Genomic DNA, 72,089 nt, shown 5'->3' with positions numbered 1-72,089 from the left:
AACAATCTGTTATATATGTAAACTTGTATTTACTCTGTACAGCCACCAGAGGGCTCATCCCATAATCCCTTGGGAGCACAGGTATTTAAGGAGGCCTCACAGGTTGGAGAGGCACTCTGGAGACCTGCAGTAAAAGAATAAGGTCATACTTTACTTTGAACTCACAGTGTTTAGTCTGACTCTTTCTCCATACTTAACAACTGGCGACAAGATATAGATAGCGAACCCAAAGATGCAGAGAACAGTGGGCATCCTGGAGAAATTCTCAGAGGGAGATGATTGGGAAACTTTTGTGGAGTAACTCGACCAATACTTCATGGCTAACGAGCTAGACGGGGAAGAGAACACTGCCAAACGAAGGGCGATCCTCCCCATCGTCTGTGGGGCACCAACTTATGGCCTCATGAAGAATCTGCTCACTCCAGCGAAACCCATGGAGAAATCATATGATGATTTGTGTACACTGGTCCGAGAGCATTTGAATCTGAAGGAAAGCGTTTTGATGGCGAGGTACCGGTTCTACACCTACAAAAGATCTGAAGGCCAAGAAGTGGCGAGTTATGTCGCCGAACTAAGACGCCTTGCAGGACATTGCGAATTTGAAGGACATTTGGAGCACATGCTCAGAGACTTTCTCGTATTTGGCAATGGCCATGAAACCATCCTTCGCAAACTTTTGACTGTAGACCCCAACCTTGAGTAAGGCCATAGAGATAGCCCAGGCATTCATTGCCATCAGTGACAATACTAAGCAAATCTCTAAGCACACAAGTGCTGCTACAAGTACTGTGAACAAAGTAATGTTTTTTTCGAATCGTAACATACAGGGCAGGTCACACATACCTGCAGCTGCACGTCCGCAGATGTCTCAGAGTCCACCATCAAGGGTGATGAATGCAAGGCCATTAACACTTTGTTGGTGCTGCGGGGGTGATCATCGTTTCCATTCATGCTGATTCAAAGGGTATGTTTGTGGAACAATGGGACACCTCAAATATATGTGCAGGTGAGCAGCTAATCCTGTTAAACCTGCAAACCACCATGTTGCAGAGGAGGACAGATCCACGGGGATCACGATGAACCAGAGTCACAGATCGAGGAGGCAGAGGTACATGGGGTGCACACATTAACCACGAATTGTCCCCCGATAATGCTGAATGTTGAACTAAATGGACTCCCAGTGTCAATGGAACTGGACACGGGCGCGAGCTAGTCCATCATGGGCAAAAAAACTTTCGAAAGACTGTGGTGCAACAAGGCCTCAAGGCCAGACTTAACTCCATTTCGTACGAAACTAAGAACTTACACAAAAGAACTGATTCCCGTACTTGACAGTGCTACGTAAAGGTCTCTTACGATGAAGCAGTGCACAAGCTACCACTCTGGGTGGTACCGGGCGATGGTCTCACGCTACTTGGCAGGAGCTGACTGGGAAAGATACGCTGGAACTGGCACGACGTCCGAGCGCAATCGCCCGCTGACGACACTTTGTGTGTCCAGGTCTTAAACAAGTTCCCGTCGCTGTTCAAATCAGGCATTGCGAAATTCCAAGGAGAAAAAGTGAAGATCCACCTAATTCCGGGAACGCGAGCCATCCATCACAAAGCGAGAGCAGTACCGTACATAATGAGAGAAAGGGTAAAGATCGAGCTAGACTGGCTGCAATGAGAGGGCATCATTTCATTGATCGAGTTCAACGAGTGGGCCAGCCCGATCGTTCCTGTCCTCAAGGGAGACGGCACCATCAGAATCTGTGGCGATTATAAAGTAACTATCAATCGTTTCTCCCTGCAGGACCAATACCCACTACCAAAGGCCAACAACCTCTTTGCAACACTGGCAGGAGGAAAGACATTCACGAAGCTGGATCTGGCTTCAGCCGACATGACTGAGGAACTGGAGGAATCATCAAAAGACCTCACGTGCATCAATACACACAAAGATTTTTTTATTGATAACAGATGCCCATTTGGAATTCGATCAGCAACAATGATATTCCAGAGAAACATGGAAAGCTTACTGAAGTTGGTCCCGCACACTGTGGTCTTCCAGGATGACATCTTGGTCACAGGTTGGAACACAGCCAAGCATCTGCAGAACCTGGAGGAGGTTCTTAGTCGACTCAAGCGCGTGGGGTTCCGGTTAAAATGCTCAAAGTGCATTCCTGGTGCCTGAAGTGGAGTTCTTTGGAAGGAGGATTGCGGCGGACGGCATCAGGCCCACCGACGTGAAGACGGAGGCAATCGAGAACGCACTGAGGCCACAGAACATGACGGAGCTGTGGTCGTTTCTGGGACTCCTGAACTACTTTGGTAACTTCTTACCGGGTATCAGCACACTGTTAGAACCACTGCACATCTTACTACGAAAAGGGGACAAATGCATTTGGGGCAAAAGCCAAGAAAATGCCTTTGTGAAAATTATTATGCTCAAAAAAATTGCTTGTGTAGTATGATCCATGTAAGCGTTTGGTACTAGCATGTGATGCGTAGTCAAATGGCGTCGGGTGTGTGTTGCAACAAGCTAATGATTTCAGGAAACTGCAACCGGTTGCTTATGCATCCAGGTGTCTGTCTAAGGCTGAGAGAGCCGACAGCATTATTGAGAAAGAAGCGTTAGCGTATGTCTATGGGGTAAAGAAAATGCATCAATACCTGTTTGGGCTAAAATTCGATTTGGAAACTGACCATAAGCCACACATATCCCTGTTTTCTGAAATTAAAGGGTAACTACCAACGCATCGGCCCACATCCAGAGATGGGCGCTCACATTATCCGCATACAACTACGCCATCCGCCACAGGCCAGGCACAGAAAACTGCGCCGATGCTCTCAGTAGGCTGCCATTGCCCACCACGGGGGTGGAAATGGCACAGCCCACAGATTTAGCCATAGTTATGGAAGCATTTGAGAATGAGCAATCACCCGTCACTGCCCGGCAGATCAAAACCTGGAAGAGCCAGGACGTCTTATTGTCTCTAGTCAAAAGCTGTATGCCTCACGGGAACTGGTCCAGTGTCCTAGTGGAAATGTAGGAAGAGATGAAGCCATTCCAGTGGCCCAAAGATGAAATGTCTATACAGGCAGACTGCCTTTTGTGGGGCAATTGAGTAGTGGTTCCCAAGAAGGGCAGAGACACCTTCATCAATGACCTCCACAGTACCCACCCAGGCATCGTAGGATGAAAGCGATAGCCAGATTCCACGTGTGGTGGCCCGGTAGCGATGGGGACTTAGAGTTCTGCGTTCACAGATGTAATACATGCTCGCAGTTAAGCAATGTACCCAGGGATGCGCCGCTAAGTTTATGGTCTTGGCCCTCCAAACCATGGTCTAGGGTACACGTCGACTATGCAGGCCCGTTCTTGGGTAAAATGTTCCTTATAGTTGTAGATGCGTACTCCAAGTGGATTGAATGTGAGATAATGTCGGCTAGCACGTCCACTGCCCTACTGAAAGCCTACAGGCCATGTTTGCCACACACGGCCTACTCGATGCCCTGGTGAGTGACAACAGGCCATGTTTTACCAATGCTGAGTTCAAAGAATTCATGATTCATAACGGGATCAAACATGGCACATCTTCCCCATTTAAACCAGCATCCAATGGTCAGGCAGAGAGAGCAGTGCAAACCATCAAGCAAGGCTTGAAGAGGGTATCTGAAGGCTCACTGCAGACTCGCCTATCACAAGTCCTGCTTAGCTACCGCACAAGACCCCACTCACTCACTGGGATCCCACCTGCTGAACTGTTCATGAAAAGAGCACTTTAGACAAGGCTCTCGTTAGTTCACCCTGATCTACATGAACAGGTGGAGATCAGGCTGCTTCAACAAAGTACATACCATGATAGCGCAAATGTGTCACGCGAGATTGAAGTCAATGATCCTGTATTTGAATTATGGACAAGGTCCCAAGTGGCTTCCCGGCACTGTCGTGGCCAAAGAGGGGAGCAGGGTGTTTCGGGTCAAACTTTCGAATGGACTCATTCACCGGAAACACTTGGACCAAATCAAACTCAGATTCACGGACTACCCTGAGCAACCCACCTTGGACCCTACCTTTTTTGATCCCCCAACATACACACCAGTGGCAACCGATTACCACGGTTGACCACAAAGCAGAACCCATCATCCACAGCAGCCCAGAAGGACCCAACACACCAGGCAGCCCAGCAAGGCCAGCTGCACAGCAGCCCAGCGAGGGCCCAACAAATGATTCAACAACACCAGCTTCCACACCGAGACGATCAACCAAGGCAAGAAGGGCCCCAGATTGACTCACATTGTAAATAGTTACATTATTGACTTTGGTGGGGGGGGGGAGTGTTATCATATATGTAAACTTGTATTTACTCTGTACAGCCACCAGAGGACTCAACCCCTGGAGTCCCAAGGGTGTCCCATAATCCCTTGGGAACACAGGTATTTAAGGAGGCCTCACAGTTTGGAGAGGCACTCTGGAGACCTGCAATAAAAGATTAAGTTCACACTTTACTTTGAGCTCACAGTGTTCAGCCTGACTCTTTCTCCATACTTAAAACAATCCGAGCTAAAACTTGGATTAATATTGTGGTTATTGGCTTCAATAGTTACCGGGGTGAGATTTCTAAGCCGGGGGTGCGGGGAGGAGTTCAGGTCAGGAGCGAACGCCATGGAGTTTTGACTCCACAGTGTGCGGGCTATTTCTTTAAAAATGAAGCCAGGCTGATTGACAGGCTTGGCTGCCTGTCAGGAGGGAAACGCTGCAGCAGATGCCGCAATCCAGGAGCAGGTAAGTTCATACTGCTGGGATAGGTCTCGAGGGAGATGGGGGGATGGTGGGTATGGAGTGGCTTGTAGGGTCGGAGGTGATCGCGAGGGGTGGCTCGGAGACAGATCGGGGGCAGAGTTAGGGATTTGGAGATCATGGATGTCATGTATTCAATTATCATTGTAACCCATATATAAGCTGACCTAAGTTGCACACCTTGAGATCATTGACCACAAGCGGGTGAACTTGTGGGAGACACTCCTAACCTGGACTTTCAGGTATAAAAGGGGAAGCTCCACCCACCTTCATCACTTGAGGTCTTGGTAATAAAGGTAACTGGTCACAGAGTGACCTTCTCTCAAGTATGGGCCCCGTGTGTATTTATACTGTATAGTAAGGACATATCATTGGCGACAATAAACTGGGATTTAAACCATGCGAGCATGGCCACTAGCAGCACAGAAGAGAGGTACTGTGTTGGTGATGATTGGGACGACTTTATTGAGAGACTACAGCAAAGTTTTGTCACGAAGGAATGGTTGGGACAGGATTCGGCCGACAAACGCAGGGCTCACCTCCTAACGGTTTGTGGATCCAGAACATACTCCCTGATGAAGGACCTTCTAGTGCCAGAGAGGCCGGCGGACAAGATGTTTGAAGAGCTCAGTAAGTTGATCGGGAACACCTTAAACCGGTGAGCAGCATGCACATGGCGAGACACCGGTTTTACACGCACCGGCAGCGAGAAGGGCAAAGTGTTCCTGACTTCGTGGCAGATCTCCGGCGACTGGCGAGCCTATGTAAGTTCCCAGATGCATGCAGAGCGGAGATGCTGCGAGACTTTTTTATTGAGGGCATCGGGCACGCTGGGGTTTTCAGGAAACTGATTGCGACCAAAGACTTGACCTTGGAAGCGGTGGCTCTGATAGCCCAGACATTTATCTCAGGGGAGGAAGAGACCAGACTGATGTATGACAAAAATCTTGGCTCAAATGCGGCAAACGACCAGGGAGTCAACATTGTTAATGCAGCACACAGTTCTCTAGGCAGACAAGGGCAATCGGACATGCCCCAGCATGTAGTCGAACCGAAAGGGGGAATTCAACAGAGACAATGGCTAGCTGAACGGTGATTCATGCCATCACAATGGACAATGTGGCCAGTAATGGGGCCATCAACACCTGTTAATGGTGCGTTTAAGGACAGTTACAGAGACAGTCATAGACGATTGACCGGTAATGGACCTTTTGTTTCCAACAACGGGGCCTCCAGCTCATGCTGGAGGTGTGGAGGCAAACACCCAGCCAGAGCTTGCAGGTATCAGCAATATACCTGCAGAAACTGCAACGTCAGCGGTCACTTGGCGCGCATGTGCAGGAAGCCTGCAGCCAGGTTGATGTACGAGGAGGACGGGGCCGATGTAAGCCCTACGAGGCCAAATGAATACTGGGGAAAATCGCTGGAAGCTGAAGTTCAGTGAGTTCATGTGGAGCACATATACAGTTCATATACCAGGATGCCACCGATAATGATGGAAGTGCTCCTCAATGGCATCCCAGTATTAATGGAGCTAGACACGGGGGCCAGTCAGTCCCTGATGAGTATCAAACAGTTCAAAAGATTGTGGGTATCCAAGGCCAGGAGGCCAAAATTATTGCCAATTGACGCACAGCTACGGACATATACAAAGGAGATCATTCCAGTGCTCGGTAGCACCACGGTAGTCGTGACCCACAAAGATTCGGAGAACAGGTTGCCACTCTGGATTGTCCCGGGGGACGGTCCCGCACTGCTGGGGAGGAGTTGGCTTGCTGTCATGAACTGGAAATGGGGCGATGTCTATGCAATTTCTTCTGTGGAGTGAGTATCATGCTCACAGGTCCTGGACAAATTTGACTAATTATTTCAACACGGCATCGGCACTTTCATGGGGACCAAGGTAGTGATTCACATAAACCCAGACGCCAGGCCAGTACACCACAAGGCTAGAGTGGTGCCATACGTGATGCGGGAAAAGATAGAATGCGAATTGGACCGCCTGCTGAGGGAAGGCATCATCTCACCAGTCGAATTCAGTGACTGGGCGAGCCCGATCATGCTGGTGCTCAAGGCGGATGCATCGGTCAGGATATGTGGCGATTACAAGGCCACCATCAATCGGGTGTCACTCCAAGACCAGTACCCAATACCGAGAGCGGAGGACCTCTTTGCGACGCAATCCGGTGACAAACTGTTTTCAAAATTGGACCTGACCTCAGCTTACATGACCCAGGAGCTGGTGAGTGAGTCGAAGAAGCTGACCACCATCACGACACACAAGGGGTTGTTTGAGTACAACAGATGTCCGTTCGAGATTTGTTCGGCTGCCGCGATCTTTCAGCGAAATATGGAAGGCCTCCTCAAGTCGATTCCAAGGACGGTAGTTTTTCAAGACGACATCCTCATCACGGGTCGCGATACTGAAGAACACCTCCACAACCTGGAGAAGGTGCTATGCAGACTGCACCGGGTAGGGCTGCGACTGAAAAAGACGAAGTGCGTCTTCTTAGCTCCAGATGTAGAATTCCTGGGGAGGAGGGTAGCAGTAGACGGGATCACACCTACTGCATCCAAAACAGAAGCGATCCAGAGAGCACCCAGACCCCGTAACACTATTTTGGTAACTTTTTTCCCAAATTGGGCACGCTGTTAGAGCCGCTACACATGATCCTACGCAAAGGTCGCGAATGGGTCTGGGGGGACAGCCAGGAAAGGGCTTTTGATAGAACACGCAATTTGTTGTGCTCCAACAAACTGTTAACTTTATATGACCTGTGTAAGAAACTTGTTTTAACGTGCAATGCGTCATCCTATGGGGTCGGGTGTGTGTTGCAGCATGTGAATGCCAATGCTCAGTTACAGCCGGTAGCTTATGCATCCAGAAGTCTGTTCCAGGCAGAAAGGGTCTATGGGATGGTAGAAAAGGAAGCGCTAGCATGTGTATATGCAGTAAAAAAAATACACCAGTACCTGTTTGGCAGGAAATTTGAGCTGGAGACAGATCACAAACCCCTAACGTCCCTTTTGGCCGACAACAAGGCCATAAATGCGAATGCATCGGCCCGCATACAGAGGTGGGCACTTACATTAGCCGCCTATGACTACACAATTCGGCACAGACCGGGCACTGAAAACTGCGCCGATGCACTCAGCAGGCTCCCACTTGCCACCACTGAGGAGGAAACTGAGCATGATGCTGAGATGGTCATGGCTGTTGAAGCTTTCGAATGCGAAGGCTCACCTGTGACAGCCCGTCAGATTAAAGAATGGACAAATAAAGACCCGCTACTATCTTAAGAAAGCGGACTGGGCAGCCACGTATGGGGCATGCCCTGAGGAATTTAAACCGTTTCATAAGCGCAAGGATGAACTCTCGATTCAGGCCGATTGCCTACTGTGGGGAAACCGAGTAGTCATGCCCCAGATGGGCAGAGGGGTGTTTATCAGAGAACTTCACAATGAGCACCTGGGCATTGTCATGATGAAGGCAATTGCCAGATCACACGTTTGGTGGCCAGGGATAGATGCAGACCTGGAACTTTGTGTTTGCAGGTGCAACACGTGTGCTCAGCTGGGCAACGCACCCAGGGAAGATCCCCTTAGCCGCTGGTCCTGGCCCGCCAAGCCATGGTCACGCATCCATATGGACCATGCAGGTCCTTTCATGGGAAAAATGTTTTTGGTTGTAGTAGACGCCTACTCCAAATGGATTGAGTGTGCCATTTTAAATTCAAGCACATCCTCCGCCTCGGTAGAAAGTCTATGGGCAATGTTCGCCTCCCATGGTCTACCGGATGTCTTGGTCAGCGACAATGGCCCGTGCTTCACAAGCACTGAATTCCAGGACTTCATGGCAGGCAATGGAATCAACCATGTCAGAACGGCACCATTCAAGCCGGCTTCAAACAGCCAGGCGTAATGAGCAGTGAAGATAATCAAACAGGGGATGCTCAGAATCCAAGGGGGTTCCCTGCAGAGCCTCATATCATGCCTCCTGTTGGCCAATAGATCCCGACCACACTCGCTCACAGGGGTTCCACCCGCAGAGTTGCTCATGAAAAGGATGCTCAAAACCAGGTTATCCCTTAAAAACCCCACTATGAAAGAAATTGTTGAGAGCAGGCGTCAGTCACAATGTGTCTACCATGACAAGAATGCGAAGGTGCGATGTATTGATGTCAATGACACTGTTTTTGTCCTTAATTACGCTGCAGGGCCCAAATGGCTTGCAGGCACTGTGATTGCCAAAGAGGGAAATAGGATTTTGGTAGTTAAACTTACCAATGGACAAATCTGCCGCAAACACGTGGATCAAACTAAAAGGAGGTTCAGCAACCTCATAGAAGAAGCAGAGGAAGAACACAACGTAGAGTTTACTCCACCACAGGTGACCGAACACCGGAACCAAGTGGAGGAGAGCCGAGTTACTGTGTGCAGTCCGGACAGGCCTGAGGCACCGCAAACAGCAGACACTCAGGCCAGCGCCCAACAACCGGAGCTCCAACTCAGGCGCTCCACAAGGGAGTGTAAACCACCAGATACTTAACCTGTGATCCCAATAAGACTTTGAGGGGGAGGTGATATCATGTATTCAACTATCATTGTAACCCATGTATAAACTGACCAAAGTTGCACACCTTGAGAACATTGATCACAAGGGGATGAACTTGTGGGAGATACTCGTAACCTGGACTTTCAGGTATAAAAGGGGAAGCTCCACCCAACTTCATCACTTGAGGTCTTGGTAGTAAAGGTAACTGGTCACAGAGTGACCTTCTCTCAAGTATGGGCCTCGTGTGCATTTATACTGTATAGTAAGGACATATCAGTGGAGGTGTCTCATTGCGAGGTGGGGGGTCGGTGATCGTGGGAGGGGTCTGATCTCGGGGCAGGTCTGATCGCACGGGAGGATCCGATCTCGGCGGGAGGTTCCGATCATGGGAGGGTTCTAATCTCGGGGCAGGTCTGATCACAGGGGAAGGTTCTGATCGTGGGAAGGCTCTCATCTCAGGGCAGGTCTGATCGCACGGGAGGATCCGATCTCGGCGGGAGGTTCTGAACATGGGAGCGGAGGAAGTTCCGATTGCAAGTGGAATTCCGATCACAGGGTGGTGGGGGGGCAGTTACGATCGTGGGGGAGGTTTCGATCACGGGAAAGTGACTCCAAATGTGGGGTGTCCGATTGCGGAGGCTGAGGGTGTATTTTGATCACCGGAGTTTGCTTGGGAGTCCAGGGGGAGAACTTCTGGGGCTAGACTTTCCACTTTTCATTGCTGAGCTTGTGCCCATATATCGCCCAAAACGACCTGCTGTTGCTCACTTTGACTGAAAAGTGGAAAGTTAGGCTGGAACATCACCGGAAAATTGTCCCCCTAACTTTCGGCTCACATCGCCGAGGTGATCGCCTGCACATCGCCGGGTGCAACTTGCGGCACATCGTCGGCACATCGCCGAGGCTGATCGCTCGCCGAGAACATTGCTGGAGATTAGTTGCTTTTCCCGGGCCTTCCTCACAGAACACAGCCCTACGAACGCCATTTTGAACATCGGAGGAAGGGAGAAGGCTGCTAAAACAAGGGGCTTATAATTTGTGAGTTATTTAAGGATCTTTTACTGATAGATCCACTCACATTTATACTTATATTTAATAATTATAATTATATTTGCATTTATTTTGGTAGATTGGCCAGTTTAGAAGTAGAAAGGGCATTTATATCAACAGTGATATTAGTGATAGTAATGGGGCCTATAGCTTCTCTGTCATTACTTGTAACTGCTCACTCGCTGGCGACTGAAAGGGCCAAAGGAAGAGGTAGCAGACTAATGCAGAGACAGAGGAGGCGAGCGTACAGCCGACGAGTGTATAGGGAAAAGCAACCTTACCTCAACTTTTCTGAAAACGCATGTCTTACGAGGCTGCGCTTCCGGAAGGAGGTCATCGATGAGATATGCCAACTCATCAAGGGGGGATCTGCAGCCTTCCAGCACCATCAGGACTGCACTGTCCGTTGAGGTTACTGCGGCACTATCCTTCAACTCATCTGGATCCTTTCAGGCTTCAGCTGGCAACATTTGCAGTACCTCTCAGCACGCCACACATTGCTCCATTCGACAGGTGACTAAAGCCCTTTATGCTTGCAGGATGGACTTTATAAGCTTCCCTATGACCAGGGAGGCACAGACGGGGAGGGCTTTGGGTTTCTTGAGAATAGTAAACTTCCCCATGGTGCAGGGAGCAATAGAATGCATGCACTTGCCCTGAAAGCCCCTTTACAGAACTCGGAGGTGTTTTGTAACCAAAAGGGATTCCACTCCCTGAATGTGCAGCTCATTGTCGACCACAACCAAATTATCATGGCAGTAAATGCTACATTTCCAGACAGCATCCATGATGCACACATCCTACGAGAGAGTGCTATCCCTGACCTGTTTGTCAATCAGCCAGAAGGTCACGGTTGGATGCTGTGGGATAAAGGACATGGCCTTGCCAGTTGGTTCATGATCCCCCCTGTGTAATCCCCTGACAAAAGCCGAGAAGCGTTACAATGAAAATCAAAAGCCACATAGCTACATGCAACATCATCGAAAAGACAATTGGAGTGCTCAAGCAGCACTTCAGATGCCTGGACCACTCTGGTGGCAGCCTACAGTACCACCCTGACCAGGTCGCTGAGTTTATTGTTGTGTGCTACACATTGCATAACCTAGCTATAAGGAGAGGAGAACTAATGCCAGATGGGGCTGTTGGTCCACCTCCAGAAGGCGTGGAGGCGGAAGAGGCAGACGACGAGGAGCAGGAGAAGAACCTCGGGGAGGACAATCAGCCTTGCGATGAATCCATGGTCCCACCACTCTCCCCCCACCCCCCCCAACCCCAGAAGACAGGAGAAACCCCTTGGGAGTTACACGGCTGCAACGCTGTTGCGCCAGTAGCTCATAAATGAATGCTTTGCATGAACTTACATTGGGGACAGTCACAGTCACAGTTACAGTTACAATAATGGTTAGGAAAAGGGGAGGTGCAACGAGACTTGGGTGTCATGGTACATCAGTCATTGAAAGTTGGCATGCAGGTACAGCAGGCGGTGAAGAAGGCAAATGGTATGTTGGCCTTCATAGCTATGGGATTTGAGCATAGGAGCAGGGAGGGCTTACTGCAGTTGTACAGGGCCTTGGTGAGGCCTCACCTGGAATATTGTGTTCAGTTTTGGTCTCCTAATGTGTGGAAGGACGTTCTTGCTATTGAGGGAGTGCAGCGAAGGTTCACCAGGCTGATTCCCGGGATGGCAGGACTGGCATATGAGGAGAGACTGGATTGAGTGGGCCTGTATTCACTGGAGTTTAGAAGGGTGAGAGGGTATCTCATAGAAACATGTAAAATTCTGACGGGACTGGACAGGTTAGATGCAGGAAAAATGTTTCCGATGTTGGGGAAGTCCAGAACCAGGGGACACAGTACAAGGATAAGGGGTAAGCCATTTAGGACTGAGATGAGGAGAAACTTCTTCACTCAGAGAGTTGTTAACCTGTGGAATTCTCTACTGCAGAGAGTTGTTGATGGCAGTTCATTGGATATATTCAAAAGGGAGTTAGATATGCTCCTTACGGCTAAAAGGATCAAGGGGTATGGAGAGGAAGCAGGAAAGGGGTACTGAGGTGAATGATCAGCCATGATCTTATTGAATGGTGGTGCAGGCTCGAAGCACCGAATGGCCTACTCCAGCACCTATTTCCTATGTTTCTCTGTTTCTCGACAACAGTTGCATTTGCATTGAGTTATGTTTTAGCCTTACCTGCTTTGGCCTGGCCTGGCCATTGTTGTACAGCAGTTGCATTAATGTTTTAGCTTAACTTAACTTATGTTATTATAAGACAATGCACAATCAGTGTAAAATTCAATAAAAACCTTTATTAATGTAACACTTTGTCATTTTTAACAACCCACCCACCACCAACTATAAATCAACAGTGAAATAAAAAATAATAAAAAGATTAAAAAAACACAACAATAACAATAACAATAATAATAACAGTAATAACAACAAAAACACCCCCCTCCCTACCTGCAGCCACGTTTCCCTCCAGATCCTTTTCCCCCCGTATCTTAATCCCAGCTGGCCGTTTTGGTCCCTGGGGACCGAGGCGACACTGGCATGTAGCGGGCTGTTGGGGGGCTGATGGAGGGGAAGATGAAGCTGGGGGATCATCTTCCGAGTAAGAAGGAAGCTCTTCCTCCTGACTCGCTTGAGTGCTTGGGCTAGTACTCAGACCGAGCACGACACCTTGGGGTGCAGCGCTGTGCTCAGCCAACAGCGCATGCCGCAAGGCATTGGTGGCAGCGGTCTGTGCAAACATCTCCTCAAGTGTCTGCCGCTACCTCTGCTTGTGCAACCTGTGAAAAGTCCCGCGTGAACTGTGTAAAAGCCTGGAGATGCTCACGACTTATCGTGACCGTCTCCACGCACAGGGGGATCAAGCCCTCGAACCAATCATCTGTAGGAGGCGAGTGCTCAACTCGCTGACCCGACCTCCGTGGGGTCGGTGTGCGCACTATAATGCGCCTTAGCGTTGCCGGCTGCACGCCGCTTGGTCCCAGTACCTCTTCAGTCTCAACTGAGATCTCCAACGTGGCCGCAGGTTCATCCCCTTCTATGGGTTCCTTAAATTATTCCTCCTCCTCCTCCTCTGGTTCGGTGGTTGTGCAGTCCTCTTCCTCCTCCTGTTCCTCACCACCCGTAGGTGCAGGTGCAGGTGCAACCTCCACTAGCGTCTCTGGTTGACCTTCAAAGCACATTTGAGCTTATTGAGCTTATTAGAACATAAGGGTGCACATTACTGAGAGACGTTACATATTAATGCATCATGTGGATTTCACTGCCTCAGAAAGCTGTCGCAGCTGCATCAGTCGCAGATAGACAGAATAAAGGAGTGAGGGTTTATGGGGAGAGCATAGAGAAGGGGACAGATGGCCAGATGACCTTCCGCTGCTCTTATTGCTTATGTTCTTATGTTGTCAACCTGAGAGTAGTACAAAGGCTGCATGCATGACATGACATGACATCATTCGTATATTGCATTGTAATTAAATGACTTTACATTAATTTAAAACTGTTTGACACATTACTCACGTGACACATGGTACTGTTCCACAACACCACGGGTGGTGGCCGAGCGACTGAGTGTCCCGACCAGTGCCGCTGCACGTTCCTCAAGGTTAGTGAGCTGCTGCACCTGAGCAGGGCCCCCTCTGGTGCACCTCTGCTCAGTGATTGTTAGATATCTTCTTCTGCAAACATAAAAATAGTGTGGCATAAACTAATTGACTATGTTGTATCATGGAAACACAACAGTTTCAAATGTTACATGCAAATAGGATCCACAATTAATGCATGGTTATTGTTTAGGAGCTAAAGCTTGACACATACATCTCTCTGTATTACAGCAGCCAGAGAGACTTAAAAAGGGCACAGGTTCATAGCCCTGTCCATACCTTAGCAGGGAATATATATATATATGTGTATGTAAGAATTTACAAAATTTAATTCAATCCAGGAGATTTTCTATTATAATTATAATTACAATGTTCATCAATACAATATAAAATCAGTACTTACTCTTGCTGACGCCACAAGGCTGTTCCAGCGCTTCCGGCACTGGTCAGGCCCCTTCGCCTCATGGGACACCGAGGAGACGACGTCCGCGATCTAGCCCCAAATTTTCCAGTTAGTCCGGGGTGGAGGTTTCCCACTGCCACCCCAGGTTAATTCGGCCCACCTGGAGTGCATCTCCTGGACGAGGGCCTCGTTTCCCTCGTCTTAAAAAGGGCTTTTCCCTCTTCCACATGACATATCTTTCTTTCCAATCACCTCTGGAACTGATTTTATCTCTCCTCTCCTTTCTCTCTCCTCTCTCTCTCTCCCCCTCCGCAACGGCCTTCTGCGTATGTGTGGATGACCCCTGACCTCCAGAAATGTGGGAAAAGCTGTCCACCAAAAAAAATCGCATGTGCAGAAGGCCGTTGCTGGGGAAGCTTTTGCCTTCCACATCGCTGGCATATCGCTGGGCCCACGTAACATCACTGGCCTATCGCTTCACCCATTTGACTTTGCTGGGCTATCGCCAAGGCGAAAATCGCAATCCAAAAAATGGTCGATGTGCCAGCGATCATGAAGGCTGCAACATCACCAAAGCTGGAACATCGCCCATTGTTTGGGCGATAGCCAGCAAAGTGGAAAGTCTAGCCCTTGTTTTTCCTCGGCCACAAGCAGTGCTGAAAATGCACTTACCTCTTCCATGTCTCCCCTTAGCTGACTGGAAACCCAGCCAGCCAGAAGAGAAATGAAACCTGTGCCACGTAGCCTCATTAAAATATTTAAATGAGAGAACTGCCTCCTGGGGAGTGGGTTGGTTGCCCAACGCTTATCCCGCCTCCGGTAAAACTGGAAGTCGGCAGGTTCAAGGTGGGTTGGTTTTCGATTTGAGAGTTTAAAACCTTTTACATCCTACCCGACCCAAACCCAAATGATTTTGGAAGTTAAAATTCCTCTCATTACATCACTATTGATCTAAGTCTCACCTCGTAACCTTGCTGTGTTCGTCAGATTGTATACCAATAGCTCATTCACTGTTTTTTCTGTTTAATAAGTATAACCTTTGTATCTTAACTTCTTTACTTTTTGTCTTTTAGTTTCCTTCGTAACTGTGATAAACATACGTTACAACAAGGCTCCCTCTAGTCTCTGATTATCACAGACTTGATCTAAAATAAATATCTTACAGCCTTTATAAAAGTTTTTCTCTATATAGGTTTCGGTAATTGTGCTGAATATTATGTGCATTTTACGGGATCATGCAAGTTCTAGCCACCTAGCTCCAGTTCCAATCCCTGCATGTTGCAAACATTGCATTAACTTCTTACAGATATACATATCATTATTTTTGAATTATAGCAAAAAATTCAAATGATAAAAAATTGTAAATTGGTCATTCCTTATCATTTAACTCTAATGGTTCAGTATATTTAACAATACAGCTGTACATTTTTAGGGAGGTCTAAAATGACTCTGTTTATCAGTTTGTAATTCTATCTGTGATATAAACAGATCATTTGTTAAGACAGGTGCAGAAGTGATATAAAGATGGCTCTATGTGCGCTATTGTAATCAGATATTATTGCAGCAAAAGAATCAATGTGCAACACAAGAGCGGCTTTGCACAAGACTGCATAAATCTGACATTCTGGCACCTATCGGTTCCCTATTTATACACTGATAGCACTTAGAAATGTCAGTTCTTTTAATTATATAATCAATTATTTTTAATTGAGCATTTTTAATTAAAAATTTTACACTCACTTCTCCAGGGTTAAGTGTTACCTGGAGGCTGATGAAATTTAATATATAACGTTACTATGGCACATTTCTAATACCTAGTTAGTTCAGTAAAATCTAAGTTCAAGGACAATTTTTGTTGTATTTTTTCCCCTTTTCGCTCCTAAAAGGTGCAGAGTCAGTTCACAGTTCAGTAGTCACTGCCCATCCTCTGCTATCTCAGCCATTTGTTATCTTTTGGACCAGACGATCTCAGGAAGCAAGGGAGGCAAAACTGCCAAGCCAAATATTACCCACATCCAGCAGCCACGCGTGTGTATTTTACAGCCTAGATCAATCAGAAGCATGAACTTTAATCTGATCTTTTGTCTCTCCAGCCCAGGAATACTAAAGTAATTTACAGCTGTCTTACCGCCATCCTAGCTGTGACCAGCTAACACAGCCCAGATTAGAAACTCGAGATTTTCCCAGTCTATTTAGTTTGTTTCCATATTGAAGACTGTACTCATCAATTGTGCCATCAGAGAAAGTTACACAAAATTTGATGTCAATCCAGTGTCAAAAAAGTAACCAATTGACAGTAGAGTAATAATTAAAATGAACACCACAGGTTTAATATCATGAAGGAGGTTAGAGAACGGAAGATAACTACATTTTGCAGCATTCTTTCAGGTTGATTTACCACTGTGCATTTTTTATGTCTCAAGTTACCAGAATAAGCAGATGTATTTAATGAATTCAAAAATTCAGCTCCCTTTGGCTGAACAATTAGTTTAATTAGCCTTAGCTACATGTCTCTGAGTTAAAAAGGTTGTGGGTTCTGAACCCAACTCCAGAGACTTGAGCGCATATATATGGCTGACACTTCATTGTAGTAATGAGGGAATGCTGACCTGTCACAGGTGCCATCTTTCAGATGAGATGTTTAACTGAGGCCCCATCTGCTCTCTCAGATGCCATGGTACTATTCAAAGAAGACCAGGACTGTTCCCTCGATATCCAGCCAACATTTATCCCTTAGCTAGCATCACTAAAACTGATTATCTAATCATTTATCTCATTGCTGATTATGGGACTTTGCTGTCACAAATTGGCTGCAGCATTTCCCTATGTTACAGCAGTGACTGCATTTCAATATGTTGGCTGTGAAGTATTGTGAAAGGCATTATATAAATGCAAGTTATTTCTTTAATCAGTGCACATATTAATAGACAAGTGAATAATATCAAAAATTGAGTGCAACAGAAACTTCCCCAAGGTCATGAGGTGACTTAATGCTGGCTTCACTGCGTTCTGCCACTACTCCAGTTTATAGGAGAAAAAAGGCAGTCACAAGTTTTAAGCCGATTCTTGTAGTTGCTTCTCATAAGCTGCAAAATTCCAACCACAAGGCTTTGTAAGGGGTGGTTCTCGGGTGGTGGTGGGGTGGGGCGGGGGGTGGGGGGGCAGAGGGGGTCAGTTTTCCCTTCTGACCTTATATGAGCGGTTTCGAATCGCTCCCACACTCTTGGTTCTAGACACTGGAATTATGAAGGGACTATGACAGACTTGGACAGACAATCAGTTTCAAGGTAGGAAGCAGGTATGGCTTTATTGTGTTTAAAAGAAAGTAAAAGGCACACCTTTAATAACACACACGGACCAATACACACTGAGGGGGTACAACACATTGAATAAATTGTCAACATACAGCCTGTGGGGAAAAGAATACAGCTTAAACTCTAAATGGGGTAAAGGGGAGAATGCAGATACATTTACACAAGTTATCCCAGCCTCCCCCTCCCAATTCCCCTAGCTAACTAAGTTATAGCTCTGGGGGGTTCAGGGGTTATGCTCACCAATCCCTTTTTAACAGTTGCCGGTGAATCATGGTTTCAGGGTTCACTGCACTTGGCCTTCTAGGCGAGCCGCACCCCGGATGGAGGAGAGGACATCTGACTGCGTAGTCTTCAGTTGGGGTGAGTCCGCTGAGGCGGTAAGTCGCGTTTTGGATGTATGGGGTAAGGACCCACTTTCTTTGGTTAGGAATAGTTTTAGTTAGTCCTTTTTGGTAATTTCTCACCCGTTGGTCTTTCAGAAGTAGATTGTAGAGAGAAAATAAATGTCGATTCTTCGGTTTTAGCTGAGTTGGTTTCGGTAGGTCGTTTTGCTGGTTGTGGTGGCCCGGGTTGTCAATTTGGTTGCTGACAACCTTCCGTTTCATGGGCCTCGTGCTCGGTCAGTCCTTGATGGTTTCTTGTAGTTTTCTCCACTACTCCATTTCTTCACTCCCCACCTCTGGCTGCTGGAGTTCTTTTCCTTGTAAAACTGGGAATAGATACACCCCAAAAAGGCTTCCTTATCTCCCACCAAATCTGGCCCAGCTCTTTGTTTCAATGGAGCTGCTCATTAGTTTTGAGCTCTCTTCTTTGTCAGAATTTGTCGGGCTCATTCAGTAGTAATTTGATTATGATGTGGTAATGTGGAAAATCACCTGTTGGCATTGTTGGAGCAGAGTTTAAACTCTTGGGCTGTTGGGCTGGGCCCGTGATTTCTAGAGGCCTATTTGCAGATGCATACCAATAATGGTCTCCGGTGATTAGCCTGATAGCTCTTGATGCGTTTATTGGGGAGCGATTTTTTATGTCTCACAGTTCTTGTTAGTTATTGATCGACTCATTCTCCCAGACTGATCGAATTTGCTCCAATACCCAATTCCTGAGTGAAGTCCCATCCTCTGTTCTAGCAGTTTCTTCCAAAATGTTCCTTTAGAGATCTTAAACTTGTAAAGCTCTTAGGTATCTTCCTCAGAGGTTTTACTAGGATACCAAAATGTTCATCGAGTTCCAAATTAAATTCCCTTTCCTATGAGTCCAAACACTGGGAGGGGGGGTGGTCTCCTTGAATCCATTCCCTTTTATCCCCTGCAGGCCTCGTCTGCTCCTTTAAACTCATTTGTGTCCCGAAGTTTTTCCTTCCATTTTAAAAGTCCAGAAAGGGATTCTTCTCCTCTGCAGGGGAAAGGTACAAGGAATCTTTGCAAAATATTGGTAAATTCTACAGCTTCAATATTTATTTCCATACTTTTCATACAATTATTGAGATACCTAAACCAACATGACAGTTAGATAACTGAATCAGGATAACTTAAAAAATATATTATAAATATTTGACATATTTAGGAAGAAAGAACTCGCATTTATTTCGTGGCATTCCGCATCCACACTGAGCATTGTATTCAGCAATTGAACCATCAGGAAAGCTAAACAAAGTCAGGTGTCCAAATGTTAACAAATAATTAGTGGAGCACTTCACAATGTAATCATTGTTACTATGGGCCCACGTTTCGGCCTCAGTTGCTCCTGATTTTTTGGAGCAACTGGTGTGGAACGGAGTATCTTAGAAATTCAAATTCTCGGCATTTAGTTTGATACCCCAGTTCTAGTCAGTTAGAACAGTTTCACATTGGAACAGAATTTCTTTTTCAAAAGGGGGCGCGTCCGGCCACTTACACCTGTTTTCAAAGTTTCGGCAGTGAAAACTTACTCCAAACTAACTTATAATGGAGTAAATGAAGATTTTTGTACGCTCGAAAAAACCTTATCTACACTTTAGTGTGTCTCTGTCAGTGTCTCTATCTCTCTGTCTGTCTGTGTGTGTCTCGCACTCTCTGTCTGTCAGTGTCTGTGTTTCTGACAGTGAGGGGAGGGGGAGGAGGGGATAGAGGGAGAGAGGGGAGGGCAGGGGGAGGGGAGGGAGGGAGGCAGAAGGGGGGGAGGAGGAGAAGGGGGGGGAGGAGGAGAAGGGGAAGGGGGGAAGGGGGGAAGGAGGGAGGAGGAGAAGGGGGGAGAGGGGAAGGGGGGAAGGGGAAGGGGGGAAGGGGGGAGGAGGAGAAGGGGGGGAGAGGAGAAGGGGGGGGAAGGAGGGGGGTGGGTGGAAGGAGAAGGGGGGGGAGAGGCCGAATGGGCCGGGCCCGACGGCTGGGCCCAAGACTTCAGGCAGGGCCCGTCCCCAGCACCAGATTTACAGGTAGGTGGCGTTGGGTCAGGTCGGGACCGGGGTCGGGAGCGCGGGTCGGGTCCGGGGTCGGGAGCGCGGGTCGGGTCGGGGGGAGTGTGGGTCGGGGTCAAGAGCGCGGGTTGGATTAGGTCGGGGTCGGTCCGGGGGGCGGGGGGGGGCGGTCGGGAGCACGGGTCGGGTCAGGGGGGAGGAGGGAGGTCGGTTCGGGTCGGTTTGTGTCGGGGGCGGGGGGAGGGCGGTCAGGTTGGGTCGGGTCCGGTGCAGGGAGGGTCGGGAGCGCGGGTCAGGTCCGGGGGGTGGTGAGAGGGAAGTCGGTTGGGTTCGGGTTGGGGGGGGGGCGGCTGGGGAGCACGGGTTGGGTCCAGTCCGGTCCGGGGGCGGGAGGGAAAGCGGGAGTCCGGTCGGTGTTGCGGTCGGGTCCGGTCCGGGGGTGGGGGAACGGGAGTCGAGTCGGGTCGGGAGGAAGCAGGAGCTGGGCGTGGGAGGAGCCTTATGCACACTGCCCCAGTGAGGCCATTCGGCCAGGGCTAGGGGCTGCGTGCTTCGGGCCCCTCCCACACGTTTTGGGCGCCTGGAGCTACTGCACATGCGCGCCCACTGTAGCGCGCATGTGCAGAGGTCCCGGCACTGTTTTCAGCGCAGGGACCTAGCTCCGCACCCCCACAGCTTGTGCTGCACTGCGCCAAGGGCCAGAGGACCAGCAGGGAGCCGGAGAATCTGGAAGTTTTTTTTAGGCGCACTTTTGGCGCGAAAAATGGGCGTCCAGTTTGGGGCTGCGCCGTTCTAGGCGCAGCCCGAAACTTGGGCCCAATATAGGGAGACTCAGCAGCCAATGCGTGCACAATAAAGTCCCTTAGACAGCAAATGAATGAATGATTAGGGAATCTGATGGTGCTAGTTGAGGGAGAAATGTGGCGCCAGAGGGACTGGAGTGCATCATCACTCCCGGCAATCAAATTTTAACGATCATTTAAGTTTAAAGTTTAATTTGTTTAATTTGCTGGTTTTAGTGCCCCCCCTCCTTTTAGCCAGGGGGCACTTGTATAATTTCTGTTTTTAATGTCCTAAATCCCGCCCCCCCCCAAAAAAAGGGGCACTGGAAAACATTTATTTTGGAGTGTGACCCCCCTTGCAGGGGGCATTTGTTTAAAGTGCACAACTAAAATAGTTGAGGGAGAAATGTTGACCAGGATACCCAAAGAGTTCCCTTCTCTTCTTCCAATCGTGCCTTGACTCGCAGAAATGCAGCGCTCCCTCAATGTTGCACTGAAAATACAGTGGATTCAGAGAATATTGCAGCAAAATGTGTAACATTGACTGCTTTTGATATTTCAGACTTGGAGGCAATTTTAAACAAAAATATTCAAAATGGATTTTGCTCTAAAAAGAAAATGACAATTATTTCAGAAATTATGAAGTTTCTTTGTAGAAAAAATTGTCAACACATTTCTGAAAATGTCACTTTGTAGATATGCAAGCAATGTTAATTGTTAAGAGGGGCCTATAGGGGCTAAATTGGAAAGGGCCCAAAGATGGGCACGAGAATTGCGCTGTGTGCGTAGTCTGCACCGGTTGTGTTCAGTGCAGACAGCATGCCAACTTTGTGCTGTCTGCACATTTAAATGATTTTAGAATGCAGCCAGCACTAACTGTTGAGCCTCAGAAGGAGGCCAATATTGTAATAGGCTAGCCAGTTAAAGCTAGCCTGCACTACTTAAAGCCAGCCTGCATCTCTTAAAGGGGAGGTACATTGTGGCGGGAACAGGTTCGAGAAGTCGTGCAGGAAGGTATTCTGACCTGGGAAAGACAGAATAATGGTACAACAGGGAAAGATTGTGTTCCAAGGTTCTCAGACGCTGCACTGGAGGCCTTGGTGGAAGAGATGGAGTGGAGGAGAGATGTGTTCAATCCAAAGGGGCCCAGGAGGCCCTCTAGACAAACTTTGTGAAGGCAATGGGACAAGGTATCCGTGGCAGTCAGTGCCAGGAGTCAAGCCCCGAGGGTCAGGATGCAGTGCCACAAAAGGTTCAATGACCTTACGTGAGTTGTCAAAATCAGTGAATTCATCTTCAAATTCCATATCCCATTAACTGCACCACTAACCTCACTGGTCAATGCATCATCATCATCATCATAGGCGGTCCCTCAAAATGAGGATGACTTGCTACCACGCCAAAAAAAGGACGAGTCCACAGGTGTTTCAATGAAGGACCCAAACGACATCCTGAAGGATGGAAGATGCCTGAGTGTGCATTTTTTAAACGTGGGGTGGCCGTTGCACACCAGCCACCACACGGGCTTGACAGAGCTAAGTCTTGGTCCAGTGGCAAGGATTACCCAAGACAACTGGAGACCAGCTCTGCTGCACGGACCTAGCATGCACACGTATTGCAGTGTGGGCTGGTCCGTGCTGCCCATGGGCCCCTGGCCTTGAACTCGCGCCTCCCCTGGGCCCCGGTCACAAACCCTCCACAGTCTCTCACCGCTTCTTCGCCCCTCTCGCCACTCCTGCTGTACTTGCCCACGCTCCAATCACCGACCTGGGTCTTGATGACGTCATTCTTCACAGTTGTTGCCCTGCTGCACCAGCTCGTGCTGTACCTTGTAGTGGCCTGCATCCACGCTGCCCACGGCCGCCGCTCGCCGCTCCTTTTATGGCCCCGACCCACTGTTGATGTTCCCTCGCAGGTCGGGGCCACACCGGATCAATGCACCACACCTCCATCACTCACCTACCCACAATCTCTATCAATCATGATTCATACCTAACATACATAGCTTCACCTTACCCTCACACACTTAGCACTGCTGCAAGCCTCACCCTGACAGCCACATCACCCAAATACATTGCACCACACTCACTAACACACTTCCTTCTCTTATCCATAATCGGAAGCAGCCGGAGCTAACTGGCAAGGGACAGGTGCAGCTGCATGTCCTTACCCACATGGAGGAGACGGTGCCCGTTATCATTGGAATGGCAATTTATGATCCCATGGCCAGCAGCAGGACTGAATCAATAGAAGAAGACAGTATCCTCACACCTAATCCTCCTTCTCACATCTCACATTACCCTCATCCCACAGCCTCTTCTGATTTAAAAGCTGCAGATTGTGTAAACATGCACCTCTTAGTATCCTCCCTCCCTACACCTACTTTCTCCTTTTAGATACCCAAGAACTGCTACCTGGCCAGTCATAGGTGGAAGAGCAACAGGTGGAAAGAAGACAGTGATGATGAATAAACACCATCACTTGAGGTCACACTCGCAGCCATTGGCTCAGATACCGATACTGTGCGTAATTTAGAACATAGCTTAGAGGCAGGATCTGCACGTGGTGAGACACAGGCATTGAGTGGCCTGCAGCCAAGGCAGGGGACAAGGGTAGCACAGCTGCAAGCTCCCCGAAGGGCAAGGTCACACATGAGTTCTGCTGCAGAGGATTCAGATGAGCACTTTGATGAGGCGGCCTACAGAAGTAGGCCGATGTGTGTGTCATCATCATACGCAGTCCCTCAGGATCGAGGAACACTTGCATCCACTCTTAGCATGAGTTCTTAGGTGACTGTACAGTCCAATACGAGAACCACAGTTTCTGTCACAGGTGCAACAGATAGTCGTTGAGGGAAAGGGTGGTGCCATGTATGTAACCTTCATGTAACTGTAATCTTCATAACAACACTGCACAACCTGGAGGAGGTGCTACACCGACTGGACCGGGTAGGCCTGCGACTAAAGAAGTCCAAGTGTGTGTTTTTGGCCCCAGAGGTCGAGTTTTTGGGCAGGAGGGTTGCCGCAGACGGAATCCGGCCTACCGAATTCAAAACGGAGGCGATTCGTCGTGCGCCCAGGCCCGGCAACACATCGGAGTTGCGTTCATTTCTGGGACTCTTGAACTATTTCGGGAACTTTCTGCCGAACGTAAGCACATTGTTGGAGCCGCTACACGTGCTCCTGCGTAAGGGTTGCGATTAGTTTTGGGAGGACTGTCAGGAACGGGTTTTCAATCGGGCGCAGAACCTGCTTTGTTCTAATAAGCTGTTGACCCTGTACAACCGCTGTAAAAAATTGGTTTTGACATGTGATGCATCATCCTATGGGGTTGGGTGCGTGTTGCAGCAGAGTAATGATGAGGGCCAACTCCAACCTGTGGCTTATGCCTCCAGGTCGCTCTCCCAAGCAGAATGGGGATATGGGATGGTTGAAAAGGAAGCACTCGCATGTGTCTACGGGGTGAAAAAGATGCACCAGTACCTTTTTGGCAGAAGGCTCGAGTTAGAAACGGATCACAAGCCGTTAACATCCCTGTTGTCAGACAGCAAAGCTGTCAATGCCAATGCATCAGCTCACATACAGCGATGGGCTCTCACGCTGGCTGCGTATGACTACACCATACGGCACCGGCCAGGCACCGAAAACTGCACTGACGCGCTCAGCAGGCTTCCACTGGCCACCACTGAGGGGGCAGCTGAGCAAAGCGCTGAGATGGTCATGGCTGTTGAAGCCTTTGACAGTGCAGGCTTCCCCATCACAGCCCGCCAGATCAAAATCTGGACCAACAAAATCTGGACCAACAGACATCCCCTCCTATCCTTGATTAAGAAATGTGTCCTGGCTGGGCATTGGGCGCCCGCACGCGGAGCATGCCCCGAGGAGGTCAGATCGTTTCACAGACAGATGGATGAGCTCTCCATCCAAGCCGACTGCCTACTATGGGGCAGCCGGGTAGTCATGCCCCAGAAGGGAAGGGAAGCATTCATCAGGGAACTCCACAGCGAGCACCCAGGCATCGTGCTAATGAAGGCACGTGTATGGTGGCCGGGAATTGACTCAGACCTGGAACACTGGGTTCGCAGGTGCACGATGTGTGCCCAGCTGGGCAACGCCCCCAGGGAGGCCCCACTCAGCCCGTGGCCCTGGCCCACCAGGCCATGGTCACGTATTCATGTAGACTACGCGGGCCCGTTCATGGAAAAAATGTTCCTCATTGTTGTTGATGCGTACTCGAAATGGATCAAGTTGCATCATATTGAATTCGTGCACGACATCCACCACTGTGGAGAGTCTGCGTGCGGTCTTTGCAACCCACGGCTTGCCGGACATCCTGGTTAGCGACAATGGCTCGCGTTTCACTAGCTATGAATTCCGTGAGTTCATGTCGGGTAATGGCATCAAACATGTCAGGACGGCACCGTTCAAGCTGGCTTCCAATGGCCAGGTGGAACGTGCAGTCCAAATCATAAAACAGGGCATGCTCCGGATTCAAGGACCCTCCCTTCAATGCTGCCTATTGCGCCTCCTGCTGGCCTATAGGTCCCGACCGCATTTGCTCACAGGAGTCCCGCCCGCGGAACTACTCATGAAACGTACACTTAAAACTCGGCTGTCCCTCATTCATCCTGTCCTGTCAGACATTGTTGAGGGCAAGCGCCAGTCCCAAAATGAGTGCCATGACCGTAACTCAAAGGGGAGATGTATAGAAATCGATGATCCTGTATTAGTTCTTAATCACGCTTTGGGGCCCAAGTAGCTTGAGGGTACTGTAATCGGCAAAGAGGGGAATAGGGTCATAGTGGTCAGACTTAACAATGGATAGATATGCCACAAGCATCTGGACCAAGTAAAAAAAAGGTTCAGCATGGACACTGAGGAACCTGAGGAAGATCATGAGATGCTGCCCACACCACCGCCAGTGAACGAGCAACAAGAACATTCAGCAGCATGCAAAGTCACTGCGGCCAGCCCGGACAAGCCGGAATCACTACAGGTGACAGAGACGCATGCCAAGGCTCAACAACCAGAGCCCCAACTGCAGCACTCCACGAGAGAGCGTCGACCGCCTGAAAGACTTAATCTTTGACCCCATAAGACGTTGGGGGGAGGTGATGTCATGCATGTAACCTTCATGTAACTGTAACCTTCATGTAACAACACTGCATACTGTATACACCTAAGAAATGCACACCTTGACCACAGGGGGTGAACTTGTGGGAGACATTCCTCACCTGGTCATCCAGGTATATAAAGGGAGGTCCCACACAGTGTCATCACTTCTTGGTCCTGTGCATAAAGGTTCAGGTCACAGAGTGACCTTGTCTGCAGAATGTGCCTCGTGTAAATTTATAGTAGTGTGTAAGGACATTACAATTACAGTGACTGAATAAGTTAAATGCCGGTTTTATTACATGGTATTATTATCATTTTTTTGGATTGAATTCCAGAGCCATTTTTCTGTTAAAACTGTAAATCAGTGGCCTTCTATAGTTGATATTCATATATGAATGCCTTTTATAAATAGTCCTTTGCTTACGTCTTTAATTTTTATTCCTTACCGTTTTTTCAAGATGAAAATACACAGCAGGATGATATGCACAATGTAGGTTAGAAATTGCTACCTAGAAGCTGAATTCCCTTGGGAAGTAATTTGGGGGAAGATCTGGGGTGGGACAGATCAACCACCCACCCACCAGTTGTGTTCCTGACCCTATCCCACTGAACGACATTAGGATCATTTACATGGATTGGCTGGGCACCTACCTCAGAAACTCTCACAGGCCAAGCCGTGGCAGTCCAAAGAAAGTCAAGGAAAGAATCTGTCCGTTTCTGAGAACTGGATTCCATACTGCAATCAATTGCTCTGTGATTGATTGCAACAAGGAAATCCTGGCTTTTTAATATGTAAGTGCCTCTCCCACCCTAGCAACACTGGATGCCAGGGATGCATAGATGCCTCATGTACCAAGGATTACTAAGGGCACATATATGGGAATGAAAAATCTAAATACTGTGGATGCTGGAATCTGAAATAAAAACAGAACATGCTTGAAATCTCAGGCAGACAGTATCTGTGGAGAGAAACAGAGTTAACGTTTTGGGTATGTGACCTTTCGTCAAACCTGGAAAAGTTCGAGATGCAACAGATTCTTCAGAAAGTGCTGGGGCAGTGAAAGCGGGGAGGATAACATAGAAAAACATAGAAAATAGGTGCAGGAGTAGGCCATTCGGCACTTCTAGCCTGCACCGCCATTCATTGAGTTCATGGCTGAACATGCAACTTCAGTACCCGATTCCTGCTTTCTCACCATACCCCATGATCCCCTTAGTAGTAAGGACTACATCTAACTCCTTTTTGAATATATTTAGTGAATTGGCCTCAACAATTTTCTGTGGTAGAGAATTCCACAGGTTCACCACTCTCTGGGTGAAGAAGTTCCTCCTCATCGCGGTCCTAAATGGCTTACCCCTTATCCTTAGACTGTGACCCCTGGTTCTGGACTTCCCCAACATTGGGAACATTCTTCCTGCATCTAACCTGTCTAAACCCATCAGAATTTTAAACGTTTCTATGAGGTCCCCTCTCATTCTTCTGAACTCCAGTGAATACAAGCCCAGTTGATCCAGTCTTTCTTGATATGTCAGTCCCGCCATCCCAGGAATCAGTCTGGTGAACCTTCGCTGCACTCCCTCAATAGCAAGAATGTCCTTCCTCAGGTTAGGAGACCAAAACTGTACACAATACTCCAGGTGTGGCCTCACCAATGCCCTGTACAACTGTAGCAACACCTCCCTGCCCCTGTACTCAAATCCCCTCACTATGAAGGCCAACATGCCATTTGCTTTCTTAACCGCCTGCTGTACCTGCATGCCAACCTTCAATGACTGATGTACCATGACACCCAGGTCTCGTTACACCTCCCCTTTTCCTAATCTGTCACCATTCAGATAATAGTCTGTCTCTCTGTTTTTACCACCAAAGTGGACAACCTCACATTTATCCACATTATACTTCATCTGCCATGCATTTGCCCACTCACCTAACCTATCCAAGTTGCTCTGCAGGCTCATAGCATCCTCCTCGCAGCTCACACTGCCACCTAACTTAGTGTCATCCGCAAATTTGGAGATACTACATTTAATCCCCTCGTCTAAATCATTAATGTACAATGTAAACAGCTGGGGTCCCAGCACAGAACCTTGCGGTATCCCACTAGTCACTGCCTGCCATTCTGAAAAGTACCCATTTACTCCTACTCTTTGCTTCCTGTCTGACAACCAGTTCTCAATCCATGTCAGCACACTACGCCCAATCCCATGTGCTTTAACTTTGCACATTAATCTCTTGTGTGGGACCTTGTCAAAAGTCTTCTGAAAGTCCAAATACACCACATCAACTGGTTCTCCCTTGTCCACTCTACTGGAAACATCCTCAAAAAATTCCAGAAGATTTGTCAAGCATGATTTCCCTTTCACAAATCCATGCTGACTTGGACCTATCATATCACCTCTTTCCAAATGCGCTGCTATGACATCCTTAATAATTGATTCCATCATCTTACCCACTACCGATGTCAGGCTGACCGGTCTATAATTCCCTGTTTTGTCTCTCCCTCCTTTTTTAAAAAGTGGGGTTACATTGGCTACCCTCCACTCGATAGGAACTGATCCAGAGTCAATGGAATGTTGGAAAATGACTGTCAATGCATCTGCTATTTCCAAGGCCACCTCCTTAAGTACTCTGGGATGCAGTCCATCAGGCCCTGGGGATTTATCGGCCTTCAACCCCATTAATTTCCCCAACACAATTTCCCGACTAATAAAGATTTCCCTCAGTTCCTCCTCCTTACTAGACCCTCTTACCCCACTTATATCCGGAAGGTTGTTAATGTCCTCCTTAGTGAATACCGAACCAAAGTACTTGTTTAATTGGTCCGCCATTTGTTTGTTCCCCATTATGAGTTCCTCTGATTCTGACTGCAGGGGACCTACGTTTGTTTTTACTAACCTTTTTCTCTTTACATATCTATGGAAACTTTTGCAATCCGTCTTAATGTTCCCTGCAAGCTTCTTCTCGTACTCCATTTTCCCTGCCCTAATCAAACCCTTTGTCCTTCTCTGCTGAGTTCTAAATTTCTCCCAGTCTCCAGGTTCACTGCTATTTCTGGCCAATTTGTATGCCACTTCCTGGCTTTAATACTATCCCTGATTTCCCTTGATAGTCACGGTTGAGCCACCTTCCCTTTTTTATTTTTACGACAGACAGGAATGTACAATTGTTGTAGTTCATCCATGCGGTCTCTAAATGTCTGCCATTGCCCATCCACAGTCAACCCCTTAAGTATCATTCGCCAATCAATCCTAGCCAATTCATGCCTCATACCTTCAAAGTTACCCTTCTTTAAGTTCTGGACCTTGGTCTCTGAATTAACTGTTTCATTCTCCATCCTAATGCAGAATTCCATCATATTATGGTCACTCTTCCCTAAGGGGCCTCGCACAACGGGATTGCTAATTAATCCTCTCTCATTACACAACACCAGTCTAAGATGACCTCCCCCCTAGTTGGTTCCTCGACATATTGGTCTTGATAAACATCCCTTATGCACTCCAGGAAATCCTCGTCCACCGTATTTCTTCCAGTTTGGTTAGCCCAATCAATGTGCATATTAAAGTCACCCATTATAACTGCTGCACCCTTATTGCATGCACCCCTAATTTCCTGTTTGATGCCCTCCCCAACATCACTACTACTGTTTGGAGGTCTGTACACAACTCCCACTAACGTTTTTTGCCCTTTGGTGTTCTGCAGAAAGTACAAAAGGGAAGGCCTGTGATCGGATGGAAGGCAGGAGAGATTTAAGAGACAAAAGGAATGATGGGCAAAAATTAGATGGAAATGGCACAAGTTGGGAAACTAAAGATGAGTCTCGATGGGGTGTGTATGGCAGAATCATCACCAGCTGCTATGGGAGAGAGAAAAAAAAGAGGCGGTTTATTAAAAAAAAAGGGACGAAAGGGAAAAACAATGGCCCAGAAATTGCAGCCTCCCCGGGTCCGTACGAAGTTTCTAACGACCTGGGAAGGCATCGTAAAAGCTAATTTTCAGCGCACAATGCGCATGCGCTGAAAACTGGCTTTCCCGATCTGCTTGACAGATCCAACGCAGATCGGGAGCGAGGACATTTGCTTGGGCAAGATTGTGGTATTTACTCATATCTTGCCCAACAAATATCCTCAAAATTCTTGCGCCTGTAAAAGCAGGCACGTAGCCTACTTTTACAGGTACGTGTTTAAAAACACACACAAATATAATTAAATTAAATTAAATAAACACACTTTATTGTTAAAAACTCTGCCCACTGAGGTAAGTTTATTTTCAACCCGAATTACAAAACTTTAAAAAAATCGGAAAAATATTGTTTTTTTCTAAGGCATTTATTAACTTTAATTTCAATTAATTTTAATTATGTGAGGTTTTTTATTTTTTATTAGTGTGTTTGTTTTTTTCCCCCCATTAATAGCAATGAGAACTCGTAGATACAGAGCTCGCATTGCTATTGATGGGAAAGCTGTGGAATGCTGTACCTGATTGGCTGAGCATCACACGTGACTGCAACTTCTGCGTGGGAACCTGGAGGGCGGGAGCTCGTTTTGCAGCACAGAGAAGGCCTCCCCAATGGAATTGTAGGCTTCTCCCGGACCACCAGGTAATTTCGTAGAAATGTTTCAGGTCGGTGGCAATTGCCCTCGGGAAGTCTCCGACTGCAATTTCTGGGCCAATATAGGTAAAGGTTATGGTTTGAAATTGTTGAATTTGATGTTGAGTCCAGAAGGCTGTAAAATGCTTCATCTCCTGACCTCGCTGCTGGCCTCGGATCCTGACCTCACTGCTGACCCATGCTGACCTTTCCTGGGTCCCGACTTCGCTGCTGACCCGTGCTGTACCTTTCCTGAGCTTGACCATGCTGCTGGCCCATGGTGAACCTTTCCTGGGCCACGACCACAAGGCCAGAATGCATGTGGTAACGACCAAAGCATAAGCAGCTGGAGAGAGCACGGCATGTTGGAGCTGAAGCCAGGGGCCCGGGATACAGTGTCAGTATTCTATGGACAAATACGCAAACTGCTCCAAGATTAATGTGCTCACCTACACTGAAATCTCTGACAACCAAGGACTGTTGAGTCCAGAAGGCTGTAAAGTGTCTAAACGAAAGATGAGGTGCTGTTCCTCGAGCTTGCGTTGAGCTTCATTGGAACAGTGTAGGATACCGAGGATGGAGAGGTCAGAGTGGGAGTGGAGCAGAGAATTAAAGTGACAAGCGACTGGAAGGAGGTGTTCGGCAAAGTAGTCACCTAATCTGTGTTTGGTCTCCCCAATGTAGAGCAGACCACATCGTGAGCAGTGAATACAGTATATAAATTGAACTAAGTCCAAGTAAATCGCTGTTTCACTTTGAAGGAATGTTTGGGGACCTAGACAGTGGGAAGGGAGGAGGTAAAAGTACAGGTGTTGCATTTCCTGAGCTTGCATGGGAAGGTGCCGTGGGAAGGGGAGGGGCTGCTGGGGGTTATTGTGAAGTGGACCAGGGTGTCGCGAAGTGAGTACTCCCTTCAGATTACTGAGAGGGGAGGGGAGGGGATGAGAGGCAGGTGACACTAAACTGGGTGGTGGAGTGAGCTGTGAGGAGGATGCTAAGAGGCTGCAGGGTGACTTGGACAGGTTAGGTGAGTGGGCAAATGCATGGCAGATGCAGTATAATGTGGATAAATGTGAGGTTATCCACTTTGGTGGCAAAAACAGGAAGGCAGAATATTATCTGAATGGTGACAGATTAGAAAGAGCGGAGGTGCAATGAGACCTGGGTGTCATGGTACATCAGTCATTGAAAGTTGGCATGCAGGTACAGCAGGCGGTGAAGAAGGCAAATGGCACATTGGCCTTCATAGCGAGAGGATTTGAGTATAGGAGCAGAGAGATCATACTGCAGTTGTACAGGGCCTTGGTGAGGCCACACCTTGAGTATTGTGTACAGTTTTGGTCTCCTAATCTGAGGAAAGACATTCATGCTATTGAGGGAGTGCAGCGAAGGTTAACCAGACTGATTCCTGGGATGGCCGACTGACATATGAAGAAAAACTGGATCGACTAGGCTTATATTCACTGGAATTTAGAAGAATGAGAGAGGATCTCATAGAAACATATTAAATTCTGATGGGATTGGACAGGTTAGATGCAGGAAGAATGTTCCCGATGTTGGGGAAGTCCAGAACCAGGGGTCACAGTCGAAGGATAAGGGGTAAGACATTTAGGACCGAGATGAGGAGAAATTTCGTCACTCAGAGAATTGAGAACCTGTGGAATTCTCTACCACAGAAAGTTGTTGAGGCCAGTTCGGTAGATATATTCAAAAGGGAGTTAGATGTGGTCCTTACGGCTAAAGGGATCAAGGGATATGGAGAGAAATCAAGAATGGGGTACAGAAGTTGCATGATCAGCCATGATCATATTGAATGGTGGTGCAGGCTCGAAGGGCCGAATGGCCTACTCCTGCACCTATTTTCTATGTTTTTGGTGGTGGGATCACGCTGGAGTTGATGGAAATAGCGGAAGATGATCTGTTGAACGTGGAGGCTGGTGGGGTGAAAGGTGAGGACAAGGAGAACTCTGTTGTGGTTCTGGAAGGGAGGGCAGGGGGTGAGAGCAGAGGTGCGGGAAATAGAAAGGACATGGTCGAGGGCCATGTTAACCATGGTGGAGGGGCATCCTCGGTTGAGGAAAAAGGAAGACATAGCAGAGGCACTAGTGTGGAAGGTGGCATCGCCAGAGCAGATGCGACGGAGACAGAGAAACTGGAAGAGTGGAATGGAGTCGTTATAGGATGTGGGGTGGGAGGTAGTGTAGTCTAGGTAGCTGTGGGAGTCATTGGGCTTAGTTTGTCAATAGACTATCCCTAGAAGTGTGAATGATATTACAACATATCATTCGTGAATTTGTATGTGTCAAGCCATTTGTGGGCGGGTGAAGTGTGCATCCACCCACGAATGGGCTGGAAATTTAGATGGGTTGATAAAGGGGCACATATAAAATGTATTCAGTTTTGTGACTGTATTTTGCTCTGTGTGAATGCCATTGTCATAGTTGTGGATGGTTTTAGAGCAATGGGCTGGATTTTAGGGAGGTTTGTGACCGGGTTTTTGCCGCGATTTGACCCTCCGCGGTGAAGACCCGGTCACCCGGTCGCTAAGCCCTGTCGGGATCCTCGGTTACCTGTTTGCAGCGGCGCTTGGAAGCACCAATGGGGGAGCTCTGCTGTGGGTGGAATGACTGGGGTTTCGACAACATCCGAGTTTTCAGACTCACGCTGTGCCCCGAAGAGCGCTCGGTAAAACCTAGCCGTGCAGGGCTGCCAGCAACGGTAAGTTGGAAAATCTGAAAAAAAGGCAAGTTAAAATTTTTATTTTAAAATTTTTTTGCAGCGATTTCTTTGTTAAGGGCTTGGTAATGTTTTTGGAATATTTTTTTGAATTTTATTTCCCCCCCCGCACCAAGGCCTCTCTCGCAGCATTCTCGGCCCCGTACTAAAGTTGGCGAGGATCGCGTTTTTGCATCGCAAACAATTGTGCAACGCCTCCCTTTGTGACCTCCAAAGGCTGAAAGTTAGGCCTTAAATCATTAATACAGCAAAAACGCTAATTTTCCCGCTCTGCCTCCGTTTTTGCCCCAAAACGGAGAAAGCCGAAAACCCAGCATTTGTGTAATTTGTTGGGATAGAGCAATTGAAGGGAATTATTAATGCGTTTGTGGTCATTTAAAAATGATCTTGTGATGCAACAGTTATCCAAGGTCATAATACAAACCATGTTAATTGCCTTCAGTCTTTGAAAGTAAAGGTATCTTTCTCTGCTGTCTGTAATGATCATTATTCAAGCTTTTAACTCCTGGCCTGTGGGGTGAGGGAGCGGGAGGGAGCCAGACTGGGAGAGCCTGTGGGGTGGGGGTGGGGGGAGGCAGTTAAATGAGGTTTTCCTGCAGTGTCTCAATGCTAACCTGCTCTCTTGAGCAGGCGAGAGCAACAGCCGTCCCAAGCTGGCGGGGTCTTGTTTAAATATGCAGATACACACATGACCCAAACTGCTATATAGTCAGAGGCCTGAGCAAGGTGGCAGTGATGGCTTCATCGTCAGGCTAGACCTGCAGGAGGAGGATCCTGGGCCAGAGGAGGCCCAGGTAGGTAAGTTTGTAAAAATAAAAATTTAGAGGAGTGCTGCTCCGGGTCCCACAAGGAGGCCTTGCTACTTCCTTCTCATGGCCCCATTGCACCCCCCAACCCCTGATCGCGTCCAGAGTCTTCCACCCCCCCCCACTTATTTGACTGCCGGCCTCTAATCTCATGGGTTTATGGCTGCCGTCTCCAGCTGCCCGAATTCCCCACTGCGGCTCGGATCAGTTGGGTTTAGGGGAGAGTCAGAGATCATTTGTGTAAATAAAGACCAACTGTTAATATCCATGGACTTCCCGGTTCTCGCCCCTTTTAAAATCGGGGCTGTTATTGCAGTGTTATTGAACAGGCATCATCATCATAGACAGTCACTCGGAATCAGTGAAGACTTGCTTCCAATTTAAAAGTGAATTATTTGGTGGCTGAACAGTCTAATACGAGAGCTACAGACTCTGTCACAAGTGGGACAGATAGTCGTTGAGGGAAGGGGTGGGTGGGACTGGTTTGCCGCACGCTCTTTCCGCTGCCTGTGCTTGATTTCTGCATGCTCTCGGCGATGAGACTCGAGGTGCTCAGCACCCTCCCGGATGCACTTTCTCCACTTAGGGCGGTCTTTGGCCAGGGACTCCCAGGTGTCAGTGGGGATGTCGCACTTTATCAGGGAGGCCTGTAACGTTTTCGCTGCCCACCTTTGGCTCGTTTGCCGTGAAAGAGTTCCGAGTAGAGCACTTGCTTTGAGAGTCTCGTGTCTGGCATGTGAACTACGTGGTTTGCCCAGCTGATCAAGTGTGATCAGTGCTTCAGTGCTGGGCATGTTGGCCTGTCCTAGGAAGATGGTGAAAGCAGATTATTTTAATTAATTCAAATGCAAATTAGATAGATTTCTTTCAGAAAATAATATTTGGAGATAAAGTACATAAATAATTTAAGAACTAACATATGGGGTTCAATTTTCCCCAAGTCTGTTTTCTGGCATATTGCCAGAGTTATGCACTAGTTACTGTGATTGAGGCCAGATGGCAGGAGCTGGACACCAATAGAGATCACATAAAGGTTCCACCCAAAGAAATGAAGAAACACTGGAACCAAGTTGCAGAAGATTACTACGCAGTGGTGACCACCAAGAGATCTGGAGGCCATTATAAAAAGAAATGGCAGGACCTTGGTCAAGTCGTTAATGTAAGTAATATTTTCATTTATTCAATGGAATTGCAATTGCAATTGTAAATGTGACCAGCTGTATATGTCCCACCCAGCAGAAAGACACCCTCTCTAAAAAGTTGCATTTTCATCTTTGCAGAGGAAGGTGGCACATAACAAAAGGGAAAGAACTCGAACAGGAGGAGGCCCGGCAAATCGGCACCCACTGACACCCTTGGAAGAGAGGGTTGCTGTTTTGATGGGTCCTGCTTGGAAAAAAGCAATCAGTACTGCACAAGCTGGGCCCATACTCGAGGGAGAGTGTAAGTCCTACAAAGTTATTATGGCCCTTCGAATCAACCTGTGGTCTGGCCTGCGATGTGTGAGCCTCCTCATGCCACCCATCCTGCCTTCTCCTCTTGACTGGTCTGTTATATTTTGCAGAGCTTGAGGCCAACCCAGATGATGTAGAAGAAGATTCAGACGCGGACGAGCCTGAAGAGAAGAACATCTTCCAATCCATCCATGGGGGTGATGGGGGGGTAGGGGGGATGGAGCTGGATGAAGCTCCCACTGTTGTACTGACTTTGGAGGAGGTGCCGCTCATGGAGCTGATAGCCCCTTCCGTGACTAGTGGTTTGAGTGTTGGTGGGACATTCCATGGTTTCACACCTTCCGAGGTTGCAGGTCCCAGTGTTGGGATGCGAACCACACCCATGGGGAAGAGGGGAAGGAGAGCTCGACCGCGCTCTCCTGAGGTGCGGGGTCTAACAGATGTGGTTCAGATGATGTCATTGAGTGTGGAGAGCATTGCCCTTACCCGATCACTCCTGGACACCATCAGTGGGGTGAGTGATGAGGTACAGGACTGTCGGGAGAAGTAGCAGCAATGACACGAGAAATGGGAACGATATCTGGGACCATCAGTGAGGGAATAGTGGCCATGAGGGAGGAAATATCAGAGATCGTGCAAACCATGTCACTGACCATGAGGGTGGGAATGTTGTAGGTAGTTCATACAGCTTTGCTCACCATGAGGGAGGGAATGTTGCAAGTCATTGAGACACTGTCAGGGTGCATGCGGGATGGCATGTTGGAGTTAGCTGCTGCAATAAGGAAATACACCCAGACCCCGCACCCATTGACAGAATCAACTGTCACTCCCACTCCAATCCCCACACTAATCTCTGAAGAGCCCAAAACCGGGCCCTCCAACTTGCCACCTGATGCTGATGCCCCCCACCCTCAAGAGGTGTGCAGTCCCCGAGATGTTAGAAAGAATAAACTTGGTATCAAGCCCAGAAACACTGCGCCACCGCCTGCGGGCAGGGGTGATGGACTGTCCAAGACCAAGCGCAGCGGGCGGTCTTAGACTAAGGGGGATGAGAGATGGGTGCAGCCTTTCTTTGCTGCTGTTGTTATTGTGGTTATTGTTATTATTATTGTTACTGTTGTAACTGTTCTCAAATTAAAAGATTTTTGTAAGTTATGTAAATTTACAAGTTTATAAGTGATCTTAAAGTTTTTAAGTGATCTTAAAGAGTGATATTAAAGTAAAGTTTGATACAAGAATAATTTTATTAAAGTTGGATACAAGAATAATTAAGTACATTGGAAACTTTTGAATAAAATATATTTTACATTAAAACTGAATCATGTTCCATTAACACAAAACAGCATTATGGAACAGCTCCAAACAGTAAACATGTCCATGTGGAATAGTTGTCGCTGAGCCCTCAGGCATCAGAAAAGCATTCACGGATAAGCTGCTGGCGCAGGGCTCAAGCAATTGTTAAAGGAGCACAATGGGCTGCCCTCCTCTGCCATCGTGCTCTGGCCTCAGGCACTTGCATGGCTTCCTCATCCTCGTCATCCTCCTCCTCCTCCTCCTCCTGCTCGTCACCTGCATCTTCCACATCATTATCATCAGCCGGTCTCACAGCAGGTGGGTCTTCCACTACCAGGTGCTGCTGCCTCATGATGGCTAAGTTATGCAGCATGCAGCACACAACAGTGAACTGACCGACAATCTCAGGGGAGTACAGCAAGTAGCCTCCGGAATGGTCCAGGCATTGCAAACGCCAATGGTCCTCTCAATGATGCTGTGTGTCGCAATGTGCGACATGTTGTATTGATGGTCAGTTTCCGTCCGGCTTACACGTAGGGGCATCATGAGCCAGGTGGTGAGGCCGTACCCTTTGTCTCCCAGTAGCCAGTTGTGCCCTTTTGACTGCTGCTTAAACATGGCAGATAGAACGCTGTCGCGTAGCATGAACGCATCATGGGTGCTGCCAAGGTATCTTGCATCGACTGACATGACATGATGCATGTCTTCACACACGAGCTACACATTAATGGAGAAAAAGATTAGTGAAGACAAATGTAGGTCCCTTGCAGTCAGAATCAGGTGAATTTATAATGGGGATCAAAAAATTCTAGAAGATTTGTCAAGCATGATTTCCCTTTCATAAATCTATGCTGACTTGGACCGATCCTATCACTGCTTTCCAAATGCGCTGCTATTTCTTCTTTAATAATTGATTCCAACATTGAACAAATACTTTGGTTCTGTATTCACAAAGGAAGACACAAATAACTTTTCATAAATACTAGGGGACCGAGGATCTAGTGAGAAGGAGGAACTGAAGGAAATCCTTATTAGTCAGGAAATTGTGTTAGGGAAATTGGTGGGATTGAAGGCCGATAAATCCCCAGGGCCTGATAGTCTGCATCCCAGAGTACTTAAGGAAGCGGCCCTAGAAATAATGGATACATTGGTGATCATTTTCCAACAGTCTATCGACTCTGGATCAGTTCCTATGGACTGGAGGTTAGCTAATGTAACACCACTTTTTAAGAAAGGAGGGAGAGAGAAAATGGGGAATTATAAATCGGTTAGCCTGACATCAGTATTTGGGAAAATGTTGGAATCAATTATTAAAGAAGAAATAGCAGCGCATTTGGAAAGCAGTGACAGGATCAGTCCAAGTCAGTATAGATTTATGAAAGGGAAATCATGCTTGACAAATCTTCTAGAATTTTTTGAGGATGTAACTAGTAGAGTGGACAGGAGAGAATCAGTGTATGTGATGTATTTGGACTTTTAAAAGGCTTTTGACAAGGTCCCATGCAAGAGATTGGTGTGCAAAATTAAGGCACATGGTATTGGGGGTAATGTACTGACGTGGATAGAGAACTGGTTGGAAGACAGGAAGCAGAGAGTCGGGATAAACGGGTCCTTTTCAAAATGGCAGGCAGTGACTAGTGGGGTGCTGCAGGGCTTAGTGCTGTGACCCCAGCTATTTACAATACACATCAATGATTTAGATGAAGGAACTGAGTGTAATATCTCCAAGTTTGCAGATGACACTAAGCTGGGTGGCAATGTGAGCTGTGAGGAGGATGCTAAGAGGCTGCAGGGTGACTTGGACAGGTTAGGTGAGTGGGCAAATGCATGGCAGATGCAGTATATTGTGGATAAATGTGAAGTTATCCACTTTGGTGGCAAAAACACGAAGGCAGAATATTATCTGAATGGCGGCAGATTAGGAAAAGGGGAGGTGCAATGAGACCTGGGTGTCATGGTACATCAGTCATTGAAAGTTGGCATGCAGGTCTTCATAGCTAGGGGATTTTGAGAATAGGAGCAGGGAGGTCTTACTGCAGTTGTATAGGGCCTTGGAGAGGCCTCACCTGGAATATTGTGTTCGGTTTTGGTCTCCTAATCTGAGGAAGGACGTTCTTGCTATTGAGGGAGTGCAGCGAAGGTTCACCAGACTGATTCCTGGGATGGCAGGACTGATATATGAGGAGAGACTGGATCGACTGGGCCTGTATTTACTGGCGTTTAGAAGGATGAGAGGGGATCTCATAGAAACATATAAAATTCTGACGGGACTGGACAGGTTAGATGCAGGAAAAATGTTCCCGATGTTGGGGAAGTCCAGAACCAGGGGACACAGTCTAAGGACAAGGGGTAAGCCATTTAGGACCGAGATGAGGAGAAATTTCTTCTGTTGTTAACCTGTGGAATTCTCTACCGCAGAGAGTTATTGATGCCAGTTCGTTGGATATATTCAAGAGGGAGTTAGATATGGCCCTTATGGCTAAAGGGATCAAGGGGTATGGAGAGAAAGCAGGAAAGGGGTACTGAGGTGAATGATCAGCCATGATCTTATTGAATGGTGGTACAAGCTTGAAGGGCCAGATGGCCTACTCCTGCACCTATTTTCTATGTTCCTATGGAAGTCTTTTCTGTTCCTGTACATCTCAAAATCCTTTAAAGGTGCTCGCAAGACAATGTGTGTTTCATGTATCTCACATTACTGTACATAACTGTATCTTACCATGCTATACATGACTGTAACTAGATATGACCTGTAACCACAAGCATACTTTACCACCAGGGGTGCACTTGCAGGAGACACCCGATACCTGTTCCACACAAGTATATAAAGGCAAGTCTCAGGTAAGTGTGGCACTCGAGAGCTGTGAAATAAAGGTGCAGGTCCAGAGTGACCTTGACTTCAGCATATGCCTCATGAAAGTCTGTACTGCAGGGTCAGGACTTTATGTGTGTACCTTTGGGAAGCCAACAATCCTGGAGAAGCCCACAGTCCTGTCATGGATTGCTTGGGCGGTCATGGGGAACTTTATTTAGTCATTTCTCTGTGCATATACTGCAGCTGTCACCTGCCGAATGCAGACATGTGTTGTTTGTTGAGTGATGGCGCACACATCCCCAGTTGTAGCTTGAAACGATCCGGAGGCATAGAATGAAAGTGCAGCTGTAACCTTCACTTCAACTGACAAAGCAGTCCTCCTGATGCTTCTAGGTTGCAAGTCTGCTTTGGCCAACTCACAGATCTCACTTACAAGTTCTTTGCGAAAATGCAGCCTTCTGACACAGTCTGCATCACTCCGTGCAGGTACGAATGTCTGTCCCAATATACCCGAGGTGGGTAAGGCCTCCTTACGGGCTCTAATGTTCCTGATGCGATGAAGTCGAATCAATTGTCTTCTACGTAGCACCATGATGCAGAAGGCTCGCACAAGGCATGGCATTGTCAGAATTGCCCCCATACTTAAATTTAACCTTTGAAAGAAGCTCAAAACGGCAGGAAAGCAGGCAGCACAGGTTCGCAGTTCTCTCTCTCTCCCCAGGTCTGTATGGATGGACCACACCCAAAGGTCTTGTGACTTTTCCTCTCTCCCCCCCACCTCCCCACCGCACCGCCACCCCCCCCAAGTCTTGTGACTTTTCCTTTCTCCCCACAACCCCCCACCGCCCCCGCCCCCCCGAGACTTGTGACTTCTCTCTCTCTCTCCCCCTCCCCGGGCTCCAAGCCTTCTGATCGACACCGCGCTCTCTCTCTCCCCTCCCCCTCCCCCCCACACCGTGTTTTGAAGCCAAACCCCGAGCCGCTCTGTGCGTATCCAAGGCCGATTCTGCCGGCCAAAGCTATGACCCTCCAATCCTGCTTCAAGACATTCGGTGGTGGCGGTGAGTGTGTAAAAAATTGAGAAAACTGAAATCCAACAAATTTACACTTCTACGTTGATAGGTACAAAAAAGTTGAACTTTATTATTGATTTTGACAGTGTTCTTGACTCCCTGCAAAGTCTTCGATTTAAAAACAATGGCGCCTTTCAGCGCAGATTTGTGAATGTGCGCTAGTTTCTTAACTCACCAGAAGGTTTTTCGGGAGTGGCCAGATACGCCAACCTAAGAGAAAAAAATGTTAGCCAAACTGCGAGTAATTGAAAAAACCGTCGCAGACAAGAGGGAAAAAAAAACTGCCTAGAAAAATCGTAACTAAGTCAGTTACACCGGCACAGATCGCAGGGGGAAATTTGGGGAAAAAAATAGGCCAGAAAAAATGGCGCGCGCCAAACAAACGGCGCAAATGACTGTGGAAAATTGAGCCCACAGTACATAAGTAATTTAAGAACTAACATGGTAAGCACAGCATGCTTGGGAGGAACAGGTGGTTTTGGACCTATAGGCCTCGACATTCGGTCGTGCATGAATATGGGCGTGCAGGGATGGGGTGTTGCTGCATGCATCTGTTCACATGGTCCCGGAGACCACATAAAATTCACCCAAGGACCTCATTAAAATAATTCAGGCATGCAACCAGCACTATCTGTGATATTCATTGGCTGACCACCTGTTTGGGGTGGCAGGAAATCATGTGTCCTTGACACTGCTTAAAGGCAGCCATCACCTTTTAAAAGGGATGTGCACTCTGGTCGAGACAGGGCACCTAGATTCTCTGAAGTTGCGTTGGTGGCCCTAATTCAGGTGATGGACAGGAGGAGAGAGATCCTGTTCCCTCCAGGAAGCAGACAGTCCTTGCTTACTCTCCACTCACACTACCAGTCTTGATGCTCTCAATATTCCCTTCCCCTGCTTTCCTTCACTCTCCTTGTCCATACCTTCATAGTATTAAGCGGTATGTGACTTGTAGAGCAAATCCTTTTTGCAACAAGGTCACAAGCGATGTAAAATATAATTTTATTTCAGCTTTAAACCCCATTGTAAATCAAGTGTCGGTCATGTTTACATTTAGCATTTATTAAACATGGATTCTGCCTTCCTTCTGATGGTATCACTTGTACAAATAGCCATCAGTTATTCTTGTCACATTCTTTTGTGTAATGGTGCATAACAAGTAATCACAGCACATTTTCCACATATGCCTTTCTCATTGCTATCGCCACAATTTTTTTTACTGCACTGCAGGAGAAAAAAGACACGTTAAACCATCCTTCAGGGAGGGCATTGCTACACCTGCTGTCCTTTTAGTGTTCACACTGTACATACAAAAGAAGAATAAGTGTAAGATTGCCCTCTGTGAATTCAAAACATAAGCAGTGTAATGAATAGATAGCAATTATATGCACTACACAGTAAAATCAAAAGACAGTTTTGTGGCACCTAACTATTATATATATACATACATGGCCAGCATTTCTGTACTGTTAATTGTATAAAAGAAATCTCTTGTGCAGTCAAGCCCAACTCACAATTGCTGATAAAATGCTAATTGCTCACTTATGTGCTTAATCTTTATCTGGTTCCAAACTGCTTTGGCAATTCTAAAAAGTTTTACAATTGTTTTTGGAATCTTGGAGCAGTGTGGCACTCCCTGACGCACACACAAGTGAGAAAGATTAGACTTCATGTTGGAGTAAAGTTCATTTTCCATCACATTTCCATTTCCAAGAATAGTCTTAGTGCACTGGTTGAAAATCAAACCGAGTCTCTCATCTACAACCATCTATCAGCTAAATTTCCCAAAATATTTTCTGTCTTTTATGTCCACTTGAAAAAAGTAATTTTCCAGAACTTTATGCATGTCCACTTCTATTGTACTTTTAATCATTCATTCTCGGGATATGGGCATCGCAAGCAGGACGGATATTTATTGTCTGTCTCTAATTGCCCTGGAGAAGGGGGTGGTGAGCTGCTCCTGAACTGCGTGCGGCAGTCTGTGTGGTGAAGGTACTCCCATAGCGCTACCAAATCCAGGAGTTCCAGGATTTTAACCTAGCAACGATGAAGTAACAGCGATACATATCCAAGTCAGGTTTGTGTGTGACTTCACCTTATCTAATGGGAAGCAGGAGCATGGTCATGCGCAACTTATCAGTTTGATTCAATCATTTTCTTGTTGTCAGCAACACTGCTTTCAGATAAGATGTTAAACCGAGACCCCCCAGCTGCTGTCTCAAGTGGATATAAATGATCCCATGGCACAATTCGAAGAGCAAGGGAGTTCACTGTGGTGTCTTGGCCAACATTTGTAAGAATTTGACGAAAACACTTTTTGGACCTTTTGAACTTTGCTTGGACACATTTACTGTACAGCAGAAGAGCTGACATGGGAGCAGGTCCAAACATGTTTAACTTGAATACACATCAGCTGGGTGGGAATGAGAATGGCTGAAAGCAGGAACATCATGGGTAATGGGCACCTTTTGTTATGGAATGGGAACCCATCAGTGAGACATTAAGTAAAGTCGTTGGAGTCTCATGCCATGGAAAGACAAAGGAAAACTATTTCGACCACAGACTCATCAGAGCCACACATCGAGGTACCACACATCAAGGTACAGCCCAGTTGACAAAGAAACAAGCCACAGACTTGAGTTTGCTTTTCAGTTGGACAGCCTCAGGGGAAAGGACAGTTGGATGTTTGGCGCAAAGAAGACGCATTTTTGCAAGTATAAGAGAGGCAGTTTTTGGCTGCCATGTCTCACTCTCTCCCCTCTTCTATGCCTGCTTGCAACGCACAAGGACTGGGCACTCTGTCTGGGATGGAGAAGAAACCACCATCTACGAGCCAAGAGAGCCTTGCTACTTCGACTGGGAAGCTGACCTTGAGACTGGACTTGAATACCACAGACTGGTACAGAACCAGAAGATATGCCTCATCAGGAGAAGCAGCGAGTAAGCCAGAGTGGTAATTGGTGAGCATTTATCCCAGCACACGCATCTTTAAGACCACCGCATAGTGTGAAAGGCTGTCGTGTGTCCTAACCAAGCCTTAGGGGTTTTAGTGGGGAGGGTTTGCAAGGATCATAAGCGTACACACATTCTGTTGTACAGATTTCAGTGGTGCAATTTAAAATCCGAACAGGGGTGTTTTAGATGTGGGTACTTCGCGTTAGGGACCTGTTTAGACAGGCCAAACTGTGTGTTGTACTGTGTTTGTTTGTATTACACTATCAGGGTGTGTTTTTACTAGGCGCAGATATGTTTTAATCTGAATAAAAGCATTATGACGGAAGAGACCGAAAAGATCTGTCTATGACTGTATATTACTGTTCACAACTATAATTTCGGTGTCTAGAACTATTGTAAGAGGGGTGATTTGAAACCACCAGGGGCAAAACCACTTATAGAATCTGGTGACCGCGGCAGGACTCCGGTATGAGTGGACAGACAGTCATGGAAGATCTCAAGGTCAAGAGATCGGCAATGGGGGATAGGATTTCCTTGTACGTATTCGGTAAACTTAATGTAACACAGCAGTGGGTATTAGATCTGTTGCGAGCTGAGACCCCAGAGGACAAAGCTGCAGAGTGGACAGGGGGTAAGGAGCATAAAAAGGCAAAAGAAAAGGCCATTTGGCTCCTGTGACTGCAGAAGCAAGTCCAGCTGCTCAGGGAGCAGGTTGGTAGGCTTAAGGCAGAGCTCCAGGAGTCCGAGGGGCAGTCAGCCGCAAGGGCCACAGTGGGGAACAGATTAGTGGATGAGTTAGGTGAGGAGAGGCAGGAAAGGTGTACTCAGGAGGAAACCTCCCGTAACACCGGAGAGTACCAGCAATGCCAGGTCACCGAGGCCAAGCTCAACGAGCAGGCTGTACGTGAGGAGAACGCCTGCTTAATGGGTAAAGTTGATGGGCTGGAGAGGCAACTGAGAGATATTAAAACAGCTTGCAGGGTATCGAGCAGTAGGGGGGTTTGAGAGTGGGAATCATGGGTCCTACCAAGAAAAAATCCAAAGTTTGACTCAAGTTCTTGCCAAAGCCAAAGGCATGGTTTGCTTGACGGCCCCGGGGGAAGCTCGGGTGGACTGGGAAGAGGAAAAAGAAGATAGCCAGGATTGGGGGCAGGGTAGGGACATCCGACCATCGCTTAAAGCACCAAAGGGACCGATGTGGTCCATACGGCAGCAGAAGTTCGGCCAACCCGTAGACGGCGTGGGTCAGGGTACGCTGCAAAGCGATTTTGTGGTTCCATTCGCCATCCCGCGGCTGTAGAATATGATCTTGTGGGTACCTAAGTTAAAGAAAGAAGGGGACCCCTCAGTTCACTTCACCGAGGTGAACCAGGTTGGGGGGATTAACGGGTGTGGTGAGGGCGAGGCTCACAAGCTGTTGCTGTTTTCCCTGAAGGGGAAACTATATCAGGCCCTGTCCGCCGAAACCAAATGGGGACATGGGACCACGGCCAGCTTATAGGAGGAAATCCTGAGAGCCAAGGGTAGTCCATTCTCTAGGGTAGAGAGGACACTGCAGCTGGCAGGGGAAGCACCTCAGGCATTCGCAGGCAGGCTCTGGCCCATCTACGAAATGGCCACGGCTGAGGTGCTCGACAGAGCATAGTTGCAGTGGGGGCCAAGAAACCATTGGCTCAGGACCCTCATGGCAAACAGTTTGCCACGAATAAGGGTAAAAGCGGAGGCCTGGTTTGACTCCGAAGACTTTGTGAATACAGAGGCTGGAGTGCTCCGTCACATGAGCCTGGCTTTTAAAAGCGGCTCAGAGGAGAAGATCAAACCAAGTAAGGGCAAGGTACATGAAGTAAAGGCCAGTGAGGCTAGTAAAAAGGAATGGCGTCAGGAAGGGGTTAGCACACGGAAGGTTAGGACGTGTTTCGGGTGTGGGGATATGGGCCACTGGAGAAGAGACTGCCTGGCCCCAAGGAGGGGGCAGGCAAAGGGGATCCTCCAGTGCCGAAGACAAAACCTATCAAGGCAAAGGGACCGACCGCAGAACAATTTGATGTTCTGGTGGATGCCCTTTGGACAGTTTTTGTGCCAGAGCAGGCACAAAACTATAATCCCGACCGCTCCGATAATCCCACCACCCTGACTAGCACGCACCCAGCCTGAGTACCTGTGTTCGCTCACCTACGATGAGTGGAGTAGACCATGTGAGGATGGGAGTGGAGAAGGTAGAGGGGAAGTACTTGGTGGACACTGGGGCTTCGAGCATGGTGATCCATGTGAGTAACCCGACCGATTCACCCTGGTCCAGCAAGGTTCCATTCAGTCTCGTGGGGTTCATTGGGAATGAGCAGGTTGGAGCGAGGTCCAGGCCATTAGCCAGAGATTTAGGATCCCTCCAGACCAGGTGGGAATGCATCCTAATAAAGTGGAAACAGCCAGGGTCAGGAGTCCTTGGGGCTGACTTTATGTTAGCCCACAGGATTATAGTGGATTTGAGGAATACTGCCTTTGGGGAGTAGTGGGTTCCGATAAAGAGAAAGAAGTTATATTGATCCCAAGGAAACGGGAAGGAAAAGGCAACATGTGTACCATGAAGCCGAAAGGGAGTTACGAGCTAGAGCAATTGGTCAATACGTCCCCGTTTTCGCTAGAGCAATTGGTCAATATGTCCCCGTTTTCCATTTTTCCCTTCTATATTCTCATAGCCTTGATCAAAGGACTCACTTAGCTTAATAGAAGACTGAAGAATGTAGATGGTGTCAGCGAGTACTTGTTATCCAGTAACACTTAACAAATCCTCATGCTGGCACTGATATTGGTACATAGCTTTCAGATGTCTTGAGTTGCCTTTGTAATTTGTCTAATTTTATTCTTGACGTCACTCAGCTCCTTTCTCACTTAATTCCCATTCTTCAGTGTTGTCCCTTCACTTTTCAATAGCATGAATCTTGCTGTTCTTCAGCAAGACACTTCCCCTTGAGATATTAGCATGGCATTAATAATGTTCACAGCGAGGGTGGATGTGTTACATGGACTGAAAGGATGAAATACATGGTGAACTTCATGTCAGGATCCTGAATTATATCAGACTTCAGACTCTAATTTAGCTTGTTAGGTTTGGACTTTGACATTTGTAAAGCCAAAATAAAACATGATTTATACTGTAATGGAAACAGAAAATGCTGGAAATACTCAGCTGGTCAAACAGAAACAGAGTTCATGTTTTAGGTCAAAACTGAAAAAAAAAGAGATGTAATGGTTTTAAGCAACTGAAGAGGCAGGGGAAGGCAGGAGAGAATAAAAGACAAAAGGGATGATGGTGCGAGTAAAAAGGAGATGGTAATGGGACAAGTAAAGGAACAAAAGATGGGTCTAGAAGAGGTGTAAATGGGAATAACAGAATCATCAACAGCTACCATCTGAAAAAATGAGAGCAGAAGTTATGATCTGAAATTGTTGAATTCAATGTTGAGTGTGAAAGGCTGTAAAGTGCCTAATCGGAAGATGAGGTGCTGTTCCTCGAGCTTACATTGAGCTTCATTGGAACAGTGCAGGAGGCCAAGGACAGAGAGGTCAGAGTGGGAGTGGAGTGGTGAATTAAAGTGATAGGCGACCGGAAGCTCAGGGTCATGTTTGCGGACTGAACTGAGGTGTTCCACAAAGCGGTCACCCAATCTGTGTTTTGTCTCCCCAATGTGGAGGAGACCACATCATGAGCAGTGAATACAAATTAAAAGAAGTACAGTACAAGTAAATCACTGTTCCACCTGGAAGGAGTATTTGGGGCTCTGGACGGTGGGAAGAGAGGAGGTAAAAGGGGAAGGTGTTGCATCTCCTGCACTTGCATGGGAAGGTGCCATGGCAAGGGGAGGGGGTGTTGGGGGTTATTGAGGAGGGGACCACTTTGTCAGAGAGATAATGAATGCAGAAAGAGGAAAGAAGAGAAGATGTGATTGGTGGTGGGATCACACTGGAGGTGGCGGAAATGGTGGAAGATGATCCATTGAATGTAAAGACTGGTAGGGTGAAAGGTGAGGGCAAGGGGAACCCTATTGTGGTTCTGGGAGGGAGGGGAACGGGTGAGGGCAGAAGTGCAGAAAATGGAACCGACATAGTTGAGGGCCATGTTAACCACGGTATAGTGGAATCCTCAATTGAGGATAAAGGAAGACATATCGGAAGCACTGGTGTAGAAGGTGGCCTCGTTAGAACAGGTGTGACAGGGATGGAGACACTGGGAGAATGGAATAGAGTCCTCACAGAAAGTGGGGTGGGAGGAAGTGTAGTCTAGGTAGCTGGAGGAGTCAGTGGGCTTATAGTGAATATTGGTCGATAGCCTATCCACAGATATGGAGACAGAGAAATCGAGGAAGGGAAAAGTCAGAGATGGGCCATGTGAAGGCAGGGGAAGGGTGAAAATTGGATGCAAAGTGAATGAAATTTTCCAGTTCAGAGCGAGAGCAGGAAACGACACTGATACAGTCATCAATGTACCCTAAAAGAGGGGAAGGAGGGAACCTGAGTAGGACTGGAACAAAGAATGTTCACATAACCCATGAAAAAGCAGGCATATCTAGGGCTAATGTGGGTTGCCATAGCAACACCTTTTATTTGGAGGAAGTGAGTGTAGTCAAAGGAGATGTTCTTCAATGCCAGGCGAAAGAGGGTGGTGGGGATTGGTTGGGCCTCTTTTCAAGGAAGAAGTGGAGCGCCCTCAGGCCATCCTGGTGGGGGCTGGAGGTGCATAGGAATTGGACGTCCATGGTGAAAAGGAGATGGTTAGGGCCAGGAATCTGGAAACTGTTAAAGTGGCAGAGGGCGCAGAAGAGTCATGCATGTAGGTGGAAAGAGACTGGACAAGGGGAGAAAAATAAAGTCGAGATGGAAAGAAATCAGTTCAGTGGTGCAAGAACTGGCTGAAACAATGGGTCTACCAGGGCGGACCTGTTTGTGGATCTTGGAAGGAGGTACAAGCGGGCTGTGCGGGGTTGGGGGACTATGAGGTTGGAAGCTGTGGAGGGAAGATCTCCAGAGGACAGTCTTGGAAATAATGGCTTGACTATCAGTAGTGGGGTCATGGTCCAGATTGGGTCATGATTTATGCTGTAATGTTTCAGTTGAGATATTACAAGATTATTACGTACCTAACAGCATTTTCATTCAACTACCAAAAATTAGACACACAACTAAGAACTGGAACATCCAGGGAATGGTGATCATGATGTGACTACATTCATGATTATCTGGAAATCAGCATCAGTGAAGATGGGACAAAAATATCTGGGTATAAATTTCTGCCAATCAGGATCAATCAGTATTTCCCCACAGAGAATGGAAACCATAAGAACACAATGCACAGACCACCTCAGAGATACACATCAGCTTATAGAGAAGATGAAAAGCACACTTTCAAAGAAAGAACTTGAATTTATATGGTGCTTTTCACGATATCAGAATATCCCAATGCACTTTACAGACAATGAAGTATTTTTTTTGACTACCCTTGATAAGACCACACTTGGAGCACCGTGAACAGTTCTGGGCTCCATATTGTAAAAAGGATATAGAGGCACTGGAGAAAGTGCAAACAAGATTCATGAGGATACCAGAACTGAGAGGTTATACGGGGCTCTTTTCTCTTGAAAGGAGAAGACAGAGGAATGACCTGATAGTCTTAAGGTTATGAAAGGGTTTGATAGGGTAGATGTAGAGGTGTCTCTAATAAACCCAATAGAGAATTCAGGAGAAATTTCTCTATGCAGGGAGTAGTTAGAATGTAGAACTTGCTACCACAAGGAGTAGTTGAGGTGAATAGAATAGATGCATTTAAAGTGAAGAATATGTTGATGGGATTAAATAACGAAGTATGGGAGGAGGCTCGTGTGGAGCATAAACACTGCATAGACCTGTTGAACTAAATGTGCAGTTTCTGTGTTGTAAATTCTATACAACTATATAACTGTTGTAATGTACGAAACACGGCAGCCAATCTGTGCTGAGCAAGGTCATACAACATGGCCTTTGTTCAAGGAGAATGAATTAGAAACATAGAAAATAGGCGCAGGAGTAGGCCATTCGGCCCTTCGAGCCTGCACCACCATTCAATAAGATCATGGCTGATCATTCCCTCAGTACCCCTTTCCTGTTTTCTCTCCATACCCCTTGATCCCTTTAGCCGTAAGGGCCATATCTAACTCCCTCTTGAATATATCCAATGAACTGCCATCAACAACTCTCTGCAGCAGGGAATTCACAGGTTAACAACTCTCTGAGTGAAGAAGTTTCTCCTCATCTCAGTCCTAAATGGCCTACCCCTTATCCTAAGACTGTGTCCCCTGGTTCTGGACTTCCCCAACATCGCGAACAATCTACCCGCATCGAACCTATCCCATCCCATCAGAATCTTGTATGTTTCTATGAGACCCCCTCTCATCCTTCTAAACTCCATTGAATAGAACACAATATTCCAGGTGAGGCCTCACCAAGACCCTGTACAACTGCAGTAAGACCTCTCTGCTCCTATACTCAAATCCCCTAGCTATGAAGGCCAACATACCATTTGCCTTCTTTACCGCCTGCTGTACCTGTATGCCAACTTTCAATGACTGATGAACCATGACATCCAAGTCTCGTTGCACCTCCCCTTTTCCTAATCTGCCACCATTCAGATAATATTCTGCCTTTGCGTTTTTGCCCCCAAAGTGGATAACCTCACATTTATCCACATTATGCTGCATCTGCCATGCATTTGCCTACTCACCTAACCTGTCTAGGTCACCCTGCAGCCTCTTAGCGTCCCCCTCACAGCTCACACCGCCACCCAGTTTAGTGTCATCTGTAAACTTGGAGATTTACACTCAATTCCTTCATCCAAATCATTGATTGGAAGCTCTGCTCCCAGTGAAGTGTTGCTCTCGATGGGAATGCATATCAACGAATCGGGCACAGAAGTCATCGTACCCAATCCATTGTGAATCAATTTTACAGGAAATGACCGTAGCAAATCATTAATAATAGATATGTAGCAGTGAGCATCACTTCTGCAGAAAATGGAAGTGGCATTAATCAGGTGCACTGTCTTTCATAGCAGATTCTCACATCAGCACTTCCATTGCATGAGACATGACACCAGGATAAAAGCCTCCCAAAATTCACCTTTCTACATTTAAAAAAGACAAATTTCAAAGGGATAAAGAAAGAGCTAAGAGAAGTTAAGTGTGAATTATTGATGAAAAATATTACAGCTGGTGAGAGATGCGTTGGAACATGCTTGGTGAATACAAATCCAAGAAAAATAAATGTAACTGAAATAAGCATTATGTAAATAGATGAATACATCAATTCAAATTAGAATAATATAGAAAAAAACTGTTGAAAACTGCAGGGAAAATGGAAGAAAAGAACTCTTGGAACAATATAAGAATTTGCTGAAACAGATATTGGGGCCGAAATTCAGCCTCACGAAAATGCCTCTCACCACCGGAAAGCGGTGGCTACGCGGTGGAGTCGAATGACCGCTGATTTGGAAGTGAATGACCGTCGTTCGCGAAATTCTCCTCGGTGCTTTTTCCAGTGGTCTCCTCTTCTGCTCCACTGCTGCCGACCCTTGATAAGTGCATCATCAGATCATGCACCGCCGATCTCCTCCACCTCAAGCTAAATTCAGGGGAAAAAATCTTCGGGCCGCCGAGCAGTGCCCCCAACAGTTTTTTCTGTCGGTGCACTATGTTTGCGTTGTGTGTGCGACATTGCTGTGCAGCGGCCATTCAAGTGTACGGTGCACTGCCGCGGCCGCCATTTTCTTTTATTTGTCAATAATGATTTAGACGAGGGGATTAACTGTAGTATCTCCAAATTTGCGGATGACACTAAGTTGGGTGGCAGTGTGAGCTGCGAGGAGGATGCTATGAGGCTGCAGAGTGACTTGGATAGGTTAGGTGAGTGGGCAAATGCATGGCAGATGATGTATAATGTGGATAAATGTGAGGTTATCCACTTTGGTGGTAAAAACAGAGAGACAGACTATTATCTGAATGGTGACAGATTAGGAAAAGGGGAGGTGCAATGAGACCTGGGTGTCATGGTACATCAGTCATTGAAGGTTGGCATGCAGGTACAGCAGGCGGTTAAGAAAGCAAATGGCATGTTGGCCTTCATAGCGAGGGGATTTGAGTACAGGGGCAGGGAGGTGTTGCTACAGTTGTGCAGGGCCTTGGTGAGGCCACATCTGGAGTATTGTGCACAGTTTTGGTCTCCTAACTTGAGGAAGGACATTCTTGCTATTGAGGGAGTGCAGCGAAGGTTCACCAGACTGATTCCCGGGATGGCGGGACTGACATATCAAGAAAGACTGGATCAACCGGGCTTGTATTCACTGGAGTTCAGAAGAATGAGAGGGGATCTCATAGAAACGTTTAAAATTCTGACGGGTTTCGACAGTTTAGATGCAGGAAGAATGTTCCCAATGTTGGGGAAGTCCAGAACCAGGGGTCACAGTCTAAGGATAAGGGATAAGCCATTTAGGACCGAGATGAGGAGAAACTTCTTCACCCAGAGAGTGGTGAACCTGTGGAATTCTCTACCACAGAAAGTTGTTGAGGCCAATTCACTAAATATATTCAAAAAGGAGTTAGATGTAGTCCTTACTACTAGGGGGATCAAGGGGTATGGTGAGAAAGTAGGAATGGGGTACTGAAGTTGCATGTTCAGCCATGAACTCATTGAATGGCGGTGCAGGCTCGAAGGGCCGAATGGCCTACTCCTGCACCTATTTTCTATGTTTCTATGTTTCTATGTTTCTATGTAACCGACTGCCAGGTCCTCTCTTGGGTGCCAGGCCGTTTGCCCGGCCGAAACTTTCCCTGGTGGCCAAGTGGACCTAACTAAAATAATGGCAGAGCTCCCAGCGCTTCTCCCCTTTAAATGAAGGGGAGAGACGTGGTGACACACAAGTATCATGATGTCATCAGCGCTACGCTGATGACTGACAGCGGTGGAGACTCCATCCCGCCGTTGTGAGGCTGTGGAATGCACTACCAGACTTAATGATTGAAGCAGAGACCATGGCCTAGAATTTCCTCAGACCTGCTCCCACTCTGCTGTCATAACTTAGCCAGAAATGCAGAAACCCCATGCTTACGGTAAAGTTATGACAACAGAGCAAATTTCAGGCCCACATCAACCTTTAGTACTAGTTTAGGTCGGTGGTTGAAGGAAGAGAGAATAAATGGGTATGATGACAAGATGAGAACATGGGATTAGAACTACTGCTCATGTGTAGATGAAAGAGCAACATAGACCGGTTGGGCCAAATGGCCTGTTTCCAATTAATTTATATCTTTTGGCCAATCATTTAATATTGGAAAAGAACCAACCTCAAATGAGAACAGTCCGAGGTTATTCAGCCGGTAGTTAAGCTTCTGACTTGAATCATTGTGACCTACTTCAAGCGTTAGATTATCTTTACATGCACTATGAGGCTCTGAATAACCTACGGTTTAAATGTCTTGAGGGTTCACTTTATTATCAATGAGAACTCTTCATTCAGAATATCCTGTTGCTTGCAGGGGCACGGAGATTGCTCCGATTTTTAGTACATTTTTTTTCAATATTAAATGACTGGTCTAAATATATACATCTGAGTATAAACAGTATTACAAATAATCAATTATTAGTTTCAAAACTTAGCATACTTGATATCCTCTTAAATGTATATGGTGATCAGTGTATATGTATTGCTAAAAATACTGAATAACTTTGAAATAATGCTGTGTTAAGATTAGTAAATGCTGAGCAGTCTATTAGTTCCTTATTCTGTTATTTCAACAGTGCAATTAAAAAAATGAGTTATCTACATTAAACTCCTGGGGCTAGAACCTCCACTTTTGAGCTCAGCACCCAAAAATGGACGTTATTTCCAGCGCGGCGGTTATAAAAAGGGTTTTCATATTGGCAGCTTATTGCCCATTCACAAAACACCTAGTTTACATTTTTGAAAATGGACGTTACCACGGTCGATATCAAATGGGCGGTAGCATCACATTTTTCTGACCTCCTGCTGTAAGGTGTGGCCGTCCTTAGCAACGGCATGACAACGCTTGATTCTCGCGATTCTGGAGGTCGAAGGTCAGCATGACATGCGCAGAAGAGGAGACAGAGAGAGAGGGAGCTCAGAGGCACTGAAAGCGTGTGTGGCTGTGGTGTGTGCTTGTTTGGCTGTTGTGGGAAACACGAGGGAGATTCACCAGCTGCAAAAAGCCCACTAAACATCAAGAACATAGTTGGCACTGAGTTTTTGTACAACAAATAACATATAACATGGAAGGGATGGAGGGGGCCCTGGAGCTGGTAGCCAGGAGCACTGGTGGCAGAGGGCTCCCAGTGGTCCCGGATTGCCACACTGCACCCCAAGGTGACGCACCCCCTTGCCAACCACACATGAGAGCCAGCAGTCCCACCTTGGGACCGTCCTCTCCCATATCCATCCAAGCAGGGCTTCGGCCATCACCCCCACCCACCCCCGCCACCCAATGAAGCATCACCTGAGAACCTCCTTGGCCAGGCGGCTTGGAGTCAGGAGGGAAAGGGGAAGGGGTAGAGGTGGGGAGGAAAGCAGGGGGGGAGGAGGGGGGGAGGAAGGATTGGTTTGTACAGAAACACTGATGATTTCAGACTAATGTTCAGTTTAAATGTTTTTTATTTAACAAAACCTGTGGCACATTGGCTCAGATAGCTGTACCATTACAAGCTGGTGATTCCTTAACATCAAAGGGTATAGTCACACTTAACTTCAATCAACGTAAACTTTAACGGTCACCAAGGTGATTCCCACCATTCATGTGTGATCTGAACGCCCAGCAGTGTATCAGCTATGGAAATAACACGAACGTTCTTTCAGGCAAAGCGATCATTGATGAGCTCCTGACATAAGGCTCTTGCAGCTATCATGCCACCATGTGCCCTTTCCTGCGGTCTACAAGGGGATGGAGGCATGGCTTCAGCGTCAGCTTGATTGTCTGGCCCGATGTCAGCATCCACCTCCTCATCCTCCTCTTCCTCTCTCTGGTGAGGTGGACTGTCAGACTCATCAGGCAATTCTTGTCCCCTCCTGATAGTCAAATTGTGTAACATGGAGCACACCACCACGAATTGAGCTACCTGCTCAGGGTGGTATTGGAGCTCGCCTCCTGAGTGGTCCAGGCATCTGAAGCGCTGCTTCGGCACTCCAATGATTTTCTCCACGATATTGCGAGTGGCTCTGTGGCTCTCGTTGTATTGCCTCTCGGCCTCGGTGTGGGTGTCACGCAGGGGGGTCATCAGCCAGGTGGTGAAGCCATATCCTTTGTCCCCAAGCATCCAGCAATGACCTTGTGGCTCATTGTTAAACAAGTCAGATACAGTGTTCTCACACAGGATGTGAGCATCATGGATGCTACCTGGAAATTGAGCATTCATTGCCAGTATAATTTGCTGGTGGTCGACAATGAGTTGGACATTCAGGGCGTGGAATCCCTTGCGGTTCCTGAAAACCTCAGCATCCTGAAAAGGTGCCCGCTTCGCGATATGCGTACTGCCTATTGCTCCCTGCACCTTGGGGAAGTTTGCAAATCTGGAGAAACCTAGAGCCCTCTCACTCTGTGCCTCCCTGGTCATAGGGAAGCTGATCAAGTCCCTCCTGTGTGTGTACAGGGCTTCAGTGACCTGACTAGTGCAGCGATGTGTGGCATGCTGAGAAAGTCTGCAAATGTCACCAGCTGTGACCTGAAAAGAACCCGAGGCATAGAACAGTAGTTCTGATGGTGTTGGCCAGGCTGCAGGTCTGTCCTCATCAGCTGGCATACCTCAGTGATAACCTCTTTGTGGAAGCGCAGTCTCCGAAGGCAGGTGGTGTCGGGCAAGTTGAGGTAAGAATGCTTCTCCTTGTACTTGCTGGTGTGTAATGTCTGGTCCTCCTCATCTGTCTGTCACTTCGTACATTGGGCACATAGTGCAGTGCAGCGTTCCTTCGGCGATGTCGAGTCTGCTGCAAGTATTTGATCACCAAGAGAGGGTGAGAAAGGACAGGCCCCATTGCAGTAGCTCTTTGTCTGCCACCCATTGCACACAAATATGGAATGTCCCGACGAACACACCTCTTCCTTTCCGGTCGGTCACAGTGTGGTCAAGATGTTTTCGGAGATGTTCACATCAACTCCAACGACCTGCAGAGTACATCCTAACTCCACCGAGGTTGAAGCACAGCAGCCTTTTAAAGGACGCGACATGTGATCTACAACATGGCGTCCATAACGCTGAGATTCGTCCTGGTTAGTTCCACTTTTTGTGGGCGGTTTTTTGAGCGAGTGATATTGTGGGCGATATGTGTGCGAGGTGGTGAAATTGACAATGGCCGATCTCCATGGCCGCTAGTTTGGGTAAATATGCTCTTTACGACAAAAAACAATCGGCAGCCGGTATTATTGAATCTTGGCGTTAATTCCATGAGGAAAGTAACACTGGGCGATAATATGGGCGTTGAATTCGCCCGTTCTGGTGATACCGCCCAAAAAAAGTCGGCGGGCGGTACTATTTTTTCTCGCCGTTAAGCGCATTGGGAAAATAACGTTCGCCGATAAGTCTGAAAAAGCGCGACAGTTTCCATTTTGTGCCAAAATGGTGATATCTGGGCATTATACGTCATTTCGGTGGTAAAATGGGCGTTAAGTGGATGTTAAGCAGGCACAAAAAGTGGAGGTTCTCGCCCCATTGGAATTTAGCGGATTGGCAAAGCAGAATTTTGAGGACAATGCATTTAAATTAGTTGTTTCATCTACAAAAATATTAGAGCAACATTATATAACATTTGGATCATTTCTAGCTTTCTTGAATTAAATTTCAAACCTGCTTTCCAATGAAATGAAAAATAATTTTCTTGATACTATTGAATAAGTACTGAGATCCCGGAAGGGAGTGCTGGTTGGGAATAGGACTACCATACTGTAACCCCATTTCTCTTATGCCTGCTCCCTCTGAGTGTGGTTCCAAGCATGGAATGCGTTTGGTTACAGAGGGCTCAAGTTTCGGTCTGAGTTGCTCCTATTTTTTTGGAGCAACTAGTTTAGAATAGAGCATCTTAGAAATTGCAATTCTCGGCATTTAGTTTGCTCCAGTTCTAGTGAGTTAGAATAGTTTCATTTTAGAACAGATTTTTTTTCAAAAGGGGGCGTGTCCAGCCACTTACACCTGTTTTGCAAGTTTAGGCAGCGAAAACTTACTCCAAACTAACTTAGAATGGAGTAAGTGTAGATTTTTGTACACTCAGAAAATCCTTGCCTACACTTATAAATCAGGCGTAGGGAATGAGATATAGCAGGAGGGAAGGGGGGTTTTCAAACATTAAACACTTCACTTTTGTAAATAAAGAGCCATCATCAATAATAAATGATAAATCAATAAATCAACCAATAAATCAATCATAAAAATTACAAAATAAAAAATAATAAAAAATCAATCAATAAATAAAAAATTAAGTTTCTCCTCACCGACTGCAGCACCGGGAACCCTCCAACAGCATGCTGGGACAGCTCCCCACCCCCCCCCCCCAACCCCCCCAGTATCTCTCTCTCTCTCTCTCTGCCTCTGTCAGTGTCTCTCTCTGTCAGTGTCTCTCTCTCTCTCTGTCAGTGTCTCTCTCTGTCAGTGTCTCTCTCTCTGTCAGTGTCAGTTTCTCTCTGTTTTTCTGACAGCGAGGGGTGGGAGGAGAGGGGGGGGGAGGAAGGGAGGAGAGGGGTTAGAGGAGAGGAGGGGGAGGCCGAACGAGCCCCGCCGACGACGCAGATGTCTAGCTGGATTGCCAAAGACTTCGGGCGGGGCCCGCCCCCAGCAAGATGCCGGACGGGCGGGCCCTGCCGAGGACATGGAGGGGGGTGGGGGGGGGAGAAGAGGGGTGAGGAGGGGAGCTGAACAGGAGAAAGGGGGGAGAGGAGAGGGAGGAGGGAGAGCTGAATGGGAGGGAGGAGGGGGGTGGAGTGGGAGCTGAACGGAGGGGTGGGGGGAAGCGGGAGCTGAACAGAAGGGAGGGAGGCCCGAGTCCCGATCTTCGTCCTGGGAGCCCATTTGGCCAGGGCTAGGGGCGGCACGTTTCGGGCCCCTTCCACGCAGCCTCGGGGGCGAGGAGCTACTGCACATGCGCGCACACTCTAGCGCGCATGTGCAGAGGTCCTGGCACTGTTTTCAGCACTGGGACCTGGCTCCGCCCCTGACCCCTTGTGCTGCGCCACGCCGAGCACAAAGACGTCCTGAGGAGCTCAAGGTAAGTTTTTGGCTCCCTTTTTATTCCAGAAAATCGGCGCACCTTATAATATTAATATATTAGAGTCGAGATCACATCACTGGGGATTGCTATTGACAGACTAATTTCCTACGGATCTGGTAGAAGTAATTTTATAAGGCGAAACAGATTGTTTCGTTCAATTTATCTATTGCAAATCTTAAATGGCAGATCTCAATAGACTTATCAGTATTTACATGAACAGAATTTGTGCTTGTAGATGGAGGGAAAGAGAAGTGGAGAAAATGAGATATTGTGGCTACATACTAATCTTAGTTTAAAATGATCAAATCATGATACCTAATTAACTTAAACATCAAAAACACTGTTAACTCATATTTCAGAATCATAATGGCTCATGTTCTTGGTGCTTTTAAACAATTAAGCACCTGCTTTCCTGAGATTCAGTGGCTTTAATTTTAAAGTTCAATAATGGGATCAGGTCCTTCCAGACCCTCAAAGGAATCTCCTAGTTAAACCAGTTCGCTGTTGAATAAAGCAAGGGACAACCCATGTTTGCTGGGAACCTACACTTGACATGCAGGGTGGATTCACAGTCTGCCAGATCTTGCTTCTTTCTCCCCTCCATGGTGATGAATTGTGATTTATACAGAGCCGTTCCTCAAACTCACCAACTATATTCTCCAGGGTGCCAGTATCTGTGCTTGTGCTGGGGGCAGAGGGAATACTTAACACAAGCTGCAGTGAAGTTACAGATTCAGTGGAGCTAGCTTCTTTCACTTCATCTTGGTAGGAATCTATAAGGGAGAAGGAAACTAATTTACGAGACATCCCCAAGGCGGTACCTTCAAAGAGAGGTAAGGCCATGAGAGATTTTGTGTATCAAGAGCCTACTTAGACAGTGAATGCCCTTTGTGAGGATTAGGAAACTAAATCACAATATGAAGAACCATAACAAACGACGGACACTTGCTGGATAGGGGCTCAACTGCCTCCTAAAGTACAGAACAAACATAAATACACAGCACAATTTTGTTCACAAATAAAAAATACAGAAATCAATTCCAGCTTATATTACAGGATAATGACATCTAAATACAAGGTGTCCTTTTGCTCCAAAAGGGTGGAAATAATCTATCATAATTTACCTATGATAACCCTTCATAACCTTGAAGACCTCGATCACGTTATCCCTCAACGTTCTCACTTCTAGTGAAACAACTTAATTTCTCCACTGCTGCTTCATAACTATAACTCTTCACACTTCAGAGCAGCCGAGTGAATGGATGTTGCACATTTTCCATTGCTTTTATATCCTGCCTATAATGGAGAGCCCAATTCCAACCACAGACTGAGCTACCAATTAGAAAATGGCATGGAGCTCTGTCACACTGAATCTTCATCCCGCTCTGAGCATCATGATCATTTTAAATGGATAACTAATGAGGAGAGGCAGCTTGCACTAGAAACAGGCAGGAACTTAATTCGAATATTTTAATGAAGTCTTGATGGCATTTAGATGTTCGTGCGATTTACTGATATTCGTAAAATAAGCATTCAGGGTTGCTCGAGACTAAGTTGACTTAAAAAATCCTGCAAAAAGATTCTTTGCACAATAGGTGAGCTATTTCTCAACCATCTTTCTTGTTTTTTTTGCTGTTGTCACATAGGTGTTCAGGAGCCTTTGTGATAACTGTTATAGTGTCAGGCAGCTGCCTGAGAAGTGAGCACTGACATGCATAATGTCAATGATGGTTGCAAATGCTCAATATGCACAAAGTGGAATCTTTTCCTGTTGGTAGCCAATGCTCCCCTAAGGTGCGTGGCTGCGCGGCCATGCATCAATCGCAAGGTCCCGCTCAGGCTGCTTACCAGCTGCTACTGCAGGAAGAGAAACTGTGCATGTGCGGCCACATAGCAAATTCAAAGGGATCACGCATGAAGAAAGAATTAGAGGGAACATTTGTGGTGGCATTATGTGAGGGTGCATGTAAGGCCACATGGGTGCAATCTATAACCCTGCATGGTAAGCTGGCAGTTAGGCATTCATTTTAAGGTGTGTTGATTGTCCTGGGACATGGCTTTGACTCCAGTGACATATCTAGGGAGGATTGCGGAGATAGGTGTTCCAGTGCATTGGCACCAGGAATGCTGCGCTAGAGGTGTTGCACATGCCTATGCGACAACCTTGCCTGATAATGTGAAGTCGGCTCATTTAAATACTTCTGAGATTCCATGCATGACTGACTGAGAGTGACCCAGAGATTAGGGTCACACTTTAATGAACACTAGCATTTTTCCTTACACTAGCCTTAGAGAAGGTGCAGAAAAGATTTACGAGAATGATTCCAGGGATGAGAGAGTTCAGTTACATCGATAGACTGGAGAAGCTGGGGTTGGTCTCCTTAGAGCACAGAAGGTTGAGAGGAGATTTGATAGAGGTGTTCAAAAACATGAGGGCTCTAGACAGAGTAGATAGAGAGAACTGTTCCCATTGGTGGAAGGGTCAAGAACCAGAGGACACAGATTTAAGGTGATTGGCAAAAGAACCAAAAGCGATATGAGGAAAAACTTTTTTACGCAGCAAGTGGTTAGGATGTGGAATGCACTGTCTGAAAGGGTAGTGGAGGCTTTTAAAAGGAAATTGGATAAGTACCTGAAGGAAAAAAATTGCAGGATTACGGGGAAAGGGCGGGGGAGTGGGACAAGCTGAAGTGTTCTTGCAGAGAGCTGGCATGGGCTCGACAGGCTGAATGGCCTTCTTCTGTGCTGTAACCATTCTATGATTCTATAATTCTATTCTATGATTCTCAAGTATTAATCAAATATTTGGAGAGTAAAGAAATGAGTTATAACCTTCAGTTGCCTAAGCCCATGCACTGGAATTCCCTCCCTAAACTGCTCTGCCTCTCCTTCTCTCGCACCTCCTTTTACACCTTCCTTAAAACCCACTTCATCAACAAAGTTAGTCCTCCTAATATGTCCTTCTTTGGCTTGCCTTCCAGTTTCATCTGAATACGCTTCTGTGAAGCACCTTGGGATGTCTTTATACGTGGGCCTAACGAAACCCCAAACAGAGTGCAGCGTGGCGCTGACAACACATACCGGCCGGCGTCTGGCCCGCTCCACGCGCACTTCTCCATCAGCAGGCTTTTTGGATGCAAGCCAGAGCACCAGGTCTTCATGGGAAGCCCACCTTGGAATGCCAAATGAGGAGATCTTCAGGAATTTGAAGCAAGAGGCCAGGAACACCAAATCCATTGGATAGTGCAATCTGTGGGGTTGGGGAAGGGGTGATGAGGTTCGACTTGAGACTCTGCTGTGCACCTTGAAAATGCTGATTGCCCAAGCATAGGGAGTAGGATAATTTACCCTCAACTTTTATTGGGTCCTCTTCTGAAACTGTTCTTTCTCTGTTGCTCTTTCTCAATGGAACTGCAAGCACACAGCCAATAATAACATATACATACTTATAATGGAAAGTAATATTGTGTTCTCCTAAGGTAAGGTCATTAAACTTACCTTGTTGCTTATGGCATTCAGACTGGTGTCTACCTCCTCCCAATCCCCCTGGGCTGCTCTCTCCTGGGGGTTTGCCGTACTTACCCTCCTCTGCTTCATTTCTTCCAGCAGAAATTCAATAATGGCCCTGAAATTCCAGTCGGAGGCTTCTTTTGAACAAATGCCCCCGACCGGAGAATCTTTACGAATTTACCTGGTGGTCTCGGAGGCGCCTGCGATTCTGGCGGGGAGGCCTTCTCTTCCCATTCTGCGGAGCGCGCTCCCCTCCTCCTGGTTCGGACGCAAAAGGTGCAGTTATGTGTGACTGCACAACCAATCAGGTAAAGTATTCCACAGCATTCTCATTAATAGCAATGAGAACTCCGTATCTACGTGTTCTCATTGATATTGATGAGAAAAAAAAACACACTAAATACCATAATAAAAAATAAAAAACACGCCTCACATAATTAAATGAATTGAAATTAAAGTTAATAAATGTCTTAGATGGCCCTGAAATTCCGACCTCCCCGGGTCCGTAGGGAGTGTCTACGGACCTAGGAAGGCATCGGAAAAGCCGGTTTTCGGCGCGCAATGCGCATGCGCTGAAAACCGACTTTTCCGATCTGTCAAATTTCTGGCTTGACAGATCGCATGCATCTCGGGAGGGAGGACATACCCACAGCAGAGATTGGGCTATTTGCCCATCTCTTGCCCTGCGAATGTCCTTAAAACTCTTGTGCCTAGTAAAAGCAGGCGCATAACCTACTTTTACAGCGTAAGAGTTTAAAAAAATATCAAAAAACATATCAAAATAAAATTTAAAAATACATATTTATGTTAAAAACCCTGCCCACTCAGATAATTTTATTTTAAACCATAATGGAAACTTTTTTTAAAAACCGGCAATTTTATTTTCAAAAACATTTCTATCAACTTTAATTTCTATAGTGTATTTATGTGAGGTGTTTTTTTTAATGTTTTCTGTAGTGTTTGGGTGTTTGGGGGTATTTCTCATTCATAGTAATAGGAGATTCGGACTTACGAAGCTCCTATTACTATGAATGAGAAATACTTTACTGTGATTGGGTGTCCAGGCCCACGTGATTCCTACGGACGTCTCAATGTGAACGCGCTCCGTTGCGCAAGAAGAGGAGGCCTCGAGTCCGGGATCTCTGGCGAGCATTCGACCAAAAGGTAAGTGCGCATCTTTTGTCCTATTTTTAGTCGAACGCTCATGGGGAGAAGAAACATGGATTTCTGGGCCAATATATATTTTTCTGATCTTTGAAAAGTTCTTTTAATTATTGTTTAAAATAAATTTACCTTAGTGGGCAGGGTATTTAACAATAAAATGTGTTTTAAAAATTTTATTTTACAATGTTTTTGTGTGTTTTAAAACTGTTATGCCTGTAAAAGTAGGCTATGCTCCTGCTTTTATCAGGTGCAAGAGTTTTCAGGACACCTGCTGGGCAAGATATGGGTAAATACTGCAATCTTACCCATGTGAATGTACTGGCTGTGGAAATACGGAGGATCCCTCCAGCTGGAGCTTGATAGATCAGAAAAGCCAGTTTTCAGTGCATGCGAATTGTGTGCTGAAAACCGGCTTTTGCGATGCCTTCCCAGGTCCGTATACACTCAGTACGGACCCAGGGAGGCAGGGATTTCCAGGCCAGGAGCTCTATCTGAGAAATGGGGCAATGTCTGCCCTCCTGTACTCCTTACAGACATTTTTTATACAAACTTTCTGCAAAATTGACAAACCACAGTCCCTGCTCCTTTAAGCTGCTACAGGCATTTATGTCATACAGCAGCTTGCAATTTTCCACTCACCAATAGATTCATGCTGCGAGCTCACTCAGACTATTCAAATGAAGCTAAGGCTCACTTATTCTGCTCACTTTTCCAGGATCAACCTGGAATCCAAAGATAACCCTCTGGCATTTTTTTCTCAATTACAAACCACCTTCTTAAACACCTCTCCTCTGCCTCTGCCTCCACCTCATGTCCAACATCAAGTGCGAGGAGCTCACGGGCTATTTTGTCACTAAGATTGTGACCATCCGTTCAGCTGCCTCTGCCACTTCCCTCCTTTCCCCTAGCCCAGACTTCCTCCAAGGTTTCCCCCTGCCCCAGCCCTGACCTTGCATATTTCTCAAATTTCTCTCCTATGTCCCCTCATGCCCTCTCCAAGCTCATCTTGCCTGTGAGACTCACCTCCTGCTCCCTTGATACTATTCCCACTAAGCTGCTCACCACCCAATTTCCCTTCCTGACCCCCATGTTCGCTGAAATTGTTAACGGTTCTCTCTCCTCAGGTACTGTCCCCTGCCCCTTTAAATCTGCCGTCATCACCACTCCTCAAAAAAAAATCTTGACCCCTTTTTCCTTCCAAACTACTGCCCCATCTCCAACCATCCTTTCCTCTGCAAAGTCCTTGAATGTGTTGCCACCTCCCAAATCCATGTCCATCTTTCCCAGAACTTCATGTTTGAATCCCTCCAATCAGGTTTCCTCCCCGCCACAGTATCAAAACGATTCTTATCAAAGTTACAAATGACATCCTATGTGACTGTGACCATAGTAAGCTATCGCTCCTCATCCTTCTTGAACTATCTGCAGCCTTTGACATGGTTGACCACACCATCCTCAATGCCTCTCCTCCATCATCCAGCTGGGTGGGACTGCACTAACCTGCGTCCATTCACATCTAACCAGTCGCAGCCAGAGAATTATTTGCAATGGCTTTTCTTCCTGCTCCTGCAACATTACCTCTAGAATCCCCCAGGATCTATCCTTGGCCCTCTCCTATTTCTCATTTACATGCTGCCCTTGGTGACATGATCCGAAAACACAACATCAGGTTTCACATGTACGCTGACGACACCCAGCTCTACCTCACCACCATTTCTCTCAACCCCACCATGGTCTCTAAATTGTCCAGCTGCTTGTACTGGATGAGTAGAAATTTCTTCCAACTAAATATTGGGAAGACCGAAGCTATTGTCTTTGGTCCCCGACTCAAACTCCGTTCCCTAGTCACTGACTCAATCCCTCTCCCTGATCTGAGGCTGAACCAAACTGTTTGCAACCTGAGTGTCATATTTGTCCTCGAGATGAGCTTCCAACCACATATCCACACCAGTAATAAGACCAGCTACTTTCACCTCCATAACATCGCCTGACTCTGCCCCGCCTCAGCTCATCTGCTATGAAATCCTCATCCATGCCTTTGTTATCTCTAGATTTAACTATTCCAATGAACTCCTAGCCAGGCTCCCATCTTCCACCTTCCTTAAGCTCATCCAAAACTCTGCTACCTGTGTCCTAACTCGCACCAAGTCCTGTTCACCCATCACCCCTGTGCTCATTAACCTACATTGGTTCCCGGTTGAGCAATGCCTTGATTTGTAAAATCTCATTCTTGTTTGCAAATCCCTGCTTGGCCTCACCGCTCCCTGGGCCCGAAATTGTCCTCCGCCTGAAACAGAGTGGTCGCACCACCATTGGCCGTCCATTACCACTGATGTGATTGCAGTGGTAATAAGATTGAAATTGCCCATTTTTTGGTCATAAACTGAGTGGAGTCTTAATTCCTGGTGGTAATGGCTGTTTTCAGTGGTGTGGAATTCCTACACGGCAAGCAAGACCCAGGTGGGCAGACAAAATGTTTCAAGGACACCCTCAAAGCCTCCTTGATAAAGTGCAACATCCCCACCGGCACCAGGGAATCCTTGGCCCAAGACTGCCCTAAGTGGAGGAAGAGCATCCGGGAGGGCATAGAGCACCTTGAGTCTCATCGCCAAGAGCATGCAGAAAACAAGCGCAGGCAGCAGAAGCAGCATGCGGCAAATCAGCCTCCCCACCCACCCTTTCCTTCAACGACTGTCTGTCCCACCTGTGACAGAGACTGTAATTCCTGCATTGGACTGTACAGTCACCTGAGAACTCACTTTTAGAGTGGAAGCAAGTCTTCCTCGATTTCGAGGGACTGCCTATGGTGATGATGGTGTTTGCACTGAGAAATTCCCCTCTTATCCATCTCATGCAAAACCATCATGTTTACGATGAGGTTGCTCCCTGGCCTTTTTAAAGGGCAGGTTTTGCAGCTGTGTCTTCAGTTCGTCTTGACCTTTCGTTGCACAGGCTGGCCACTGCCCTGGAAGCTCAGAATGCTCTCATGCACTCAGGGCAACAGGGCACGGAGCCTCTGATGGCTTCCAGAGTGTGGCTGCTATCATGCAGTGTCAGCTGGAGGCTAAGAGACATCTGACAGCCGCCATTGCAGCTGTGTCCACGATGGTCCACCAGGAGCCTAAGGGTTCCACCACAACCCACTGACCTCTGGTCCAGCAGCTTGGTGGGGGAAGTTGGGTGCTGCCCTGGGGGAGTGGCGCTGGCTCCTCAGACCAGGATATTGATGTGGGCTCTCTGGTTCACAGCAGCCCTGAGCCGAGAGCTGCCAGTGCACAATTGCTGCCAACCATGGTTTCACCCAAGCTACTTCCGACTGAAGGCACAGAGGATGTAGCCCAGTCTTCAGCCAGCCTTCCAAGGCCACAACTGGTCGAGGGCGTCTGAGAAGGGCATCTGCAGCTTCCTCTACAGACACACAGCATTCTTGAGGCAGCCACAGGGGAGACACTGCGACGTACTGTAAGGATAGGTCTGAGTAAGAGGGGTGATAAGGAGTTGGACAAAGGTGATAATGGATGATGTGAATGTTTTGGAGACCCATTGTTTGGGTTTTAATAAAACTTTATTGAGTGTTTGGAATTTGTGATCAGGTCTGTCATTTCAGTGTGTGGGAATGGTTTGTGAGAGGGCTCACAGGTTGGACCATGGAAATGGCCAGATGCAGGCTTTAGTGGGCATTTACTTATGTGAAATGGGCAGCTATGAGACAGCGTTGCGCTTCCTTTGCAGGGTTTGGAAGGGGACACCACCTCCTGCGTTGCTGCCCACCCCCTCCTCCTCCTCCCCCTCCTCCTCCTGAGCCTCCTCCTCCCCCTCCTCCTCCTCCTGAGCCTCCTCCTCCTCCTCCTCCTGCACAGGAGCCACTGCTGCGTCATCCTCTAATGGCTGCATCCACATGATGGCGAGGTTGTGGAGCATGCAGCACACCACCACAAATCTGGAGACATGCTCAGGCGAGTACTGCAGCACACTCCCTGAATGGTCGAGGCAACGGAACCTCTGCTTCAGAATGCCTATAGTGTGTTCGATTATGACCCTGGTGGCCGTCAGACTCTCATTGTAGGCCACCTGCTCATCAGTTCTCGGGTTGCACAGAGGAGTCATGAGCCAAGTGCTCAGCACATAGCCATTGTCACCCAGGAACCACCTGCAATGTTCATTGGGACCAGTGAAGACGTGTGGCACACCGCTCTGGTGCAGTATAAATGAGTCTTGAGCGCTGCCAGGGTATCGGGCATCCACTGCATTTTCTTTCAGTTGTGGTCACAAACTAGTTGCACATTAAGGGACAGGAAGTCCTTGCGATTCCTGAAATGCTCAGCAACCTGGTGTGGTGCCCTCAGAACTACATGGGTGCAGTTAATCACCTCCTGGGCCCTGGGAAAGCACGCAATGCGCATGAAGACAGTCTGGTGCTCCAACTGGTGCTCCCTGGTCATGGAGAAGGAGATGTAGTCATTCCTCCTCCCATATGTTTTATAAATACATTAAGATAGAGATAGATAGCACTAGAGATAGAGTGGGGCCTATTAGAGACCACAAAGGAAATCTGTGTGTGGAGGCAGAAGATGTGGGTATGATTCTTAATGAATACTTTGTGTCTGTTTTCACAAACGAGAGCAGTGATGCAGACTATGTAATGAGGGAGGGGGAGTGTGAAATATTAGACAAGATAAACATTGTGAGAAAGAAAGTATTAAGGGACTTTGAAATTGGATAAATTCCCAGGCCTGGATGAAATGTATCCCAGGCTGTTAAGCGAAGCAAAATAGGAAATAGCAGACCATCATTTTCCAGTCCTTTCTGGCTACAGTTGTGGTGCCAGAGGACTGGAGGACTGCGAATGTGGTACCTTTTGTTTAAGAAGGGAGAAAGGGATAGACCAAGTAATTACAGGCCAGTCAGACTAACCTCAGTGATGGGAAAATTATTGGAAAAAATCCTGAGGGACAGGATAGATTTTCATTTGGAAAGACATGGATTAATCAAGGACAGTCAGCATGGATTTGTCATGGGAAGGTCGTGTCTGACTAACTTAATTGAATTTTTCAAGGAGGTAACCAGGAGGGTCAATGAGGGCAGTGTGTATGATATAATGTATATGAATTTAGCAAGGCTTTTGATAAGGTCCCACATGGCAGACTGGTCACGAAAGTAAAAGCCCATGGGAGCCAGGGCAAAGTGGCAAGTTGGATCTAAAATTGGCTCAGAGGCAGGAAGCAAAGGGTAATGGTTGATGGGTATTTTAATGACTGGAAGGCTGTATCCAGTGGGGTTCTGCAGGGCTCAGTGCTGGGTCCCTTGCTTTTTGTGGTATAAAGCAATGACTTGGACTTGAATGTTGGGGGTATGATTAAGAAATTTGCAGATGACACTAAAATAGGTTGTGTGGTTGATAATGAAAAAGAAAGCTGTGGATTGCAGGAATATATCAATGTAATGGTGGGCGGAACAGCGGCAAATGGAATTCAATCTGGATAAGTGTGAGGTAATGCATTTGGAGAGGTCTAACAAGGCAAGGGAATACACATTAAATGGTACGACACTGAAAAGTGTAGAGGAACAAAGGGACCTTGGAGTGTAGGTCCACAGATCCCTGAAGGTAGCAGGCCAGGGAGATAAGGTGGTTAAGAAGGCTTATGGAATACTTGCCTTTATTAGTCGGGGCATGGAATACAAGAGCAAGGAGGATATGCTTGAACTGTATAAAACACTAGTTAGGCCGCAGCTGGAGTACTCTGTGCAGTTCTGGTCACCACATTACAGGAAAGATGTGATTGCACTGGAAAGGATGCAGAGGAGATTTACAGGAATGTTGCCCAGACTGGAGAATTTTGGCTATGAGGAAAGATTGGAAATGCTGGGTCTGTTTTCTTTGGAACAGAGGAGGCTGAGGGGAGACCTGATTGAGGTGTATAAAATTATGACAGGCTTAGATAGAGTGGATACGACAAACCTGTTTCCCTTGGCAGAGGGGTCAACAACCAGGGTGCATAGATTTAAAATAACTGGGGGAGTTTTAGAGGAGATATGAGGGGAAATGTCTTCACCCAGAGGGCAGTGGGGGTCTGGAACTCACTTAAAGTGCTGTAACCTATAGGGCTACGAACCAAGAGCTGGAAAGTGGGATTAGGCTGGATAGCTCTTGGTTGGCCGACGCAGACACGATGGGCCAAAATGGCCTCCTTGCATGCTGTAAATTTCTATGATTCTATGATATGAAAGAACATCTGTGACCTCACGTATGGCTGTGTGGGCAACAAACTGGGAAATGTTGCAGATGTCCGCAGTGGCAGCTTGGAATGAGGCTGTGGCAAAGAAGTTGAGGGCTATAATCACCTTCGATGCCATGCTCAGGGCTGTCCTCACCCGTTTCTGTGGCTCCAATTCCGGCTGCAGGAGATTACAGATCTCAGTGACGACGTCCTTCTGGAATCTCAGTCTGCGTAGGCACTGATCTTCACTCATATGTGTGTATCCAAATTGCTGCCGGTTGACCCTTCCACGATATCCCCCCACCCCTCCCCGTCTTTCTATGCGAGGTGGCTCATTCACTGCTCCCTGCTGCTCTTCTGCCTCCTCCAACTCTGCAGGCTGCTACTGCCCAGCATCTGGCTCCTCTGCAGGCTGCCTCCTGGGTTGCTCGCCCATTATCTGGAGGAGGGGGTCAGCGTACCAGACTCTCCCCCTGGTGAAAGCCCTTGCTGAGGACTTTGTGTGGCACCTCTCTTCCTTGCCCTCTGTGGCCATCTCTCTGGCCCTCCCCACGCTGGTCCACAGTGATGTCTGCGGCCCTTGTCTGCTGCCTCTGCAGCCGTTGCCCCCGGCGCCGCCTTCTCCTTTGAGCCTCAGCAGCACGCACAACGCACAGGAGGCGTTGGCCTGCAAGCACTGCCCCCATCTCCAAGGCTTCCACAAGCTCAGTGTCCTCAAAGTGGCCTGGCATTGCTACTTAAACAATGCAACAAAGTGGCCCAAAATAAATCTAACTAAAGCACCTAATTCAACAATGCAACAAAGTCGCCGAAAATAAATCTAACTAAAGCACTTGCCCTTTAATGCACTCCGGCGTTCTCAATCACCAACGATGCACCACCTCAACAATCCATCACTTCACACTGCCGAGCGGCCGGCCGACTTTTGAAGGGGAATTCGGTGGTGCGCGGCGTGATGACGCACTGAGTGCTGTCAATCACCACCGTGGAAGTGAAGGGAAGAGGGGCGGAGCTGCAGACCGCTGCAAGACCGCCTCGGGAATTGCGATGTCAGCTGCCATTTGACAGGAGCTTGGCGGCCAATGGACTCCGCAGCGTGGCCGCCGGGTTGAGGTGAAAAGGGTCATTTTTCAGAGGGGCACTTTCGGCCCCCCTATCTCTGTAACCTCCTCCAGTCCTAGAACCCGCCGAGATTTTTTAATATTATTCGTTTCTGGGATGTGGGCGTCGCTGGCAAGCCCAGCACTTATTGACCATCCTTAATTGCCCTTGAGAAGGTGGTGGTGAGTTGCCTTCTTGAACCTGAGATCTCTGCACTCCTTCAAATCTGGTCTCTTGAGCATCCCTGATTTTAATCGCTCCACCATTGGTGGCCGTGCCTTCTGCTGCCAAGGCCCTAAGTTCTGGAATTCCCTCCCTAAAACTGTCCTCCTCTTTAAAGATGCTCTTTAAATCTTCTTTGATCTGGCCTAATATCTCCTTATGTGCCTTGGTATTAAATTTTGTTTGAGAAAGCTTTTGGGAAGCACCCTGGGACAGTTTGCGAGGTTAAAGGCGCTATATAAATGCAAGTTGTTCTGTTGTTGTTGTTATACACGTCGGGACAATGCATCACTGGTCCCCCAGGTGTCATTCTTGTCACCATCCTGCTTCCAGCTGAGCTTACTTTCTGATTGGAAAATCTAGACTCATGTCACCAATAAGGTATGTGGAGTAAATGTTTGAACCAGCTAAACAGAGGAGAAGTCAGCACCAGGACCTTCACAGTAGAACCAGTATGCAAACCTGAGGCTCACACCATGATTCCACCGGAAAAAGAAAAGACACTTCAGTTTCTGCAGAAATACTTGGAAACTTCAAGGGATAGGGGACTCCAAGTGCAATGTAGATTTTGGGCAAAAGACAAGGTGCCGAAATTGCCCCTCTCCTTCAGGCCTGTTACCACCACAAATCGGTGACCACACTGTGGAGTGGAGCGGCCGCTGACTTTTCATGGAATAGCCGCTGCTAGCCCAATTGCCCTCCCGAGTTTTCCCGGCGGTGCCCCGATCCCCCACCCCCATACCACTCTGCTGCTGCCGATCCTTATTAAGCGTGTCATCACCATGCACACCACCGTTCTACCCCTCCTGATGGCGACATTCCCCTCCGAAAATCTTCTGCCCGACAATCAGTGCCAAAACAGTGGTCCAGTGAGGCTGTGGCCTTCTGCAACGGCGGTGCGGCTTCCCTTAAAGTGTCAGGCCTGACAATTATGCCCCTGGGTTCGGCTGGGCTGCCAACAGGCAGTCTGGCACCCCCTCTTGGGTGCCAGGCTGCTGGCCCGGCCGAAACCCTCCCTGGTGGCCCGATGAGCCGAAGTTTTTAAATCGCTAAGGCTCTCCCCTTTAAGTGAAGAGGAGAGCCGTGGTGACGAGGCGCTGTGACTCCGTACCACCCCCAACTGCCACCCATCCCATGTAGTCACCGCCCCCATTGAGAGCGATTTCCAGATCCAAGTAAAAAAAAAACAACAAAGAGCAGAATTTCGTTCAAGAGCCAACCTCAACCACAACTGCGGTAAAAACCATTAAAACGGGGTGCGTGCGCCCCATTTCGGGCAGGAGGCAATTTCTACCCCTAGCTATCCTCTTGATTGTCTTCCTCTAGATGGATAGCACTCTCAGAATGTGAACAATTATGAGAAGAGCCTCCAAAATTGGGCACATCTACTTCCAGTGGCAAAGCTGAAAATGACCTGACCAGAGCTTATTATATTTCGTCTGTTTTATCCTGAGCACTTCACCGATTGTCATAATATTTAATAACATTTTCATTAGAGGTGTCACCCTGGAAGCTGTGTAATGGTGTCTGTTATTTAGGATCCAAGTAATACTTCAGGTATATTGTAAAATAAGTAGACAAAATAAAAAATAGCTCATATAATATGCATGAACTGACAAACATTTTCTAAATGATCATTAAATTATTAAGATAAAGAAAACAAGTGTAACCGTTGCAATCCGAATACAATTAGACAAGAAAATTACCAAAACTGACCTTTAATATTAAGAATTCATTGCTGCGGTGACATGAGCTGTGTATGATTCATACAATGCATCCAGCATGACATATTTTAAAATCTTAATGTCAGGATGACTGCATTAAAACTGTTTTAAACCTAAAGTTAGGCAAAGAAGGACCATGTA

General features: G+C 47.2%; 1 long non-coding RNA gene across 1 annotated transcript; it reads right to left on the bottom strand.

Annotated features, from left to right (window-relative positions):
* Nucleotides 1–17,694: 17,694 nt before the first annotated feature.
* LOC139266784 (uncharacterized) lies at nucleotides 17,695–33,900 on the bottom strand. The gene is made up of 3 exons (XR_011593769.1): nucleotides 33,754–33,900; nucleotides 33,164–33,325; nucleotides 17,695–19,108 (listed from the first exon to the last, which is right to left on the bottom strand). It is a non-coding gene; the product is annotated as an uncharacterized lncRNA (long non-coding RNA).
* Nucleotides 33,901–72,089: the final 38,189 nt, after the last annotated feature.

Source organism: Pristiophorus japonicus, chromosome 7 (assembly GCF_044704955.1).
Source record: "Pristiophorus japonicus isolate sPriJap1 chromosome 7, sPriJap1.hap1, whole genome shotgun sequence".
NCBI lineage: Eukaryota > Metazoa > Chordata > Chondrichthyes > Pristiophoridae > Pristiophorus > Pristiophorus japonicus.
This window is presented reverse-complemented; position numbering and strand designations above follow the sequence as displayed.